This window comes from Phyllostomus hastatus, unplaced genomic scaffold, assembly GCF_019186645.2.
Source record: "Phyllostomus hastatus isolate PE091 unplaced genomic scaffold, TTU_PhHast_1.1 phas_scaffold_93, whole genome shotgun sequence".
In the NCBI taxonomy this organism is placed as follows: Eukaryota; Metazoa; Chordata; class Mammalia; order Chiroptera; family Phyllostomidae; genus Phyllostomus; species Phyllostomus hastatus.
Window position 1 is genome coordinate 17,858,807 of NW_025334042.1, and position 72,089 is coordinate 17,930,895.

The 72,089-nt window shown below is 40.5% G+C and overlaps 1 protein-coding gene across 1 annotated transcript; it reads left to right on the top strand.

Annotated features, from left to right (window-relative positions):
• Positions 1–17,366: 17,366 nt before the first annotated feature.
• TESPA1 (thymocyte expressed, positive selection associated 1) lies at positions 17,367–56,440 on the top strand. The gene is made up of 11 exons (XM_045829649.1): positions 17,367–17,503; positions 32,557–32,764; positions 33,689–33,731; positions 40,745–40,794; positions 41,399–41,452; positions 42,205–42,241; positions 42,486–42,584; positions 44,363–44,571; positions 46,265–47,073; positions 48,179–48,275; positions 55,651–56,440. The coding sequence occupies exons 2-11, from the start codon at positions 32,602–32,604 to the stop codon at positions 55,857–55,859; spliced, it is 1,770 nt and encodes a 589-aa protein (XP_045685605.1). The 5' UTR covers positions 17,367–17,503; positions 32,557–32,601; the 3' UTR covers positions 55,860–56,440.
• Positions 56,441–72,089: the final 15,649 nt, after the last annotated feature.

Consider the following 72,089-nt stretch of genomic DNA (forward strand, 5'->3'; position numbering starts at 1 on the left):
AACCGGCAAACTTTTGTCTCTAGGTGAATTGAAACACAATGTTTCAGTCATGAATAGCACGAAGGTAGGAATAGAGCCTATGAAACAGTGTTGTGTAAGAGGAGTACCATTCTTTTCCACATGAGTCAGGAGTTAAAGAATTCAGCAACAATCATTGCAGGACAAGTGGCAGTTAATGTTTGGAGGAAATACTTTGGAATTGGGAAGAGTGGACAGACCCACAAAGGTAGCAGAATCCCATTCTTGAGGAAGAGCCCCATGCCATTCTGTATTCCTTGGCCTGAGGACGGTGACCAGGCACAACTGAGCTAGCTGGCAGGAGAATGGGTGGGATTTCGGAAGGTCCTTTGAGTGAAACTCTCTTCTCTCATTCTGGTCTAATCTAATTCAAGAGGCTCAGATTGGTTGGGTAGGACAATACCACCCAGGCAAGAAGAGGCAAATATCCTCAGCAAATATTGGCCGTGCTCATTTACTCTTCATTGGCCCAGTACCTCAAAGGTGGGGGAAGAGAATTCCAGGCCAGAAAATATAATTAGTCAGCCTGCTGGTTTGGGCTCTAATTTAATCTGGGCAGCTGTGCCAGGAGCTTGTATTAGCATGACACTGGGAGGCGGAGAATACAATTACTGAGCAATGAAGAAGGGGAGGAGATGTGGGATGGTGACTGGTTTGTGCCTGTGCTGGAGGTTGGGGTATGGGGGAGGCTGATGTCAATGGACAGCGAGATTCCCCTGGGAGAAGGGAATAAGAAAAAGGCTTCTGTCAGTGGATGGAAGGTGACTTTAATTTGGCTTTTGAGAAATTATGAGTGTGGTGTGCAGAATGGGTTTGTGCATGTTATGTTGATGTGTTTGGGGAGAGAAGGCTTTGTGGCTAGGGGCTAGTCCACTCTGCATGACAAAGGTGAGCTTGAGAGTTGATGGATGGGCCTTGTTGGTTACTGTGGAAGGAAGGATGAGCGGGTGTTGGGGCAGGTTAGAACTGAATTCTGGACAGATATTCCTAGATGCTTGTTTAGTGGGTCTGTCTGAAAGGGGAAAGCAGAATAAGGTTTTTAAATTTGCACACTTATTCTCTCCTTTTTGTCATAGGCAAAGAAATATGATTAAGGGGTTATTTCATTTATACTTAAAAGTTACCAGTTACTAATTTTACTTCCAGGGTGCTTGCTCTGTGCTAGGCTCTGTGTTAAGCAGCTTATACTTTGTTGTTTTAAGTCATCCTTATGAATACCTTAACAATTGAGGAAACTTGGGCTCAGAGATTAAATACGATGTCCACAATCATATAGCTAGTAAGTGTTGAAGGTATGATTCAAATCAGGCCTGTCTGACTCTAAACACTATGCTATTAACCAGCAATCCAAAATAAGTATTATCCTCTCCATTACATATGGGGGAAACTGAAGCTCTTAGTAGTGACATACTTGCATTAGCTCAAAATGTGAGTAAATATCACAACTGGAAATAGAACTTGGAGCTCACACAATACTGCCTTTCTGCACAGAGAGCATAAAGGGGAAAGAAGAAAATTTATTTACCAGAATAAAAGCTGGATATCTTGAAAGAAATAGAAATAAAGACCAGTTTTCTTCTCATTCAACCTAGTGCTCTTTTCACTACAAGAAGCATGAAAAGAAGCTATTCTTGTTCACTTACTATGTCCCAGGTGACATAGCCTCACCCACACTCCCACAACAACACCTTGAGATGGTCACTATTACTGTCCCCCATCACGTGAGAAGACTGAGACGTCAAGGCTACGTAGGTTTCCCAGACTCAAACACCTGGTTAAAGACAGAGCAGGGATTCTGTTCCTGGCAGCCCATCTCTTAATCCCTGTCTCCCTGTGAACCATGCGCTCTGGCAGGCAGCACCGCAACCCTCCCGCCGGGTCCAAAATGGATCTGTGCATTTTATCCACCCTGTGAAGTGGCATAAAACTTAAAGAGCCACAGAAATCTTTCTTTATTTTCAAGTCTAAACCAATCCCACTCGAATTTCAGCTTGTCCATTGGGGTATTGGAAGATTTATAACTATATACTGGAGATCATTTCCTTTACCTTCAGAGTCACCTTTCCTTGTGCCATTTAACCTTTCCCCTCCATTGCACAATTATTTCTTCTCTGTCCTATCCCAGGGGCCCCTTGTCTTAAAAGAGAGACACAGAGGACAAGCCTGGTTCTTCCTCTTCTTTTATACTTTCAGGTTTTGTTACTCCTTCAGCTTTCTTTTTCTCAGGTGAAGTCCTCCCTCTGGAACCTGGAGAGCCACTGTGAATAATAAGGGAGGGAAGCCAACTTTCTCCTCCCAAAGGAGGATGAGAGAGACTATGTTCACAGGGCCTCTGGAAAACCAGGTGATCTGGAGGAGCTGGCCCTCCCTGCCTGGCTAGCCCTGCTTGCTCAGCTGGTCAGCTTATGGCTACACCCACAAGTGGGTCTTCTTTAAGGTCTCTGCCAATATCGGGCCCTGGCCAAAGGAGCCAAAAAGAGCACAGACGTGCCCTGCATCCTGGAGCGTGCAGACACCACCAGGTGGCTCCACAGCCAGGTCCAGGAAGCCAGAAGAGGCACCTTGATTTCACAGGTTCCCTACCCCTAACCTCCAGCCCTATAATCTATTCCTTGTCTTCTCCCTCACTCCCCTCCCCTATCTCCTCAGAAGAGTGTGCATGCTATAATTACAAAGAGCTTTTGATTGGAAACCCAAAAGTTTGGTTTTACCACTAGTTATGTAAGCAATATCTTCATCTACAAAATGAGACAATTTCTGCTCTGTATTTCTAACAAAGTTGTGAGAGTGAGAGGAAAATGTACATCAAGAATCTGGTAATGTCATTCACTGAGGCAATGACAAGGCTTACTCTCAGTACTGTCATCACAGTGAATGGAGCTACAAAGTAGCAGACGAGATACAGGTTTCAGAATTGGAATCAAGCAGATCAGGGATGAAAGCGTGGCCTTCTGCTGAGACTGCTGGAACTCATTTTCCTCATCTGTATATTGGGAATACTGATGCCTGCCTTGAAGGGTTGCTGTAGATTCAAGGGAGGGGATATCTGGTGGAATACCTGAAAAGCAGGTAGGTGGGTAATGAGAGCTTAATACATATTTGTCCTCTCTCAGATTCTAATGCTCTCCAAATCAATCTAGAGCTATAGGCCCCTGGGCTTATGACTGTGCTGGTTGTGCCTTACACAGGGAACCTGTCCAAAGACACAAATATAACTGGGGAAGTCAAGGTGTACTCTGAGACCAGGCTGCACTGGCCTGGAAGAAGGGTGTCTGCTTTGCCCTCCAATCTACCAAAATTTTTATGTGCTCATCTCAAGAATCAAGATTTCCTGAAGTAGGTTGGGACTCCAGTACCAGAGCTCTAGGCAGAAGGAGTTCAGTGTACAGGAGTTAGAGATAGGAACATCACACACATAACACGCATACACACACCTTCCAGAGTGATATTTCTAAACATGCCTCTGAAAACTCCCTGCCCTACTCAATGTCGTTTTGATACACTTAATCTCCACCATTAAGAAAATAAAATACTAACACTTGTAGGTGACAGTTGAAAATTGGATAAAGAATAGGATATTTACATAGTTGTAAAATATTTAAAAGCACTTATTTAAAAAGGAAAACAATAGAGAAGTGATTCAAGATGGTGGAGAAGTGAGTAGAAGCTACACTAACCTCCTCCCAGGACCAATTTGGAATTACAACTACATTGTAGAGAAAGCATCTCAAATAACCAACTGAAAACTAGCTGTAGGGAAGCCTTATAACCATGGACAGACAGAAGAGACCACTTTCCCACAACAAGACTGGTAGGGAAAATGGAGAAGGCACGAGAGGACTGGCTGGGCACCCAGAGATGGCAGCTGAAGTTCTGGAGGAATATTTCAGCAGCCAGGGGGTTCCCCATGAGAAGTGTGGGTTCTAAACTCTAAGCTGGTCTCCCCAGACTACAGCACCACAGCCAGAAAGTAACCCAGGTAACATCCAGCTGTTAAAAGCAGCAGGGTTTCTATCTGCCAGGGAGAGATGGCTAGAGATGCAGAGAGCCTCTTAAAGGGCCAATGCACAAAATTTTGTTTAAAGCCACTTGCCCTGGGCTCCAGCAGAGGGAGGGAAGAGTGGACTAGAGATGCTTGAAAAGAGTCTGGGGTGGTGGCTCTGAGGAGAGAAGGAACAGCTCTGAAGGAACAGCCGTGAGGATCCTTGTGCTGAGTCATTCCCCACACTGCAGAGGCCATCTTTCTCAGGCACAGCACTCTTCTCTCAGTGACATCAGCTGAGGGGCAGCATAGCCCTGCCTGCAGGAATTACTCTGCCCCACCCTGTGGTGTTTAAGCCAGGCTGCTGATTACAGCTTGATTAGACTAGCAACTGATTACTTCAACAACTGAGGTGGAAAATACAAAGAAGCAATCAAAATGGAAAACAAAGAAACAGACCCCAAATGAAAGAATAAGAGAATTCTCCAGAAGAAGAACTACATGAAATGGAGGCAAGCAATTTATCTTATAGAGAGTTTACAGTAATGATTATAAGGATACTCAACATCATGCAAAAAGACATAAAAACCATAAAAATGGACCAGTCAGAAATAAAGAATGCAATATCTGAAATAAAGAATACACTAGAAGGAATAAACAGTAGGTTAGATGAAGCAGAGGATCAAATCAGTGATTTGGAAGACAAGGTAGAAAAAACACCCAGGAAGAGCAGCAAAAAGAAAAAAAAATTTTCATGAGGAGAACTTAAGAAACACTTTGGAAAACATGAAGCATAACCACATCCACATCATGGGAATACCAGAAAAAGAGAGTGATCATGGAATCAAGAACTTGTTTGAAGAAATAATGATCACAAACTTTGCTGATCTGGTGAAGAAAAAAGACACACAAGTCCAGGAAACTCAGAGAGTCCCAAATGAGTTGGACCCAACATCATAATTAAAATGAAAAGGTTTAGTTCTGGCTGGTGTGGCTCAGTGAATTGAGTGCCACTTGTGAACTGAGAGGTCATCAGTTCAATTCCCAGTCAGGGCACATGCCTGGGTTGCAGGTCAGGTTCCCAGATGGGTGTGTGCAAGAGGCAACCAATTGATGTATCTCTCACATATCAGTGTTTCTCTCCCACTATTTCTCCCTCCCTTCCCCTCTCTCTAAAAATAACTTAATTAAATCTTATAGATAGATAGATAGATAAAATGGCAAGGCTTAAAAAACAAGGAAAGAATCCTAAAAGTTGTAAAAGAAAAGCAGATAGTTACATAGAAAGGAGCAGCAATTAGACTGTCATCTGATTATTCAACAGAAACATTTCAGGCCAGAAGAGAATGGCATGAAATATTCAACATGATGAAAAGCAAGGACTTACAAGCCAGGCTACTTCACCCAGCAAAACCATCATTTAAAATTGAAGTCAAAATAAGGAGCTTCCTAGGCAAGAAAAAGCTAAATTAATTTGTTAACATCAAATCAGTACTGCAACAAATGTTAAAGGGCTTGCTTTAAGAAGCAGAAGAAGAAAAAGAGAAAGAAAAGAACAGAAGAAAATAGTCTAACAATACAAAAGCACTATGTATCTATCAATTGTCACCTTAAATGTAAATGACTTAAATGCTCTATCCAAAAGACATAAGGTAGCTGAAATGGATAAGAAAACAAGACCATTTATATGCTGTCTCCAAGAGACCCATCTCAGATCAAAAGATACACACAGACTAAAAGTAAAGGAATGGAAAAAGATATTTCATGCAAATGGAAAAGAAAAAAAGGCAGAGTAACAATACTTATATCAGACAAAACAGACTTTAAAACCAAGGTTATAGTAAGAGACAAAGGACACTACATAATAATAAAAGGAACAATCCAAAAAGAGGATATAACCCTAGTAAACACTTATGCACCCAACATAGGAGCACTTGTATAAGTGAAGAAGATCATGATGGCCATAAAGGGAGAGATCAACAGAAATACAGTCATAGTCAGGAATTTTAACACGCCATTGATTTCAATGGAAAGATCTTACAGGCAGAAAATCCAAAAGGAGACAGGGGCCTTAAACCACACAGTAGATCACAAGGATTTAATTGATATCCTCAGAGCATTTCGCCCCAAAGCAATAGAATACACATACTTTTCAAGTGCACACAGAACATTTTCTAGGCTAGACCACATGTTAGGACACAAAACAAGTCTCAATAAATTTAAGGAGATTGAGATCATGACAAGCATCTTCTCTGATCACGATGCTATGAAGCTAGAAATCAACCACAAAAAGAACATTGAACAAACCAGAAAAACATGGAAGATAAATAATGTTATTATATAATGAATGAGTAAACAAATGAGATCAAGGAAGAAACCAAATATACTTTGAAACAAATGAATTTGAGGACACAACAATCTAAAACCTGTGGGACACTGGGCAAACCTGAGGGAAATTAATAGTATTACAGACCTATCTCAAATTTAAAAAACCTAAAATAAACAATCTAACTTCACACTTAAAGAAATTTGAAAAAGAACAACAAGCAAAACCCAACATGAGTAAAACAAAGGAAATAACAAAGACCAGGACAGAAATAAATGAAATAGAGTCTAAAAAAAAATGATACCAAAGATCAATGAATCTAAGAGCTGGTTCTTTGTAAAGATAAACGAGATTGACAATTTTTTAACCAGACTCATAAAGAAAAATAGAGAAAGGACCCAAATAAATAAAATCAGAAATGAAAAATTATAAATAACAACTGACACCAAAGAAATACAAAGTATTGTAAGAAAATACTATGAACAAGTATATGCCAACAAACGGGACACCAGAATGAAATGGATAAATTCCCAAAGAAATATGCAATCTCCCAAAACCAAATCAGGAAGACTCAGAGAATCTGAATAAACAGATTACATCTAATGAAATTAAGCAGTAATCAAAAGAACTCCCAATAAACAAAAGCCCTGCACTGGATGGCTTCATGGGTGAATTTTACCAAACATCCCAAGAACTAAAACCTCCCCTTCTCAAATTATTTCATAAAATTCAAGAGGAGGAAAGCCTCCCAAACTCATTTTATGAGGCTAGCATTATCCTAATTTCAAAAACCAGATAAAAACAATACAAAGAAAGAAAATTATAGGCCTCATATCCCTGATGAATAGATGCTAAAATCCTCAACAAAATATTTGCAAACCAAATACAGCAATGCATCAAAAAGATCATACACCATGATCAAGTGGGATTTATTCTGGGAATGCAAGGACAATACAACATTCACAAATCAATAAATGTGATTCATCACATAAACAAAATGATAGATAAAAAACCACATGATCATATCAATAGATGCAGAAAAAGCATTTGATAATATGCAACACCCATTTTTGACAAAAGCTCTCAGCAAAGTGGGAATAAAGGAAACATACCTAAACATAATAAAGGGCATATATGGCAAACTAACTGCCAGCAATATATTCAACAGGCAAAAACTACAAGTGCCCCCCCTTAAGATCAGGAACAAGACAGGGATGTCTGCTTTCACTTCTCTTATTCAACATAATAGTGGAAGGCCTAGCCACAGCACTCAGACAACGAGAAGAAATAAAAGGCATCCAGATTGGAAAGGAAAATGTAAAACTGATTTTGTATGCAGATGACATGATACTGTACATAGAGAACCCCAAAGATTCCACCAAGAAACTACTAGAACTGATAATTTAATTCAGCAAAGTAGCAGGACACAAAATAAATATCCAGAAGTCAGTTGCATTTTTACATGTCAACAATGAACTAACAGAAATGGAAATTAAGAAAACAATCCCATTCACAAATACTACAAAAAGAACAAAATACCTAGGAATAAATCTAACCAAGGATGTAAAAGACCTGCACTTGGAAAATTATAAGACAGTGAAGAAAAAAACTGAAGAAGATACAAATAAGTGGAAGCACATATCATGTTCATGGATAGGAAGAATTAACGTCATTCAAATGTCCATACTATCCAAATCAATCTATAGTTTCAATACAATTTGTATCAAGATTCCAATGATGTATTTCATAGAACTAGAACAAATATTTCAAAAATTAAATGGGCCCACAACAAGTCCTGCATAGCAACAATTTTGTTCTTTCTCAAACTATACTACAGGTATACTAGCATCAAACTATACTACGAGTCCATAGTAATCAAAATAGCCTGGTACTGGCATAAAAACAGACACATAGGTCAATGGAACAGAATAGAGAGCCCAGAAATAATAAACTTACACTTTCATAGTCAATTAATATATGATAGAGGAAGCAAGCACATACAATGGGCTAAAGATAGTTTATTCAATAAATGGTGTTGGGAAAATTAGACAGATATGTACAAAAAAATGAAGCTAGGCCACCTTCTTACACCACGCACAAGAATAAATTCAAAATGGATCAAAGGCTTAAATGTTAGACATTAAACCATAAAAATCCTAGAAGAAAACATGGGCAGCAAAACCTCAGACATTTCTCATAGAAAATTTTTATTGGATGTATCTCCCCAGGCAAGGGAAACAAAAGAAAAAATAAACAAATGGGACTACATCAAACTAAAAAGGTTTTGCACAGCAAAAGAAATCATCAGCAAAATAAAAAGACAACCCACAGAATGGGAGAACATTTTTGCCAATACATATAATAAGGGGTTAATATCCAAAATTTATAAAGAACTTTCAAAACTCAACACCAAAAATATGAACAACATAATTTTAAAAGTGGGCAAAGGACCTGAATAGACACTTCTCCAAAGAGGACATACAGATGGCCAGTAGACACATGAAAAAATGTTCAACATCACTAATCATAAGGGAAATACAAATTAAAACCACAATAAGATACCATTTCACACCTGTCAGAATGGCTATCATCAATAAATTGACAAGTGCTGGCAAGGATGTAGAGAAAGGGGAATCCTTTTGCACTGTTGGGGGATTGCAGGCTGGTGCAGCCACTGTAGAAAGCAGTGTGGAAATACTTCAAAACATTAAAAATAGTTCTGCCTTTTGACCTAATGATCCCACTTCTGGGGACATATCTGAAGGAACCCAAAACACTAATTTGAAAAAACATAAGCACCTCTATGTTCATTGCAGCATTATTTACAAATGCCAACATGTGAAAGCAGCCCAAGTGTCCATCAGTAGATGAGTGAATAAAACAACTATGGGACGTTTACACAATGGAATTCTACTTGGCCATAGAAAAAGAAGAAAATTTTATCCTTTGCAACAGCATGGATGGACCTGGAGATCATTACTGTAAGTGAAATAAGCCAGTCATGTGATTTCACTCATACATGGAATCTAAGGAACAAACTAAAGTAACAAGGAAAATGGGGACAGCCTAGTGGGGAGGAAGTTAGGAGTTAGAGGGATTGAGAATAAAGGAAAAAGGACTCATGGACACTGACAACAGTATGGTGATTGCTGGGGGGAGGATTGCTGAGGGGACTAAATGGTAATGGAAAAAAGTACAATAAAGATTAAATTTTTAAAAATTAAAAGGAAAAATTATAATTTTACAGTAAAAAAAAGAAGAATACCACCTGTGTAACTCATGATGAGAAAACTGACACTGTGTGCTCCCTGATGTGATGCACTGGGCGGGTACACAATGTCACATTTACCATCTTGAAAACATCGGCCAACCCAGACTTAGTCACATGGGACTGCAAACAAACCACACTGAGGGACATTTTACAGAAGAGAAGGACTGTGGTCTTCAAAAATGTCGATCTTGTCCTGGCCAGGTGGTTCAGGTGGTTGAAGCGCCATCTCCTCTGCCCAGGGTTCGCGGGTATGATACCCGGTCAGGTGCATAGGGGGGTCAACCGATCAATCTCACATCGGTATTTCTTTCTCTCCCGTTCTCCCTTCCTTCCTCTCTGTCCAAAATCAGTAAGTTCATCCTTGGGTGAAGAATTTTTTAAAATGTCAATCTGAAAAGAGAATGAAAAGCTGAGTAGCAGTTCCAAATTAAAGGAGACAAGAGACGTGAAGTCCATGTGCAGTGTATGATTCTGTGCATTATTGGGAAAATAATGAGATTTTAATAAGGTCTGTACGTTAGATAACAACACTGCATCAACATTAAGTTTTCTGATTTTTATGATCACACTGTAGTTGTAAAAATGATTGCCCTTGTTTTTAGGTAAACGGTAAAAGGGCATAAGATCTGCAAATTATCCTCAAAGTTTCAGAAAAAACAGTGTCATAAAGCAAAATATTAACAATTGTAAATCAGAGTGGCAGGTATACTAGAGTTCTCTTCATTCTTCTTACAATTCTTTCATAAGTTTGGAATTATTTCAAAACAAGAATTTACAAAATAAAAAACGTTCAAACCTTGAAATGTGACAAGGATTTCTTAGACTTCTTAGCTCAAACTGTCTTAACAATCTTCTGTTCTACTTATTCTTTATCATAAAACTCACATGAGAGCCACGCTGAGCTCCTTGATTTTTCTCAAACATCCAAGTACCCTCTCTCTTTCCCACCATGGTGTTTGTGTTCACTCAGAACTCCTTGGCCAGGACAGCCTTCGTTTTACCCCTTAACCTTTGAAGTCCCTTTCAACCCTGGCCATCCTTAATAAAAAAAATCAAACAATCCAAGGTAGAAACCCTCATTTACTCAGCCCCCAAATCCATCCAGTCTCCTGGCTTAATTCATTAGTTTGGGTTAGGTCAGCCTTCTGAGCTGTGAGCTTCTCAGATTTTGCCTGAGTAACAAGCAGACTCAGAGAATGGGTGTAGAGTGCCACCTGGTGGTCCTTAGGAATATATTCATTTGAAGAGCATCTGTGGGCACAGAGGTTTGCAGAATGAAAAAAGGACACACAGATTCTGCTCAAAGTCTCATTCAATTCATCTGTAGGTTATAATATTTAATTAACAAAAGGTTTTGAGGACTAGAGTTAAAATATATTATTGTTTTTACAGAATTTTCACTCAATAAATGGTAGCTAATATTGTTAGAAATATAAAATACTATCCTGGAAAGAACCTTACAGACCAGTTATTTTCATTTTGTCATTTCATAGCTAAGGAACCTGACATCCAAAAGACACATAAGACAAGATCTCAAGGACAGACTTTTTTACTCCTCACTCCTTTACCTAGTGTATGTTAGAAACAACAAGTTTGTTATGAGTCTGACAAAAACGATAGTGTGTAATTGTAGAACACATACATCTCACCCATACCCACCCTCCCATTTACTACTCCTTCCTCAGGCAGCCCTGGCAAACACCAGTTCCAAGTAGGTAAGGGCAGGAGGGGACCCCAGGGGGGAGAATATTCCCTCTGTGAAGTGGGGCAGGGGATGGCTGTAGCAGGAACAGGTGTCTGCAAAAAATGAGATGCTTCCTCCATGAGGAAGACCGATTTGCCTTTCATAGTTTGGGTGGTTACACTCTAGTTTCACTTTTTCTTGCGTGTAAATCACTTCCTTTCAGCTTCTCTCTCTGCGTCACTCTAGTTCAGTCTCTCTTCTTTCTTCTCCACTTCTTCCTCCTTCTGATTCTCTAAACCTAGCAAAGAGAACTCCCCTTGGAGCCAAGTCTCCTGTGCAGACCAAGCGCTGGGCTGACACATGTACCCTCTTCCCCTGCTGCCACACTTCCTCTGATCTGCTCAGAAGGTGACAGTTATCCCACTTCCTCTGTTTAACTGACACAACACTGATGAAACATTTTAGAGCTTCCCAGAAATCCTGGTTCATCCCTGGGTTCTGCCTCACACTGTCTCCTGTCCCTGTGTTCACTCTGCCAGCCAGGGACTCCAGTTCACCAGCTGGGGAATGCAGTCTGGTGGGATGGCCTGAGAGCTTCAAGGCTCCCTTTTTGTAGAGATAAGAGAAGGACAAAGGCTTAGAAAAGAGCCATCCCTTCCTCCACTCTGTTACCTCCCGCCCTTTCTCACGGCAACCCACATTCTCATGTTCTGCCTCCAAACCCTCACCCCATACTCACCCTGCATTTTCCCCTTACACCAAATCCACAGCAGCCTCCAAATTCTGCCTGCAGTTGTGGCTTTTAATTCCTGCCCTTTTAAGAGTTTAGAGTGCTGGACCTACCTAAAGACCACACTTTTAAACAGTTTCCAAATCCATGAGGTCACTCACCCCTGGCACCTGCTACATAGTTTCTCCAGGTTCAACCCACCTGAAATGCTCTCTCCTCCAAAAATTGTTATTGCTTTCCTGTCATCCCTCTCATTCTTTCCCACCACCAGTTAGTTGTACCACCACTGAGTGTCTGCTTTGTACCATGTACCTGCTACAAAGAGGAGCCCTACCTGAAGCCCTCTTTTCTCCTAGACATGAGGACTGAGCTAAAAATTATTCTATACTTTATGTTCCTCAAGTCCATGGGATTGTCCTAGATCAAGTCCACGTGGCTGTCCTTGACCCACCCTACTAAATCCCCAGATCCATCCTCTTCCACAGCACTTACACATGCATCCTCTGGGGCCCTGGCTCTGTCCACCTCGGTAGTCATATAAAACCCTGAACACTCACTTTGAGACCCCAAAGAGGTACTGTAGTTCTAAATTAAACAGGCTTCATCAGAAGTAAGAACATAGGCTCACCAGACAGTCAAAAATTTGTGTTCAAACCATCTGAGACTAATGACAGAAAAGCCATTATTTAACATAGAAAAGACAGAACTGAAGTGGCTGTAGTGGAAGACATTTTCCCAAAAGTAATTTCCTTGAGATGCACTTCAGAAAAATAGACTTATACATTTGTGAAATATAAACTCTCTACTTCTAGAACAGTCATGATTCACATCAGTTTGTCAAAAGTTTCAAGAAGTTGTTCCTTGAAGAATCAGGTGTGTCTTCTTGTTAGAACGGGTGTTATCAACACGGCAAGTAATGGCAAGTGTTGGAGAGGTTGTGGAGAAAAAGAAACCCATGCACTGCCAGTCGGAATGTAAACTGGTGCAGCCACTATGGAAAACACTGTGGAGGTTCCTCAAAAGGGTAAGAATAGAGTTACCATATGATCCAGCAATCCCTCTTCTGGGTATCTACCCAAAAATTTTGAAAACATTTATTTGCAAAGATATATGCACCCCTATATTCATTGCAGCATTTTCATGGTTGCCAAGACATGGAAACAATTGAAGTGTCCTCCAGTAGATGACTGGATAAAGAAGATATGGTACATATATACAATGGAATATTACTCAGCCATAAAAAATATGAAATACTGCCATGTGTGACAACATGGATGGACCTTGAGAATATAATGCCAAGTGAAATAAGTCAGATGGAAAAGTACAAAAACCATATGATTTCACTCATATGTGGAATATAAAACTGAAAACAACAAAAGAACAAACAAACAAAAACTCATAGGCACAGACAACCATAGGGTGGTTACCAAAGGGAAGGGGGTGAGGGGTAGTGAAGGGTAAAGGGGTCAAATACGTTGTGACAGAAGATGATTTGACTTTGGTGGGGAGCACACAATGCAACATACAGATCATGTATCATAGAAATGAACACCTGAAGCCTATATAATCTTATTACCCAATGTCACCCCAATAAATTTAATTTAAAGAAAGAAAACAGATGTTTGGAAACAACTGATGAGTAAGCAAACATGGGGAATAAAGTTAGTGAAACAGGGAAAAGAAAGAATCAGGTGTGTCTTGTATTAATCATGACTTTACCAAAATTGTAGGATCACATAAAAATAAACCCTCTAAAATCATTTTATATTGTTTCTGTTCATATCCCTTGGATCTAGCCTATTTCTGGCACTTAGGCAGTACACAAAAAAATACTATTTGAATAGAAGTATAGTTTCAGACCTCTAAAGGAGTACCCTCTGCAGAGGCCTGTGACAGACTGTTTTTCAGTTCTGCTGGGCCTGTAAACAAGGAAGATACAGCATAACTGAAGGAAGAACTTCCCCACAATTGCGTTAAGCGATTCAAGAGAATGGGAGTGTTAGAAGTTAGCAAATCTCATTTCTTGGAATTATTTACTTCCAGAACAAGAAGCAGAGAGAACAGGGTAACCTTGGTGGATGATTCTCTGTCGAGAAAGTTCAGAAAACCTTTCTTTGATTTGTGAAACCACCACTGAACTCTTGCCTAGAATTCTATCCATTCTCTCTCCCCACATCTGAGCCTTTGATACAGTAAGGAAACAAACTCCTTTGAACTTTCCCTGCAGTAATTTGAAGGAACAGACTCAATGAAAAATGGGCATTTACAAACCCAGGGTCTGTGAAAGGAGAAAGCTGAGAACAGAAATGGAAGTAGATCATTTGTGTCTAGACCTGGACACACGGGCCCAGCTGCTCAGCTCGGAGCAGAGGCTGTGAGCAGCTACTTCTCTATCGTGGGACAGCCCCTCTGGGCAGCTGTCCTTGCTTTGCCCCAGCTGGCTGGGCAAACTGCCAGCTCAGCTCTTACTTCTGCAGCTTCAGAACACATGCCCAACCCAGCTCATCTGTCTGATGGACACATCTGTGTTCAGAAACTATTCTTATCAGCGTTACCAGGTTACACATCTGTAGGATAATATCGTTCAAAAGCAATTTTATTTGACTTTTCAGTGGATAAGAGTGTTTTCCTAATGCATTCTTTATTACCTTTATCAGGATTCCTTACCAAAGATGTCACTTGACATTTTCATTTTCCGTAATAAAATACACATAGTTACATAAGAGAAGAGAAAAATAGTGTGCTTACATGTTACTGATTTCTAGAAGCAAGAGAATCTCAGAAAATATTAGTCTGTCAGAAGAGGACACTGATACCCAGTGAAATTAAATATCATATAGGGAGTGTTAAAGTCACAGGCTCAGTGTTTTACTAAATTCCATAGAGCGTGAGGGAGGGCTCCCTAGAATGATAAACTGGCCATGTAATGAGACGCTAAGCTGCTGAATCATACAGCAGGAGAGAGTTAGCATCTCATTTAGCATCATGATTTTTATTTTTAACTGGGAGGGCGGGTATTAAAGTCTCATGAAAACCTTTTGAAATTCTGAACTGCATTTGCACAACAAGGGCAATTGGTTAAGTTTTCAGGGTGCATGTAGAATATATGATCAGAGAACTTTACCATATCAGCAATATAGAGGCAGCTAATATTTTCCAAGGATAAAAGAAGGGTAGATGGAAGAGAGGGAAGGAAGGGAGGAGAGAGAGAGAGATACTTCACAACTGAGGAAGAAGACAAACAATCCCCTGGATTTCCTTCACCTCCTAGGAATCATGCATACTGTCTTCATCCTCATCTTTCAGCAACTACTTATAAAAGAGAAAACATTTCTTTTTAAAAAATTAATCAAAACAGCAATTTTTAATTAACAAAAAAGTCTCTAGAAAGTTGCTTGTGAAGTGGCTTCTTTATTGAATGAGGCCATGTTTGGTATATAGCATACTAGAAAAAATTGAAAGCATTGTATTAAAAAACCTTAGACCCAGCTGCAATTTGTTGTGCATTTGCCATGAGTTAGACCCCAGGCTAAAAGCTCTACATTCCTTTAGAATACAGTTTTCAACCCTTCCTTTCATGTACATTATGTCCATTCTGCAGACAAAGAGGTTGAGGCCTGGAGATGTGGATCAATGTGTCTAGGACTACAGAGCTACCTAGCAACAGCGTCTGACTCCGAAGTCTACCCCCACAGCCGTGAACCCACCTGCATTTATCAGAATGTTGGCATTTTGGCCAGAACAATTGTTTCTTATGCTGAATGGTCCCGAGACTTCAAACACATTCAGTATCTCTGGCCCTCAAGCACAAAATAGCGGGAGCAGCTTCTATCACTTTGGAAACTAAAATGCCCTCACATGTTGACAAACTCCTTCTAGAGGTGGTACTCTTCCTATCCCCAACACACTGAAAATAACTATTAAGAAAAATACTGAATTTCAGAAATTTAGGGTTTGAAAGAATTTTAAGCATTCCATTCATTTAGTGTTTGCAATTAACTTGTACAGAAAAGAATAGTAATGAAGAGACCAAGAAAGAGCCAGGTTGTTTTTTACTTATTGACTTTCAGGTAGTCGCCCCAGCCCCCAGCCCAAAAAGCATAGATTTAGCACCTACTGTATACTGTAAAATATGTTAGATATTTTCATCTCTACACATAAGTGAATGTGGAGTGTGTGTGTGTGTGTATGTGTTAGAGAACCAGACAATGATTATTTTACTTATGTTATCCTTGAAGAAAATAATGTTTATAAAACCTAACTTGCTGTGCAATAATTTTAGTTAGACTTCTTTCCACCACACCAGAGCTACAGTGTGGATCTCCGACAAAACTGTCTTATTAGCAGTCGGAAATGGAATTTGGGGACATGGTAAAAAGAGATCCAACTGTAGCTATTACCAAGAAATTAGAAAGAAAAGAATGAACATGTGAAAATCAGCCACACTTAGCACACTGGAGATGTGCCTTACACAATAAATACTGTGGCGAATACCTGTAGATAAATGATCCGGGGAAGGAAGTAGAGCAGGATTGGGAAAGAAAGAGAGGAAATGGCTGGAATGGTGCCACTTCACACAAAGAAGAGGTTGTATCAGCAGATATCGAAGAAGTGGGGAGTAAAATAGCACTGCTGGATTAGTCAGGGTGGAAGTGATTGAGGACTGGGGAAAAAGGTTTGGAGTTTAGTAAGGCTTCTTGGAACTAAAAGTCAATAAAATGACATCTCCAGCATGTGACAGATTTTTTTTTCATCCAGCTTTAGAAGTTCCTTGAGAAGGGAACTGTTTATTTACAAAAAGAAAAGATAACTTTGAAGTGATTTGAACATAAAAACAAAGTGCTAAGAAGTCAATCCAGAAAAAAAAAAGTGGCTTACAATGATTTGCATTATTTGAAAACAAACTCCTGGGGAATTTACCAGTATGTGAAAGAGTTATGAAAATAAATGCATTTTGGCTCCGAGCCTCTCAAGTGCATGCTAAGGCTGTAAGCATCTTCTCTGAGATAAATGTGAGATAATTTCCCAGAGAGAATTTTATCACCATTTTGAGACACCTCTTCTCCTGGGGAAAGGAAGCTGTATTTGCAGCCATGGGATTTAGTTGCATGGCAGGAAGACTTTCCTTAATAGGAAAAGGCCTATTGTTTTGGAAAGACCAAGGCAGCTCTCTGACGGGAAAGGCTCACTGCTGCTGGTGAGCTCAGCTCTGTGTCAGATACTTTGTTCTTCAGCCTCCTGAGCCAGAGCAAAGGATGTGGCCGGGTCGGAGGCGGGGACTGTGCATCTGTGTGTATATGTGCGTGTGTGTGTTCTCATTTCCGCTTCCCCTTTCAAGCTGGCAACAGCAGTGTAATGAGGACAGAGAGAAAGGTGCAATATGCAATATGATACTTTCTCACTGCCCTCACTGCCTTCCCCCTACCTGGGAAAGGGTTGGTCCAGCCGTGGTAACTGCTTTGCCTCAAACTCAGCTCCCTACCAGCAGACAGGTAAGAGAGTGCAACTTCCACTTCAATTTTAAGACTATACTGATTTAGGGGGATGCTGGGAGACCAGAGGAAACAGGTCAGAGAAAAATCAGGCTGTGAAGAAAAGGAAAAAGTCAAGAGAAAAAATCTCCCACACCTCTGACTTCAATCTTAAAAAATTCATCCTTGCACCTCTCAGAAGAAAAGAGTCCCTTCACTTTCTTTTTTCCTTCTCATCACCAGACAGGTACTCTTTCTGGGGTCACAAAACATGGGTTCCTTTGATGGCTTAAATTATTAGTTAGGAATTTTCTACATTTCTCGCCTGAGAAGTTTATCTCCATCTCGCTGTATTCACTTTTGCTATAAATTCAGTGGAACTCTAACTTTGAAAGGTTCTTCAGGAGAAAAGTTTCTCAGCTTCATTGCAGGTCCCATCTAGTGTCCGTAACTCTGATGATGGAGACTCAATTTTGCTTTTTGTGGGTATGAACTTTCTTCAGAAGCCATGGAACAAAGAAAGATTGTGAGTACATGTGAAGCTACACAATGGGACAATACCAGGCCAAATTAACTGGAAGGCTCAAGACAGATAACTGCCTGTCAAGGTTGGTTTTCAGCTGTGCATCTCGGAGATGGAGAGATGAAGAGACGAATGCGTTGACTACCTAATGATCTACATAGTCCTGGGAGGGGATGGATTCTGTGCTTCTCCAACATCCTTATCTCAGCTATAGCCAGGCTGAGCATGTCACCACCTACATGAGTTTTGGGGAGGGTAGAGGAGTGGAAAGATCTACTATACTGGGGTTTTCCCGCGTCCCTACTCTGCTACTGAGCTTACCAGTGGGTAGAGGAGAAGAGGTGGGTCCCCAATGCAGAACAAGGACAAGATAAAAGAGTCCCACATTAGTGGTTTAACAAGACCATGAGGATTTGGAAGCGATGCCCAGGGAACTAATAGTGACTCCATCTGCCACAGACGGCCTTGAGGAGAGAGGCCCAGGGAGTTTCTAGACAGTACACGGCAGCGCCGAGGACGGGAGGTTGGAGGTTGGAAGCTTTCAACTCGCATGTTCAAGCTTCAGACTTAACAGTTGTTAGATTTGAGTGAGTAGAGATAAAGATCTGGTGTTATTTTCCTGTAATGTGAAGCATTATTAGGAAGAGAGTAAGCCAGGTCCATTATCTATTTCTACATATTATCAGAGATAACAAGCTAAAGATATAACAAAGGGGCAGGAAGAGATCTAACAAAGTATTTCTTATTCTCTGGCACCCCAGGGAGTTTACAAATTCTTTACAACCACACTAAGAACATTTTCTCAGAACTCTGTTGGTTCTCTGAAAGTTAAGTGGAATCCACTGATGACGCATTATGCAGTGGCCATAGAGAACCAACACAGCCATTTTTAACTCAAGGTTCAGGATTAGCATTCTCACAGAGAATGGAAAGTTTGGTCCCAGCTCGGATCATGATTCACAGGATCCACTCTGGGCTGCAGCAAGGGGAAAAGATCAGACATTTACTTCCATTTGACAACTGACAACTTCTGTTTTTCACCTAAAGGATGAGAACAAAGTAGGCATCCCAATACCCCATGTACTCTTTACCATGTGCAAGCCGAGGCCTAATGCAAAAAGGCTTAAACACAGTCTGAGGACAAGATTCAGATACTGTGAAAGAAAAAGAAGGGAGAATAAAAATTAGCTCATGAGGGAAAGTGCTCCACTGCAAAATGAGTGCTTCATTACCAAGAAAATAGAAATGAAGGATTCAAGATATGAATTCATGGAACTAAATGATTATGAAATCTGCTCATTCTCTCACATATTAGGCTAAGGTATCTGTAAACCAGTCCAGATGAACTGATGTTTCCTCCTTTAAGTATTTGTATTTGTTTATTAAATTTATTGGAGTGACATTGGCTAATAAGATTATATTATCTTATTATAATATAATAAGGTTTCAAGTGTTCATTTCTGACACATGATCTGTATATTGCATTGTGTGCTCACTACCCAAAGTCAAATCATCTTCTGTCACCACATATTTGACCCCCTTTATTCTGTATGGCCCCCCACCCCACCCCCTTCCTTCTGGTAGCCATCACACTGTTGTCTGTGTCTGTGAGTTTTTGTTTGTTTTTCTTGTTTGCTCATTTGTTACTTTCAGTTTTTTATTTCACACATGAATGGAATCATATAGTTCTTAACTTTTGGTGTCTGACTTATTTCACTTACCATAATAATCTCAAGGTCCATCCATGTTGTCACAAATGGCATCATTTCCTCTTTTCTTATAGCTGAGTAACATTCCATTGTGTATATGTACCGCTTCTTCTTTATTCAATCATATATTGAAGGACACTTCAGTTGTTTCTATGTCCTGGTCCTTGTGAATAATGCTGTAGTGAATGTAGGGGTGCATATATCTTTGCAAATAAATGTTCTCAAATTTTGAGGATAGATACCAGAGGGGAGGTTGCTGAGTCATATGGTAACTCTATTCATAATTTTTGGAGAACCTCCCTCCATACTGTTTTCCATAGAGACTGTGCCAGTTTACACTCCCAGCAGCAGTGAATGGGGGTTCCTTCCTCTCCACAGCCTCTCCAGCACTCAGTAGCTTATTTTTAATGTCTTTAGAGCCTACCCAGATGAATAAAATATAGTGTCTCCCAACACTCAGAGCACAGGTTCACTTTTTTGCAAATGTACTTTAATATTTTCTGTAGCAATTTACAAGCCTTTCTTAAAACTCATTTACATTCTGTAAAGTAGAAGTAAGAAAGAAAAGAAGGAGAGAAAAAGAGGTCTTAGACAGTCTTCTCTTAGTCTTTATTCTGCTAAACTTATTGTAGGAGGGAGGGGATAAAATGGGAGGGAATAAGTTATATTGATGAATTGGCATTTTTCTTGGTATTATTTATCAAATAACATCTTCCTTTTTCCCTGAAATGGACTGAACTGCTTGCTGCCTTTGACCATAGAAGTCTCAGAATGCTCAAATGCTATTCTCGGGGTAATTTTTGTCCTGATGATTTCACACACTGCAGTGGTGCAGAAGTCATGCAGTGATGTAGAATGGGGGCGGGGGTCACTCTGGCTTGAAGTGGAGTTGGCCCCATCACAAACAAAGAAATGTTGGCTGTCCTGGGACTTCCTACAGCCCTTTGCAATGGTGGTGATGTGTGTTTTGGTTGTAAATATAGATAAAATGTGGAAGGTCTTATGGGCCCCAACATGGAAACTCTGTTTCCTTTCTCTCTCCTCCCACGCTTGTTTTTACTCTCAGTCCCAACTCACAAACACTGGCTGGGGTGTAGGAACAATACAGACAGTCGAGAAGAGAGATCTGTCTGATACATGCCCCTGAGTGGAGGTCCAGAGTATTAAACAAAAACCTGAGTCTTGGAAACCAAGAGTGGCAAGAGGAAAGCTATCTGACATAGAGGGAGAAAGCATATACCGGGGATTCAGAACGTGTGTGAGTTCCATTAATGACCATTAATATTCTACATGATTTCAGATAAGCCTCTCTCTTTTAATATCTCTATTTCTATCTCTATCTCTTTTTCTTGCTCTTTTAGTTTCCTCCACTGCAAAATGAGTGATGACAATTCAATGATCTCTCAGATCCCTTTGGACATTAGTAAGAATAAAGGACCCAATCACTGCATACTTCTCATCTGTGCTTAATAGCAGCACCCACTTCTTACCATCTAGATTTCACACACACTACTGTCCACGGCTGCCCACGCTTTCCTTCTTTCCTTATGCCTGAAAACGTTCCAGCTTAGTAAGAGTGGTTTAGACTGAGAGAAGATTACCACTAGTAATAGCTATCACTTACCAAGCACTTCCTTTATACATCAGGGACTTAATATAGAGGGTTGGGCAAAAGTGGGTTTACAGCTGTGAGTGTGTGAAACACAGAGTGTGTTCTTTTATTATTATTTATTAATTCTCATATTATTTTTCATAAGAACAACCATAAACTTACTTTTGTCCCCATTGTGTATATTATACAATTTTATGCCCCAATAACTTAACAAGTGTGATATGTCATCTGATTTACATATGAAGAAACCTAGGTTTAGAGGCAATAAGTAATTTTACTAAGGATGCATGCAGTAAGGAGACGAAACTTTGATTCCAAACAAAACTGATTCTGATTGCATGGCCCAGGCTCTCTACAGTTTTTCTTCCTGAGGGCTGACCATCCTTCCAGAGCCTCTTAGGAATATCCCCATGGTGAGGTAACTAAGCAGAGCTGATCTTTGGCAGGTACAAATTGGTAGGCCCATATTAGTTGTTAAATATTAAAATATGTTCACACTAAATTATGATAAATACCCATTGTTCCAAGCCCTCTGAGTGCCCATGACCAACCCTGCTTCCCACAAGGTTCCCGAGACTGGCACCAAATATGCAATGCCACACCAGCCATGCACTGGTAGGACTCAGCCACAGGGCTGTGGCTGGTGCCAACCCTGATGGGTCAGTGCCATCCTATCACCATCGTTAAATGTTATGAATGTCACAATAATCTACAAATAAAGTAAATTTCTGAAGAGACTTTCCCTCTCAACTAGACCTTAGTTGGGCCCTTGCTGCTAATCCACTCTATAAGGTTGAGGAAGGCAGCACTGCTTCAGAATCACCTGGTCGGAGTCAAGAGGTACTCCTAGCATAGAGGAACCCTACACTAGTAACCAAACAAGGCAATCCTCTAATAATAGAGGATTTCCACTAATAATAGAATAAAAAATAAACTAAGATCACCATTTAGATGTCAGTGGTAAATATAATTTAGGATAAATGAAAGGAGAAACTATTTTAGTAAAATCTCCATTTCACATTACATAATCTCCCCATTTTCCCTTGTAGAGAAGAAGCAGCATAAACCAAATGTCAAACCAACCTGAGTTTAAATCTCAATACTGTAAGATCCTAAATATATGATGACCTTGGACAAGTCACATATCTCCTTGAGCTTCAGATAATAATAATTAGCTCAAATGTGATTGTCAGGATCAAGGGAGGTAGTTTGTGGAAAGGTTTTGTGAATAAATATAAGGTACTCAATACACCTTATGATGTATTACGAGTTATTATAAATACCTATTGCTTTGACTTGCCCATGTTAATATGTAAAGAAGCTCTAACTATATCCCTTAGAAAACAGAGACTGAAAGTATGTGATGTTCTCAATGTACTAATAATAACATACCCATGAAGGTTTTCTTTGCTAGTAAAGTTACTTCTTCTGGTGATGATTTTTGTTTAAAACTTTTCATTTCAAAGCTTTTAACCATGCCTTAATATTAAACCACTAGAGGTAGTTTCTCTTGCCTCACGTCAACCCTGTCTGCTGTAATTTCTGCTTTTAACTGTAACATCCTCAGAACAGAGAATTCTCTCCTACTCTCTCTCCTTGGTTGGAGTCCATTTTCAGAGCACTTGACAGATTGTGGAGAAATATTTACAGAGTGAGTCATTTGAGAAATGTAGAGAAGAGGAAAGTGCTGGTAATGATAGCAGAGGGAAAAAATAAGACTTTGGGGTGATTGAGGCAATTAGCTGTAGATCCATTGTAGAGTATTTTTGTTGTTGTTTTGTAGGTGGAGGGGAGTTGGTTAATGGGAATATTGTAGAAAAGATATCAGCAGGCTTCAGATTTCCATCTTCATAGGAGATAGATTAAATATAATATTATAATATAAACATCGAGAAAGATAGTACTCATATTTCAGAAAGAACTTTTGACCGAGGAATGAAAACTTAGAATGGGATTTTAGGAAATTTTTTAACAAAGGAAAATTTGATAGTTTAAGCTTATAAATTCAGTCAAACTATTGTGACCTTCATATTATATCAGCAAAATATTGGCATGACTATGTCCCAACCCTTTTTCCCCTTCACTGCAAGGCATACAAAATATGTATATTAGGATTTGAGACCACTTTTCCATAGGGAAAGTCAGTAGCACCTGTCTTGCAACATATAAGGATAATTTTTCAGCACCAGTGTGATTCTTGCTTTGCAGGTACAGTGTTTAATGAACATTTTTGTATTGCAAGGTACTTGCTATGCCCTAAAATAAGATTCAGGGTACAAGCTACAAGAAGTGGTGGATAATGAAGGCAAAGACTCATCTCCTGTTGAATATATTATAACATGTATGCTAGTTGTTAGAGGTAAGTAATAGAAAGCAGATGACTTATGTAGGCCTTCAAAGGGTAAATAGAATTTCTTTGGATAGAGAAGAAGGTAGATGAATCTGTATAAACTAAACCAAAAAAAAAAGAAAGAAAAAAAATTCAAGTGCTGGAAGTCAGTGAGCAACACCTAACTGAATCATATATGTTTGGGCTCCTTCTCAGCCTCATTCATTCAGGCTCCCTACTTTCCTGGGTCAGTGGAAGTTGGAAGGCCAGAAACCCAATAAGTCAGAGTTCATTTGAAAAGGAATTTGCAAAATAGGAAGTAACTTCAGAGGCTACTGGACCATTTTCTAATCCTTATGAAAAAAACTATACAAATGCATTTTTACAGGTATTATTCTTACAAGTATCTTAAAGTCAACTAGAATAAATTCATAAGCATTTAAACATTGGTATTAGCAGCAAACTTATACAACAAGTCCCATCAATTCATTTTTATTTTTTAAGATTTTATTTCTTTATTTTTAGAGAGAGGGAAGGAGGAAGAAAAAGAGGGAGATAAACATCAATGTGTGAGAGAAACATCTACTGGTTGCCTCTTGCACACCCCCAACTAGGGACTTAGCCTACAACCCAGGCATATGCACTGACCAAGAACTGAACCAGCAACATTTGGTTTGTAGGTTGATGCTCAAACCACTGAACCATACCAGCCAAGGCCATCAATTCACATTTAAGAGAATAAAACCAATGCCCAAATAGAAAATCTAGAGTAACTCAGTGATCTCATCTGGAGCCACATTTGTTGTGAGGGCAGTGCACCAACCACAAGAAATGACACTTCATGCACAAGCTAAATTAGTATTCAAGAGTAAGTCTCCTGGCTTCAAGTTCAACATAGCAGAGTAGGAAGATCCTGAGCTCACTTTCTCTTGTTGACACCAAAACTACAACTACATATAGAGCAGCTATCTCTGAGAACAACCTGGAGACTAGCGGAACAGATTTTCTATAACTACAGATATAAATAAAAAGCCACATTGAGATGGGTAGGAGGGGTGAAGACTAAGTCTTGTCAGGACCCATCCAACCCCCCCACTCCCAGTATAGTGACTGACAAGTGGGAGGAATATCATAACTGCAGAGATCCTCCCCAAAGAGTGAGAGGTTTGAACCCTAGCCTAGGGGACCTGCACCAGGAAGAGGAACCCCATAACATCTGGCTTTGAAAACCTGTGGGGCTTACATCTGGGAAAGCCAAAGGGCTATAGGAAACCCAGGTTGTGTTCTTTCTGAGTCCCGGCACAGAGGCAGCAGTTTGAAAAGCACGTAGGTCACCCATGAAGGTGGTACTTTGACTAATTTTAGAGTGTGTGCTGGAGGGACAGGGACCTGTTAAAACTTTCTCCTGAGTCAGAAGTGCTGGTGGGCACCATTTTTCTTCCCCCTTCCTCTACTCTCCTTCTGTCTAGCTAATCTGATGTTGGCAGGAGCCATTCCTGACACTCTCCATTAACCTTGCTAACATTATTCACCCCACTCTGTCATTTCCTTGAGGACTCATCCAGGCTGTCACCTTTCCAAAGCAGCTTCTACCCTGCCACACCCTGTGGGTAGCCTCAGCCAGCACCAGTACTCAACAGTGTGTCTGCAATAGCATGGCTGGGCTTCACAGCTAGCCCCACTAAAGGCCTGCCCTGCACACCAGCATGCCTGCAACAGTTGTAGCCAGACCTCACTGTCAGCTGCACCAGTGACCAGCCTCTCCTGCCAGTGTGCCCATAGAAGCTGAGGCCCAATCACAACAGGAGACAATGCTAGTTCACCCAGGGAACACCTCTGGAGCACCCAACTCTGATGACAAGGGGGATTTCACCATTGGGCCCCACAGGATACCTTCTACATAAGGCCACTTTTTCAAGACCAAGAAGCATAGCTGACCTACTTAGTACATAGAAACAAATAGGCAAAATGAGAAGAGAAAAGACTATGTTTAAAAAAAAAAGACAAAATCCCAGAAAAAGAATAAGAACTAAATGAAACTGAGGTAAGCTTTCTATTACATAAAGAGTTCAAAGTAATAGATGTAAAGATACTCATCAGCACTGGCCAGAATGGCTCCATTGGTTGGAGTGTCATCCTGCAACTGAAAGATTGCATGTTTGATTCCCGGTCAGGACACATACACAGGTTGAGTGTTCCATCCCTGGTCCAACCACAGGTGTGGTTGTGGGTGTGTGTAATCGCTGGTCTGGGCACACACAATCCCCAGCCTGGGCATGTACAAGAGGCAACCAACTGGTGCTTCTCTCTCTCACTGATGTTTCTCACTCTCACTTCCACTCTCTCTCTAAAGGCAAGGAAAAAAAATGTCCTCAAGTAAAGATTAACTTCTTAAAAAATTCTCATCAAACTCTGCATAGAAGTGGATAAAAGAGATAAAAATTATTTTTTATCGGTAAAGAGATAAAAATTATTTTTAAAGGACCTATCAGAAGTGAAGAATGTAACAACTAAAATGAAAAATATACTGGAGGAAAACAACATCAGATCAGATGATACAGAAGAATAGATCAGCAATTAGGAAGAGAGGATTGTGGAAATCACCCAACTGAAAGATCAAAAAGAAAAAATAATTTAAAAGAATGAGGATAGCATAAGGGACCTCTGGAACAACATCAAGCATAGCAACATTCAAATCATAGAGTTCCTAACCCTGACCGGTGTGGTCCAGTGATTTGGGCATTGTCTTGCAAGGTGAAAGGGCATATGCTCAATTCCTGGTCAGGGTACATGCCTAGGTTTCAGGTTCAGTCCCCAGTCTGGGTGTGTTTGAGAAGAAACTGATCAATGTTTCTCTCTCACATGATGTTTCTCTGCCTTTCTTTCTCCCTCCCTTTCCCTCTCTCTAAAAATAAATAAATAAAATCTTTTTTTTTAAGCATAGGGATCCTAGAAGAACAAGAGAGAGAGAAAGGGACAAAAACCTCTTTGAAGAAACAATGGCTAAAAACTTCCCTAACCTGTCTGAGAAACAGACATCCAAGTCCATAAAGCAAAAAGAGTCCCAAACAAGATGAACCCAAAGAGACCCACACCAAGAAACATTGTAATTAAACTGTTAAAAGTTAAAGATAAAGACAGAATCTTAAAAGCAGCAAGAGAAAAACAACTAGTTATATACAAGGGAATGCCCACAAGACTATCAGTTGACTTTTCAACAGAAACTTCACAGGCCAGAAGGAGGTGGCATGACATATTCAACTATCAACAACCAAGAATACTTTACCCTGCAAGGTTATCATTCAGAACTGAAAGAGAGATCAAGATTTTGCTGGACAAGCAAAAGCTAAAGGAGTTTATCATCATTAAACCAGCATTACAGCAAATGTTAAAGGGAATTCTTTAAGTGGAAAAGAAAATGCCAAAACTATAAATGAGAAAATATATGGAAAAAAGTAACCTCCCTAGTAAAGGCAAACCTTTACTAGTAGAAGGTAGAAGGCCAACCACTTATAAATCTAGTATGAAAACAATTAAAATTGCAATAAGTACATACCTGTAAATAATTAAATGTAAATAATTAAATGTAAATGGACTAAGTGCTCCATTCAGAAGCCATAGGGTAACTGAGCAAATAAAAAAACAAGACCCTTGTGTATGCTGCCGATATGACACTCACATTGTGTCAGGAGCCACACAGAGACCTACAGGAGGGGCATAGAAAAAGATATTTCATGAAAATGGAAATGAAAAAAAAAGCCAGAATAATAATACTTTTATCAGATAAAATAACTTTAAAACAAAGGCTATAACAAATGACAAAGAAGGACCCAGTAATTCCATTTCTGAGCACTCATCTGAAGAAAAATGAAACACTAATTTGAAAAGATATATACACCCCTACGTTCGCTGCAGCATTATTTACAATAGCCATGATATGGAATCAGCCTAGGGACTCATCAATAGATGGGCATATAAGGAAGAATTGGGTGTGTGTGTGTGTGTGTATGTGCGCGTGCAAGAATATTACCCAGCCATGAAAAGGAATGAAATCTTGCCATTGCAACAACATGGATAGACCTAGAAGATACTATGTTATGTGAAATGTCATTTCACTTATATGTGGAATCTAAAAAACTGAACAAATAAATCTAAAATGAACAAACAAAACAAACAATAACAGATACAGAAAAACTGATAGTTGCCAGTGGGGTAGGGGTTGGGCAAAAAGGTAAAGGGGGCTAAGAGGTAAAAATGTATGGTTATAACACAAATAAGTCATGGGGATGTAAAGCACAGCAGGGGGAATACCATCAACATCACAGTAACCTGGTGATGGTGACAGATGGCTACTGGACTTTTTGTGGTGATCACTTTTAAGGTATATAAATGTCAAATTACTGTGTTATACACCTGAAATGAATATAATATTGTATGTCAACTATACTTTAACTAAAAGGAGCTTTTGAAAAAAAGAAAGAAAAGAGAATCTAATTGATGTTCCAGAAGTCAATTAATTGGGCACAAAGGTTGGAAGGATGCCCAACTTTCCTGACTCCCAGTCAGTGCTCTTTTCACTGCACCAAATCCCACTGTGCATATAGATGTATGTTTTGTATGGCTTGTTTGGAGAAAATATCTCCATTCCCTTCTCTCTATGACAAGGGGCCCCCAAGGCCTTCAAAGGTGCCATCTGGACAGCTGTGTGCACCCCCCATCCTTCAATTCTTTCTAACACTCTCACTGCTGATGTGCTTGCCTGATAATCATTTGCCATTTCCTCTAGATTTCCACAAAGAATACCCACTTTCTTATCTCCCAGTAACACAGCTTCCTCCTGTTACCATTAACTAGTCAATTCTATTTCTCCCTGCCTCATAATATCACTGTACTTATAATACCCCATGAATAGATCTCTACAACCCAAGTGTGGCAGAAATTGAGGAAAATTTGCTTACTCAATTCCCTGGTCCTGTGTCCAGTTTGCCACAGTTGAAAAGGTTAGCTTAGATATCTCTTGCATCTTTTATTTCAGACTTGAGATGATCGTTACTTCTTCAAGAAAGGAAATTATTCAGTTTGCACCCAAATTGCTTAGAAAATGACTATTATTCTCAATAGGCAGTAGAGTCCTTAACTTGTCCAGCCTTCTTGTTGTCATAACTATAATAATCATTTATTTGTAAGGTTTTCTTTAGAACTCTTAAGCATTGAGGATCTCTTTCCATAGGAATTTTTCTTTAAGTATTTACATTAAGTAAAACTTTTCATCATAGGACAGAACAACAAACAGAAACAGTAAAGAAAAAATACAACTCCGGCTTACAATTATAGGAACTCCAAGATTACAAATGAGTCATAAAATAACCCTCAAATTCATCTTTCTCCAACTTCTAGCCCAAAACATTTTGGCATGCTTAGCAAACATATAATTATAAGCTTATTGTCACAGTTTTGAAGCCAATCTCCCTACATGTGTCTATGATGACTGTAAAACACTGACCTCCTTTGGGGAATAGTCACCTACTAATTATTCATTCATATAGAGAATAAGCATTTACTAAGCAACTGTGACAAGTTAAGTCCTGTATTAGACATTAGGGACACTACACTGAACAACCCAGACAAAGATCTCTGTCCTCATGGAGCTTATATTCTAATCAGAAGAAGAAACAATAAACTAGGTTAATAAATAAAATATAAAGTATTTTAGTGGTAACAATGAAGAAGAAAATCAAGCAGGAAAGAAACTCAGTGAAAAGTAACTATTGTAGGCCATAGAAGTCAGGCTGGGCTTCATGGAGAATACTGGTACAAATTGAGTTTTGCAGGTTAAGTGTGCCAAAGGTTGAGGAACATGAGGGGAAATGAGTGAAGAACATGAAAACAACCTAAGATTAGTAAAAAAAAAATAAGTAAAAAGGGGGCAGAGGAAAAATTAACGTATATGAGTGTGATATAGTTTCAAATGTGTGGGAAGAATATAGAATAGATTCATATCACAGAGTATGTTGAAACTCAAGTAGATGCTTTCGTTTACCATCTCAATACATGAAACCCTGGCACTATGCTAAGCTAGAGTGTCCTTATTGAGAAAATGAGACTAGAAAGTGATGCAGACACCAGCCCACAGTGTCCGCGTCATTATGGATAAAATGAGACATTCACATGGACTACCGAGTCTGGTGGAGGAAAAGGGACAACATGGCTTTTCTCTCAAGGGGCACAAAAGCTGCAGCCTCAGCCATGACAGGCCTTTATTGGGTTTCTCCACCCATTACATGATGGTCCTTATTTACTATGCACAGGTTTGCTTTTGGTGGTTTCCTTTTATAGAAAACAAAGGAGCCAATGCTGCTAATCACATCACAGAAGAGAGATATTTGCAAATGAAAAGGCAAAAGTAGTTGAATGGGTTACACTCATCCTTGGAAGGTTTAGCATGGATTTTAGGAAGTACTTTGCAGTAAATGTCCTCAATTCAGGGTGAGGGAGTTTTTTAGCAAGAGCAAGACTCAAAGCGGCCTAGGTACATTGCAGGCCTGATCCCCCACGGGAGAACCTATTCATGGGCATGGGTCCTGTGCATCTCCAAGTGGGAGCTGGGCCCATGCCATGCAGAACGGTCTCCTACAGAAAGAGGGATTGAATTTTCCAACCTGTGCCACTAGCAAGTGACAGAATCAAAACTGGGAGTCAAATATTCCTCCTTCCCTCTTTCTTTCTTTCTTTCTTTCTTTCTTTCTTTCTTTCTTTCTTTCCTTCTTTCTTTCTTTCCTTCTCTCTCTCATTCTCTCTTCCTGCCCTGCTGTCTTTCTGCCTTCCTTTTAAATTCTCCTAATCACCAAAAACATTTTTCTTATGAAAAGAAGAGTTCACAAGATTTGCTCTGGGAATTAAAGACAATAGGCAAGTCAGTGTCTGGCATTTTCTTTTCTGGGCTCACTGACACCAACCTATTAAATATTTTGGAGGTGAGAACTAATAAGATAAATAAATTCTGGATCAAGGCTTTTTTAAAAATTACTTTATTGTTGTCCAATTACATTTGTCTACATTTTCTCCACCCTCACCCCCCCCAGCAAAACCCACCTCCGTCCCTTACTTCCACCCACCCCCTTGGTTTTGTCTATGTGTCCTTTATAGTAGTTCCTGAAAACCCTTCTCCCCACTGTCCCCACCCCCCTTCTAAGTGCCCATCAGCAAATGAGTGGATCAAAAAACTACAGTACATTTACACAATGGAATTCTATGCAGCAGAGAGAAAGAAGGAGATTCTACCCTTTGCAACAGCATGGATGGAACTGATCAAGGCTTTTTAGATTCTTTTCCTAAAATCTTTCTAGTTACAATGTTATCCTCTTTCTATCACCTCACAACAACGCTGACCAAAGGACAAACTATCTTTGCTACCCCTTTTTGTGGCTTCCCTATGTCACAAGTTTAATTCAACCATTTAGTTTCCCCTAAAAGGCACAGGCAGTGGACAAAAGGCCAAGGGCCCAGAGTTAACAAAGTTTCATCACACCAACTGTTGTCACTTCTTGGAAAAAATTATTCTTAGGTTAGACCCAAAGCAAAAGAATTTAGATCAGACCACAGTAATCATGTATTATTTTTCTCTGGATAAGTTTTTCCTGTAGCAAGCAGAGGCATTCAAATAATTTTATTGCCCTATGAATGTGTTTTATGTTCAATTTGTTGTCTTCAAAAATAGCTATTTTAGTGCCTGCATTGTTAAATGTCTCACAAATGATTTTGTGTTTAAATGTTTGAAGAACAGAAGTCTCTGGAAACTGGCACTCTCCTTATTTTTCTTTCCCTTTACTCCAACAGTTAAAAGTGCAGCTAAGATGATGAGGCTGGTGTGGCAGCTGCAGGGAATAGAGGGACAAGGTAGTGGAGAACAGTGGTTCCACCTCCACTGACTCACTGCTATGAGTGCAGCAAGTGAGGAAGAGGCAAGAGAACAGAGCATAAGCCAATAAATGTTCACTCGCCTTGAGTCTTTTAAAGCTCTGTTTGGACAATTCAATGATTCCTCTCCTCTTTCTTCCTCTTTGAATAAATGGCTACTGCCATCAGGATGAACCTCTTGGAAGAATACAAAGGTGTTGATTAGGCAGTGCTGAAAGAAACACAAATACATGGATGAGCCAGGGAATGAACTCATAGCTATGGGAAAACCCAGTCACAACATGGAAAAGTGATCCTTAAGGTGGTGGCTGCAATTGCTTAAGGCAAGGTCTCCTTGTTTTTAATGTGAGGTTCCCCCACCCCAAAAGACATCCTATGTGGACCCCTAATATATAAAAGAGGAAACAAAACAAAGCAAACTCAGAATGACTGTAGTTAAAACAAATTCCTGGTTGTGGACCTTAGAAAAGTTGTTCAACCTTTGAGATCTGAAACTTCTTCATATGCCTTTATGAGAATCAAATAAAGTGGAGTTTATAAATTTCAAATTCATAGAAATTTTGATGTCAATGGAAGATTCAGAGACAAAATCCTTAAGGATTAAAGAAAAATGTTTTCTAATACACCACTTACGTAATCATGAAAAGTAGCTCCTCTTTAAGTAGGAAGAACTCTTCCAATTGAGCTCCTTAAAACATGTGATGTTTAAGTTTCCAGACTTACTGACTTGAAAGCCTTGCCCTGGTGTTTGGATTCTTCAGAGCATTCTTTTTTCTTTAAGATAGAGGAAGGGCTAAACATGTATTTCCTCCTTTCCACCTGCCCCTCCCTACCCCCCTGCCCCCCTGCCCCTCCGCCCCTCCCTGCCCTCCAAAAATGGACACAGGAGTCATGCTCCTCTGTGCTGGAAAGACGAGGAGTCCGGGGCACCCTGGGAGTATCTGAGTAGAGGATGAGGAAGTCACACTGTGCGTCAATTCTTAGGGCAGCACCACTGTCGCAGGAGACCTTGAAGTCTGAACCAGGGCCATGGAGGGCTCTGTACTGAGCCCCACGTCCTGGGAGAAGCGACGGGCCTGGATCCGTCAGAGCCGTCACTGGCAGACCCAGGTCCTGGAAGAGGAGGCTGCCGCTGCCCTGCAGGATGTCCCAGATCCTGAGCCGGCCAGCCTGGATGACGTTTTCCAGGAAGGTAAGAGGCAGTGAGACACCAAACAGACTTCCATGTCCTCTTTGGTGGGGAAATGGGGCAGCAGGCACAGGCTTGCATCGTGTGGGCAGTAGGTCCCTTGTCCAGGCTAGGCCCTCAGAGAGGCTCATTTTGACTGGTTTAAATGAGTTTAAGGGAAGAAGGATAAAATAATACAAAATATGAATTATGTGAGAAAAAGACAGGCATAAGATTGGGAAACAGAAAGGGGCATATTTTTGTGTCATCCTGAGAAGCTGTCCATAGGGCGAGGGGTCAGAGTGCTCTGTGAATTCTTTGGGATGTTTCAATTGTGTCTGTGTGACAAGATCACAACCCAAATGCCTGGACTCTGGCAGCAGCTCTGTCACTGACAAGCTGTGTATCCTTTGGCAAGTCACTCACCTCTAAGACATATTTGTCTCATTTAGATTATGTGATAGTAGTACTTTTTCTATGTGCCTCTCAGAACTTCTTTGAGGTTCAAATGAGACTCCAGCCATGGGTGGGGGCGGGGGGTGGAATCTTTTATAAATAAACCCATTTTTTGCTTATTTAGTAGCAAACAAAATTCACAAATGCAATACTGTGCTTTTCTAGTTTTACTTTGGGTTTGTTCCTTTTTTTTTTAAGGGGAAGGACCCATTCCTTTTCCCAAACTGTGGGGGAAAGAGAGCAGTGGGCTTAACATCCGAGGCATTTCCCAGGTACCTCGGAAGAAAGGGACAGAGGGAAAAGAGAGAAGAAATATCGACTATTTGTATACATGGGTATACTCCTCTTGTATCTTAAAGAAAAGTTTTACTCGGGGAGGGAAGGATTCGTGACAAGACTTATATAAGGATAAACTTGAAAATGGGGTGACTTGCAGGGAGGGGCTCTGCCTTCCTTCAGCTCCCACATTGATCTGATGTCTGATTTTCCTAGGGAATCCCATCACCAAGATTGAAGACTGGCTGCAGGACTGTGGGTAAGTGCCGAAGGGGCAGTGGGACTGCACGCATTGATGGTTGGATATACTAACAGGCACTGACTAATGGGAACTCAGAAACAAGGAAATGGGTTTGAATTGGGCCTGAGGATTAGAAGTGGAGTTGAAATGGGGAGGGGAGGGAAAGGTCAGGGTGAGTGTGGGCATGGCAGCTGTGAATCAAGTGCAACCCTGGGACAAGACTAATTTAATGTGGAGGCCTGAAAATACAGGCAGGATCTAGTCTGAAGCCAAGAATGACGGAAATCTGTGGCTTTGGGGAATGACTGGGCTGAGATCCAAATCCCTACTCTACTGCCTTTCCCTTCAGGCGAGAGCCTAACACTATGTCATGAAAGAGGTTGGAAACCTAATTGTTCTTCTGATCAGAGTAATTCGTCACTGCATTGTTTACTTCTACTGCAGAACAAAGAACAAGGGCTAAGGGTTCACTCCAATCATTCCAAGTAGTGAGGAATTTCAGCAGGTACTTCAAGGCAAAATGTAGTGTCTTTCCTCAGAAACATTTAAAATATGAGACCATACACCCCACAGCCTGTACCATTTTAGAGTCAGCCTACCCAGACACAGAGGGAACGCTCCTGTGACCTATTTAAGCCTGATCATTTGTGTGATAATGAATTCTCAGAAGTTATAACTCCTGTCTGCTCTTTATTTCCCCTCCAGGAATGGTTCAGTCTTTATATAGCCTTTCATCTAAACTCATCTATTAACATATACATGAACCCACCCTTGCTTATTTGGTAGGAAATAAGTAGCACTGAATAATCCAATGTTGTTCAGTTCAATTATGACCCAAAGGTAATGCCAGGAGGGATTTATTTTGTGTTTTTTGTTGTTTACAAAACATATTGTCCTTATAGTCCTAATCTGGTTCACAATTCAATGACTTCAAAGTCAATTAAGGGTAATCAAAATATAGAGAAGTAAATTAATATAGGAATAAGAACATTTGCAAGTTTTTGGTGTGTGAAAACTGTCCTGAGATTTTAAATCCTTCACCACTGCCAGAGAAAGGAGGGTGGGAGGAGGGAGAAGAGGTACAGGGGAGATAAATGGTAATAGAAGACTTGACCTAGAGTGGTGGACACACAATACAATATACAGATGATGTTTTATAGAATTGTATACCTAAAATCTATATAATTTTATTAACCAATGTGACCCCAATAAATTCAGTACAAAATTAAAATTAAAAAATTATAAAAATAAAATAAAATGCTTCACCAGGTTTGTACAAGAGAACAAGTTTTCTCAGTTAATATCTTTATTTCATTAACTATTCTTGAGTCTTAATCAATTTACATCAACAATTACTAACTGTGCATTTGCTAACTGTCTGGTTGTCTAAATGGTCTAGAGAAGTGCTAAATAGTTTAAAATATGCTCCTTGGCTTTAAACATACTACATTCTAGTTGAAAAGAATAAATTCACTATAAGAACACAAACTTCAGAGATCACCTTTCCCCACCTGTATTCCACAAAAATAAACCCTGATACAAAATATATGTTGAAAATATAGACTGGTAAGTGAAAAGACTCCAAGATTTGAGCCTAATTCTTTTGCTATCTATCTGTATAAACTGTAAGTAAACAACTGAAATTCTATCTCAGATTTCTCACCTATAAAGTGGAGAAGTAGAATAATAGTGTCAAAAATTTTCAAAGATTTAAATGCTATGGTGTATGTACAAGTGCTATAATGCTCTGGAGTAATACATGAGTGGTAAGGCTTATAAAGTAGGGGCTTTGTGCTACTTTAAAATTTCACCAAACGAGTCTACCATCTATGTATCTATCTGCCTGTCTGTCTTCTATCGCTTTATCAAAAAATATGTCCAGAAGTGATGTTCACCACCTCCAGGACGGTGGTTATCTCTAGAAAGAAAGAAAGGAGGAAGAATGGGAGTAAAATGAGACTTCAGTTATATCTTTAACATTTTATTCATTTTTATTTTTATCTGAAGCAAATATGACAAAATATTTATATGTGTGAAAATAGGGTGACAGGTGCAAGAGTACCTGTCAAAAATATTTTACTTTTCTATGTGTTGAAAAAAATTCAATATTTAAACTTCAAAAAGGCCACAAGGAAATCTATTAGCATACTTACATTTGTCTTTGGAAGGGGAACTAGTAAGTTCATAAAATATTTTCAATTTTCTCTATTTTCTAATCTTCCCAAATAAGTATGTAATACTTTTTTAACTATATGGGAAAGTCATAAAAATTAAAAAATGATGATTGATGATAGTGAGAAAATACTTGATTTTTATAATACACAATGAGGTAGATTTAGATAAAATGTACTCCAAACATGACCTTCTAAGTTAACCACCATCTTTGATTCTTAAGCTGCAAAGACCACAGCAGAAGGAAGATGGACAAGAACCCACATTTACTGGTTGTCTGTCCACTCTGTTGGCAGGTGCCCTGAGAGGCACCTTTCAAATTTTATTTCAAGACCACATAGTTCTGTTTTCTTTCCAATGCCAAACACCCTCTGGTAGCAAAGGGGCTTTGTTTTATGACAAGCTTTCCAAGAAAGTTCCTTGGTAATTTAGTGTCAGTGTTTCTCGAGGTAATTGAATCTAGTAGCAGACCCTTCTGCTAAAGGTTTAGATCATGTATGTCTTTACAAACTATACCTCTCCTTTTTCTTTCCCTTCTTAAGCCCTCAGGGGATTTTCTGAGGCATGAATATGTTACTTGTGAATCATCAGAAGTAGGGCCAGGAGCCCAAAAACCATCTGCGTGGACTTCAGTTTAAAATCTCTGCAAACAGAGCCATGGAAGTTGCTGGAAGTAGCTAAAAATAGTCACATGCTTCTTCTCATAATCCAATCCACCTCCCTACTCTTTCTTTATGAACTGAGTGTACAGGAGAATGGCACCTTGGCTCTTGTACTTCAGACTTGAAATGATGCCAAGGGACCTTTCAATGAAAAGGTGGAGAGATAGGTGCAGCTGTGGATCTAGTCCTCAGTCATTGACGTTACATCTTCAATGATAACCCGTGAAAGGCCTGGGACTTTACCCTGGGTGATAGACATGAAGTTTCAAGTCAACACGCTCAAAAAAAGGCACCAATAAATCCAGGCCCACATTCATACTACTGTGGTAGATCCCACATGCACAGAGAGAAGCCTACTGACCCAACAGTCTTCCTGGGCTGGTCCTTATACAGAGAATATGGCCATGCCTGCCAGGGCACAACTATAGAGAGAAATACAGGGTAAACACCCAACAAAAACTTGTGTCTAATGAATAATAGCAAGTTTGCTTTTGGCCAAACTAGGAATTTTATCAGTGGTATTTTTATGTAAATTTTCTTGAAGTAGAGCATAAATATTAGTAGCATTTCTTTTTTAACATAAATTGTGGTAGAACTCAGCAGGTGTACATTTTGGTTATGCTGGATAAGTTCTAGATATCTACAACATAGTGCTTATGGTTAACAATGTGGTATTGTGCACTTTAAAATTTGTTAAGAGGGTAGATCTCATGTTAAGTGTCCTTACTTCCAAAAGACACAATGGGGAAAAAGGAAAGTGGGAGTTGTTGGGTGTGTCTGTTAGCTTGATTGGTCACAGTATTACAGGTGTCTGCATATGTCCAAATTCATCACATTGTACACATGAAATATGTGCAGTTCTTCGTATTGGGTTGGCCAAAAAGTTCATTTGGTTTTTTATGAAAGCTGGATCTAGTAGCACTTAGTTGTCTTTAATTTCACTTGAAACAGTTTTATTAGTTTGTATTGTAACAGCTGTCACATCAGCGTGCATTTAAAAACATCGAAATTGGTGAATATTTGTGTAGCCATTTTAATGTTGAAGATGGAAGAAAATACACAATATTTTTGGCATATTATGCTTTATGGTTTCGAGAAAGGTAAAAATGCAACTGAAGATTTGTGCAGTGTGCAGAAGGTTCTGTGACTGATCAAACATGTCAAAAGTGGTTTGTGAAGTTTCGTGCTGGAGATTTCTCACTGGATGATGTTCCATAGTTGGGTAGACCAGTCGAAGTTGATAGCAATCAAACTGAGACATTAATTAAGAACAATCGATGTAATACCACATGGGAGTTAGCCAACATATTAAAAATATCCAAACCAATAAAGTTATTGGTGAAAATGAAAAATGTGTATTTTATTTTATGGAAAAGACCATATGGACATTTTGGCCAACCCAATACATCAATTATACCTCAATAAAGCTGCTAAAATAACAATAATATAAATTGTATTGAAGTATACAGTACTTACTGAAAAATAAACAAGTATTAAATACATACCTCAAGGAATTTTCTCAGAGGGCACACACCTATAAAACCTGCAGGAACGTTACTCACACTCCAGAAGCTCCTGTCCGTCCCTTTCCATTCATTACCCAGCTCCCAAGGTAACCAGTAACCTGACTTATAACATTGTAGATGAGTTTTTCAGTTTTTTAACTTTATATAGATAGAATCATACAACATGAACTGCTTTATGTGTTTCTTTTGTTCAGCGTTATGTTTGTGATATTCATGTTTTGCAAGCAGCAATAGGTCATACATTTTATTATGTAGCATTAAGTTGTATATTCTTCCTACAATTTATCCATTTTACAATAATTAGAGATTTGGGTCTTCCAGTTGTGGTTCATTATGAAAATCACTTCTTTTGGTGACTATATACAGGTGAGTATCCATTGAACACACACCCAGAAGGGCAGTAGTAGTGTGTTTTTATTGTAGTTATGATAATAGTTGACTTTAGTAGCTGTATTACTGTGTAGCTACAGCACAAGCATGAAATGCACTAGTAAATATCAATATTATAGTAGCTGATTATATTAGTTACCAGTGTTTTAACAGTAATAGGAAATATTAAATTGTATTAATATCTATAATATATATTTTAAAATATCTATAGTATTATATTAAAATATATTTGTGTAATAATGTTATATGTATAATAAAATAATGTTTTATATATAATATTATATACTAGAAAGAAAAGTATATATTTGTAGTTCAAGTTGTAGTATTAGAGTTAGTGGTTCTTAATTAGCTTGGGTATATCATTTCATATTTCTTAACTTTATTGGAGTGGCATTGGTTAATAGGATTTTATAGGCTTCAAGTGTACATTTCTATGAGACAAGATCTGTATATTGCACTGTATACCCACTACCCAAAGTCAAACCATCTTCTGTCACCTCATATTAAGCCCCCTCCACCCGTCAACCCCCAACTCCCTTCCCTCTGGTAACCACCACACTGCTGTCTGTGTCCATGAGTTTCCGTTTTATTGCATACCCCACATGTGAGTACAATCATATGATTCTTAGCTTTTTCTGACTGACTTATTTCACTCAGCATAATATTCTCAAAGTCCATTCATGTTGTCACGGATGGCAATATTTTGCCTTTTCTTATGGCTGAGGAGTATCCCACTGTATATATGTACCACGTCTTCTTTATCCAGTCCTCTACCAAAGGACAGTTCAGTTATCCCCATGTCTCAGCCACCATGAATAGTGCTGCAATGAACACAGGGGTGCATATGTCTTTGCAGGTACATGTTTTCAAGTTTCACAGGTAGGCACTCAGGAGAGGGATTGTTGGTCATGTGGTAACTCCATTCTTAATTTTTTGAGGAACTGCCAGACTGTTTTCCATAGTGGCTGTGCCAGTCTACCTTCCCACCAGCAGTGAATGAGGGTTCCCTTTACTCCACAACCTCTCCAACACTCATTATTACTTGTCTTGTTTGATTTAACATTTTATATCATAGTTTGATGTCCAGTTTTTTTATAAGGACATATAAAAATACAGAATTTGGAAAACAGGGATTTTTTTTACTATTAAAAGCAAAGTATTAGTAAAAGATGTCAGTATACGATATACAAGGCTTTATTTTATAAAATTTAAGCACAACTAATCTACAGATGTTCAATTAGTAAACCCATTGCCATTATTAAACATTTCATGATATTATGCTCCAAAAGCCTGAGATTTATTTGCGTCGCTGGAGACTGAAAAAGGAGGAGGCTCATTTCAGATCACTCCAGTGGAACAGATACACTCCAGTCCCTCCCTAATAACTCACTCAATGAGTCTCCACTCCAGCCTCCATAAGAGACTACATTCAAAGCATCATGTGCAACTTCCATTTTTCAAACTCTCAGGGAAGCAAACTCTGTGAAACTCACAACATACCAGTGTTTGAAGTAGACTTAACTAACAATAATATCTAGTCATCTGATACCCTATGTCATATTTGAGAACATAGCAGCAGCAAGGAGCCAGGACTAGAATCCAGGTGTTCTGGTCCCAATTCAAAGCTTTTTCACAGATGATTTCACTCATCTGTTTTAGAGAATTTCTTCCTTGTTTATAAAACTGAGTTGTTTCTCACTACCAATTATGCTGGTTTCCATCTGTTTTTCTTCTGGAGATGGTAAATGTTTGATAAGCCCGTATCTCAAAATGTAAAAATATAATCTCTAACCAAGATGTAGTTTCTGCTGCTTCCTGAGAGACATGATGTTCTGCAAGACTATGGCTCAGAGACAAGAAAAGGGGTATGGATAGAAAAGATGGCCTACTAAATGCTTTTTTTTAAAATTTCTATATTTGCTTTTGTAATGTGAAAATTATACACCCAAAGCCCTGCTTCTGTAAATGTATTTCTCTCCAGTTTTGCTCCTATCATTTTTATTGTCTGTTTTACCTAGGAACTCACCTGGAGAATTATTTGCTAAGCTAACTTTAGACAATGTGGTCAGTGCAACCACAGCCCTCCAATCCCAGCTCCCCCTGACTACCTCCATGAACTTGTCAGTCAAATAACCACCCTGTCTTGCTTTCTTCAACATAAAATCAGCATGAACACTGCTGACTCTCATTGGAAAATTATATGAACCTATGGGACATGTTTGAGGAAAGCCCCTTGGAAAATGTGGTGATTTGGACCTATAAGTTTATGTTTGATTTTTAGATACTCTGAAGAAGGGTTTTTTGAGGAAGCGGGACAGTCGATCTATAATGGTGAGTATAGGGTCTGTTCTTCCTTCTATTGTTCGTCTACTTGGACCATGATGTGGCTGTGTGTGTATGAGTGTGTGTGTGTGTGTATATGAATGGGCATGTGCATCCACCAGAAGGCCAACTCTCTTGTAACTGCTTGCAAAACACCTATCAGTGGTCACAGGCAGTCGGAAAGGTCCAGAAGATAGAGTAAGCAATGACACAGAGCCCACCCACCGGCTCAACAGTACTCAGAGGTTATTTTCCATTAGTGGTTACTCAGCTAACAATCACTGCTACAGGAAAAGAGCTTTATAAAATATGTGTTTGTGTGTGTGTGTGTGTGCATACCCCCATGTGCTATTTGGCAGAGGATTGTGTGCATAACTGTGCAATGTAGGGGACAGGTTAATTATAGATGAGTGTGCACGTAATTCTTTCTGAGTCAGAATACAAGTGTGATTTCTGAGGTACTATATGTATATACAGCTGAGGGTAGGTTTGCAAACAGTGGATGTCTGATGTGACTGTGTGTGTGTGTGTGTGTGTGTGTGTGTGTGTGTGCGTGCGCACGCGCAAGCGCGCAATCCTGATTTTCTGTGACCTTTGCCTTATTATTTGACAGGGTGTCTCAGCCATGGAACCAGCTTTGAAGATGACTTGACCCTTGGAGCAGAGGGTAAGTGGCACAGCTCTATGAGGTTGAGATTGGGTAAGAAACTATACATTGGATTAATTAGGATAGAATGAAAGGGGATAACTGCAGAAAAAGCATCCCTGGGGTCTTATCTACAGGGAAAGAATAGTCTCAATAGGATCTAATGTGAAGCTCAGAAAGCATCATGTGCCCAGAAATACTTCTGCACCAGCCTGTATGGATGTCTACTGGTCCACCACTGGAGCTTTCCTTTGGACCCTGGGAATATAACATATAAAATCACAGCAACATTGGCTGCTCAGGCATCTTTGAAATTGTTTTCTGTGTAGGAAACCCAATGCAGTCTCCCTCATTAGTGGGCGTGAGAAAGACTGCATTGCAGAAAGATAAGGGCTTGAGTAAAATATGGAGGTATAACAACCTACTAGTGTCTCCTGGGACCTGTAAGACTCATATGGTGGGACAGGGAGTCTGGCCTGGAGGGCTGAACGACTCTGTCCTTCTCAGGACAGAGGAATTCGTGCCTAGAAACCAGTCATGGTCCCGAAGTTCAGAGGCCTGGGGTCCACTGTTCTCCACCATATCTATCCCTCTTCCAGGTCTGTGTTTGAGAATCTTTAGATACTCCCATGAACTTGGTTCAGTGATGATCCTACAGTAGTTGCAGAGAGGAACAGAGCGGGGCTGAGCTTTAAGTTCAGAGGGGCAGGGCAGCTTAAGTGATTTTTATTTTCCCTTATAACTTTCTCTTTACCTTTCTGTTCCTTGTCTAGCCACACTGTTGGCCGCCAATGGCAAACTCTTCTCCAGGTAAGTGTAAGGTTCGGCTGGGCTAAAGGGTCTCTTCTTCAGGAGTTACTGAACTGGTGTAAGTGTCAGAGTCAAAGAAGTGAAAATCAAAGAGCTGAAAATTCAGAAGAATGAGATTTTCCCACCAAGAGTTAAGTCATAGACCGAGTTTTCACAGGAAGTGACAATGCACAGCAGGCATGTCTTGGAGCCAGGGTGCAGACTGCTTACAGGATTAGTATGACATCATCTCTGATCCCTGCAGGCATTTCCTAGAGACAGCCCGGCCCTGCCAGCTACTAGATCTTGGCTGCAGTTTGGCTTCCAGCAGCATGACTGGTGGGACCAACAAGACTAGTTCAAGGTATGTACCAAATTTGGCAGGGGTAGAAGGATGGGGAAGATGAAGAGAATAGAACCGAGAACCCACTGCCCAGTTTTCCTGGGATATCTTACCAAAGCTTTTATGCAGCCATATACTTGAAAAATATGACATATTTGCTTCAAGAATAGTGGGGAACGCAGAGGACTCTACTGCTCAGAGCTGGATGCTATGTGCAAAATAGTTCAGTTCTTTGGACCCCAGGAGGTACAGCACTGGTACCATCACAGCTCCTGGACTTATACTGAGTGCTCAATAAACAGCCCATACATGGATTAATTAATTGATTGATTTGTTGGTTGAATGAAGTAATAAAATATTGATTCATTCAGGTAATTTTGAATTCCTGAGCTCAGGCCAGGCAATGACTGTACGGAATTTGAAAAGATGAAGAAGACAAAGTTGCCCCAGGGGTTTAACAACCCAATAGGGTGAACAAAATAGCATGCAAATTATGTTAAAACAAGATGGAAAGCCATGAAAACTAGTGTGGTGTAATTAAAAGTGCCTGAAATTTCAAGTCAAAGTTTGAATTTGAGACCTGCTTCTGAGACTTATTAGCCATACAACTAACTATCTTTAGTGATATGTCCATACAGAGCTGCAGGCCTGGCCAGTTCACTCCAATTCAATTAAACCAGCATCTCTTGAGATAAGACTCAGACATCTGTATTTTGTAAAGACCCCTCCCAAAGTGATTCTAATACACACTCATGATTGAGAGCCAATGATCCAGATCTAGACCCACGATTCATATAAGGAAACCTAGGACCATGGAAATACAATCAGTACTTACATAACAAACATAAAAATAGAGCCAGGGATTCCAGTTAATTATCCAGCTATTAATTAAACAAGATGGTACATATTTGGATTAAAAGCCTAGCATCTTTTCTGAAGAAAGTGACAGTGATTATTTAAATTCTCAAGTAATCCACAGCTTCTTACCCCCATTGTTGTTTGGGATGCGTAGTTATTGAGCTTTGTGTCTCCCAGCCTGGTGGAACACACATTCATTTGTAGCTATGTGCTGGTGCCATAAAGAGAGAGAATTGACCTTCTATAATGCAGGGCTTCTGCACTGAAGATGGTGCTACAAAGGGATCTACCTCTCAAAATCAGGTTTTGAATATACCTACACAGCAGGTCCTCAAGTAATGCTGTTCCATTCAATGCCATTTTGTTACAACATTGATGAGATACCATAGGAACTTAACAGTTATTTATAACAATTAGCCTATGGTAAATCTGATTTCATTATAAATTGTTTTGCTTAAAGTCACAGAATCTATTAACAATGTTAAGTGAGGACCTACCACACTGAAAATTGCTTACCCTGAAAGTGAGAATAGAATGAGTTTTATGTACCCTACACATGCATTCTCTAGTTGTCCCACACAACCCTGAGGGCAAACTGTGAGGCAAGATGCACAGCACTTGGCAGAAGCCAGCTATGTCATTGTACAGATGTGCAAACAGGAACTGACTGGTTAATGATACAACTACAGATTTCTTCGCATCTGTACTGCTTTTGATTGTGGAGATCCTCTCATAGTAAAGTTCATTCACCTGTAATCAGTTATTCAAAGTACTATGGTATAATCTCATTCAATTTTTAAACAGGAGCTACATTATAATTTCCATATTTCAGACAGAGAATTTAGGTTCAGAGAAATGAAAGCTTTTCGAAAAGTCAAAGACACTCTGGATTACCCTGTGCCTCAAAATTGCCCCTTCTTACCTAAACTCCCTCTTTTTAGCATCTCTGAGATTCTGGACAAGGTGCAAGAAGATGCAGAAGATGTCCTCTTCAGTCTGGGCTTTGGCCAAGAAGACCACAAAGACACTTCTCGGATTCCTGCTCGATTTTTCACCAACCCGTCCCAGGCCAGAGGCATTGATTTCCAGCTCTTCCTGAAGGCTCAGGTGCAGAGGATTGAGATGGAGGACCCTTGCCTCATGCTGGCCAGTGAGTGTCCCCACAGATCCATGCTCTGCTTCTCCCCAAGGCTCCAGACAGGGATCAGTGGATCCAAATCCTACTTTCTCTTGATTAGCTTCATTTGATCCTTGGTCTCTTGTGTCTATTTTCTCTTATGTTGTCTTCAGTGAAGATGAACTTTGACACCTGCTTCTCTCTTTTGAAATACTCTTCAAGAGACCTCACATCATCATTGCTTTTTATGAGTCATCTCAATGCAGAATAACATCTTTATATCTCATCCCATTTTTTTACTTCTCAGTTGGGATTATTGAATGCTCCTATTTATAGCCATTGCATTAAAATCATTTCCATTTAAGACAGTGGTTCTCAAGGTTCAATATGTTAAATTGTACAAGGAGTTTACAAAGCATTCACATTTATAGGTTTTTCCTCCAGAGAAAGAGGGGCCCAGGGATATCAGTTTAAGTTTAAACAAGCACACAGATGATTCTTATGCATAATCCTTAGACCCCATCTAGGGCAACAATAATTTCAGTTGTACTGATTTAATTCTAAGGAAAGATATGAGAGGGCTTCTCTAGCTTGATGAGGTATAAAAGACTCTATTTGATTTTATATGTTAGAATACATTTCAAATTCTATTCTGCTACAACCAAAACATAATGGTGTTTCCAATAGTGTTGTTTCCTATTCTTTGTATCAGATTCATCTTAAAACCTTGGTAAAGCCAGCCTCCTGAGTGCCACCTGCTGAAACAAGGATTTTGAGTTGGAGTATATTCACCCCTTAGGTGATTCTTGTCACACTCGCTTGAGGATAATTTGTTGAATTTGTTGTATGTGCCAGCTGCATAATTAGATGTTAAATTCTGTAATAACAATAGCTAGACAAGAAGGATATGATTCTTGCCTTCAGGAAGGTTACAGTTTAAAAGATATGGTTGATCACATAACTTTTCAAACAGGGATGTGCACATGAATTATCCAAGGATGTCATTAAAATGCTTGGGGTATAGTCTGAGATTGTGCATTCATAACAAGGTGCCATGACACTGATGCTACTGCACTGCCGACCACTCTTTGGGAAGCAAAGGTCTAACAGAAAAGATGGACTCCATCTAAATTTCTCTAATCCAGCCCATTGCCTAGTCATCCCTATTCCTCAAATTTGTTGCTATCAAGAAGCCGTCTATAACCCTAAAGTTTTGTTACTAAGAAAATAATGTTGTGTTGTTTTTTATCATGTTTGTCATCTAAAGCAAACACAGTGAGTGATGGAGGCCATTGTTTAGAATATACTGACAGCAAAAAGATATGCTAACTCAGGATAGAGAAATCTTTCCAATCCATATAGAATTAATTTCTGGACTAAACTAAAATACGTACTTGGGATGGGAAGTCAAGAAATCAAGAAAGTGGAAGGACACTTAACTCTGGGTGGTGAGCACACAGTACAATATACAGATGGTATATAATAGAACTGTACACCTGAAGCCTATGTAATTTTATTAACCAATGTCACTCCAATAAATGTAATAAAAATAAAAAAAGAAATCAAGAAAGTCAAAGAAGGGGATCCTGGGTGTCAGAAATCTAAATGGGGGAAGTTGGTGCCTTCCTTCTCAATGTTAAGTTTAGGAAGGCTATTGAAAGGAGAAATTCAAGGACTAATCTGCTGATAAGCCACCAGACTCACCACCTTCAACCCTTGTACCCAGGCAGGTTTAAGCAGGTGCAAACACTGGCCGTCACCGCCGATGCCTTCTTCTGTCTCTACTCCTATGTGTCCAAGACACCTGTCCAGAAGTTCACACCATCCCACATGTTCTGGAATTGCAACCCAACTGACGTGCCATCCATCAAGATTCTGGCTCCAGAATCTGAACCTCACTCACCAAGAGAGCGCCTGCGGAAAGCCATCTCCAAAATGTGCCTGTACACATGCCCCCGAGTTCGGCTATCACCACCCGACAACACCCCTCTAAGGAACAGTTTGGACCAAGTGGTGTGGGAAGTGATGGACAGAGTGAGAGGAGACAAGCTGGTTCTCCAGCAAGACTCTGAGTTTGAGCCAGGCTCACAGAAAGGTCCTGCACCCTGCATCAATGGTACAGTGCTGCCTACTTCTTCTTATTCATGTGCCTTCTGCCCTAAAGGGGATAGACAGCAGGGAGTGTCCACAGTGTCTGCACCATCACAAACTCCACATTCTAACCCCAAGACACCCTGTTGCACACATCTGTTACCCAGAGCAGGTGTGCAGTGGAGCACAGACCCTGCATGGGTCAAGAGAGAGCTATGGGGTCTACAGGCCACCAATAAGGAAGCCCATCTGGCCAAGGATGAGACTTTCTGGAAAATGAAGAGCAGAGTGAGAAAGAGCCTGTTTCAGAAGAATCCCACAGGCAGAAAGGTTAAATCATTGGACCTGTCCATCATCCAGCAGAAATGGAAGCAAAGCCAAGCGAGACCAGAACTGCGCCGGTCTCTGACCCAGCAGCTGTGGGACACTTTTGACTTGGAGGAGGTGAGTGGGGTGAAGGTGAGGGAGAGGCTGGCAGAGAAAGGTTCTAAATTTTTGCCCTTGGGTAAAGGGAATCCTGATTCTGTGTCTTCATCAGATGTACCAATTCTTGAATTATATTCAGAAACCTTCAGGAGTGGGTTAATATAAAAGGAGAAAAAGACATAGGTCTGGTTTCTTAAAAGCATCTAGGTTTCCAAAACTGCTTTTCTAATTCCTCATCTGATTTGATCTTCTTGAAGTTTCTCATCAAGTACCCCTACCCCTATCATTTGTGGGATCCACACTAGAGTAGAGGTCAGCTATATAATAAGCTGAACACTATTATTATAAACAAAGTAGCTTCTTTTCTACCTTGACAAATATGTAACCATAAAGACCTGCAAGTCCAGGTTCAAATCTAGAAGACTCTTAGGACTTGTGCACTAGAACATGGCAGTGTGGGCAGAGCCACTCCCCAGCCCCAGGCCTCTCTCCTCTTCTCATGCCAAGATCTATCCTGAACCATCAGGGATTTCCTACACAAGTGTGTGAACAGCCCAGCCTGCATATCCAAATGCCTCATGCCCCCTACCACACAAATTCATGGTCATCACTCAGGCCCAAGAGTGCATATACTACTAGAGAAGACAACCCTTGAGAGAACAGATACCAGGCAAAACTGGTGCAGGTCACTGAAGCATACTTGGAGCCATATGAGCAGCACATTTGGGATCCTGGGTGACCAGAGCACAGTCTAGAAGGGGTAGCATATGATCCAGGTGAGCACATCCCCTAGGTCCACTAATTCTTTATACCATGGACTCTGGAAAACTCAGGACTCCTCTTACCTGGGTCTACCGTACTGCCACCAAGTGCAAGGGTATCTTGGAAAAGCTCTCAAGTCTTTGCCACAAAGAGAAGCTGTTGGGATTCAAAACATCATTTGCACATGTGTCACCTCTCACTGAATGTAGAGCTGCACCTCAGTTCCTGCCTTCCTCGCTGCTGGGTTCCTGCCACAGAAGACCCTCAAGTACACTCAGCCTCCCTCCCCCACAGCTGCCTGCCACCCTGCACCTTTCCCCACCAGTGGCTCTGACTGGTTCTGCTGGGATCTTGGTTACAGGTGCAAAGTAACAGTGAGGAGGAGGAGGAGACACATTGGGCCGGCAGACCCAGACTCCCTCACCTCTACCAGACTTTTGCTGACAAAGACTCAAGAAGTAAGTCTCTCTCTCTCTCTCTCTCTCTCTCTCTCTCTCTCTCTCTCTCTCGTTCTCTGGCAATGGTTCTCAAACCTGCCTGCACATTGTAATCACCTGGGAATTTTTTTCTTAAATACTCACAATCAAGGGTCCCACATCCTAAAATTCCAATTTAATTGAGTTGGCATGAAAACCAGTGGCTGATACCTTGTTTTTAAGCTCCTAGGGTAACTCTATTATGGCTGGATAAATACTTCTCTAAAGCAGTGGTTCTCAGATGTTAGCATCAGAATCATTTGGAGAACTTGTTAAACCATAGATGGCTGGGCCCCAACTCCCAGAGTTTCTAATTAAATACGTCTAGACAGGGCCTGACAATTTGCATTTCTAGCAAGTTCCCAAGTAATGCTGATGCTGCTGGGCTGATGCACAGTCTGAGGACTGCCATTCCAGGGGACACACTGTATAACCTTAATATTCCAGATGTGTCCCACAGGCCAGCAGCATGACCATCACTTGGGATTTTGTTAGAAATTGGGTACCCCAGCTGCTACCCCAGACCTGATGAATCACCATTGTATCAAGATTCGTAGTGATTTCTTTTGCACATTGAAGTTTGAGGAGCGTTGTTAAAGACGTTTTGTAACAGGTAGGGACCAACCATGGAGATTTATAGGCCAGCACTTATTACTTTTTTTGCTACTTTCTAATCAGCTCATGTCATAGGACTCAGGGGAGACTCCTCAGTGTATCTCATAGCTTTGTTTGTTTAGGCTCTGAGTTCCTTTCTGCAATGAGGGTTAGATGTATGTAGCTCCCCTTCCCCTCCTCAAAAGACAATGAATCGCATGCGGGTAGTTAGTGCTGCTACAATGTCTTTCCTCTTGATGTCAGTTTTGCATATTAACTCTTTCTGGAGTATCCCCCGTACCTTTGAACATTCTGGTTAAAGATTTATTATTTAAACTAAAAGAAAATTAATCTCCTGTAGTTTTTATTGCCTGTATCCTGGGACCACCGAGAAGATGGCACCAGGGATGATTTTTTCAAGATAGTAGAAATTGAAACCTTTCTTGAATTAAGTAAATAAGTCAAGATTCATCTGGCTTATAGTTCCCTTTGTTTTGCATATCTTAGTACCGGTCACTGCACCTCCTAACACAACAAGTTTTTGGTTACTACTCCAGTCTCAGTGTTACTAGTCCAAAGTCACAAAGATCTTTACAATTCTTATTCATTTCATTCTAATTCTCTGTGGTTGTAGAGCCCTAATGGCTCCTCTTTCTCTCTGACCCATTACCTTCACCTCCAAGTACACAGACTGTGTATATACAGTTACTCATTCACAACAGGGGCAAACATCAGAAGGCAGCCTTATGCTATGTGTGGTGGAAAGGTTTAAGATATGGAGCCAAATGACATACCTCATACTAGTCCTTGCAGAAATCACTTGAGTTTTATCCTACAAAATAGGAGAATGATACACACACACACACACACACACACACACACACACACACACCAAGGATAGGCTATGTTCTAAGACCCACATGGGGTGCCTGAACCCACAGCTGCCACCAAACCCTATACATACTGTGCTTTTCCTGATAATATATACCAGTGATAAAGTTCAACTTATAAATCAGGCACAGTAAGAGGGTAACAACAACAGATAATAAAATAGAACAATCATAACAATATACTGTAATGAAAATTATGGGAATGTGGCGTTCTTAAGTAAAGTAAGGGTGACCTGAAGACAAGCTCTGGGATTCCCTGACAGTCACTCTGATAACTGAGACCGCGACTAAGTGACTGATGGACCGGGACCATTTAAAGTGCAGAGACTCGGGTCTGAGGGATGATTCCACACCCAGGGCGGGATGGGGCAGGACAGTGAGACAGTTCAGCACGCTATTCAGAACAGCGTACAGTTTAAAACTTATGAACTGTTTATTTCCTGAATTGTTCACTTAATATTTCGGGCGGCTGTTACTATGAGTAACTGAACCGGTAGAAAGCCAACCACAGATAGCATGGGACACCTGTACAAAGCTTTGCTCAAGTATTATTTGTCCAGCAGATGTCAGTCTTGCACAAGAAAATACCAAGATGTCCAGCCAAGCAGGAGGATGCAGAAACTAGATGGCTATGCTGGGGCAAGGGGGGTGAGGGGGGGAGTATTTCTAGGAGTTATATATTTCAAATAAGTTACTAGATTTCATTTTATGTCTTGGCAATGTGATTTCATTACAGCAAGAGAAATAGCAGTTAGAAATGCTGTATTTCACATATTCTAAGGCATACGTTTTTCCACAAGTTAATCTCTCAAATAGAATAAATCTTAATTGGCATTGTCAGCCAATTTAAGTGTCTAATTTTTGGACCTCCTTAGTGGAATATGAAATAATTATGTCTTACAAATGATGGTTTATAATATTCAATAAAACACTGTAACTTTCAACATTAAATGCACTTAGTGTCTCCGGTGATTTCGTAGATTTTCCTTTCATGCCTCTCTAGAAGAATGAGAGATCTCTTCTTCATGGACACAGTCTTTGGCTGATACGGGGAATACAGCAGTTCTCAAATCTTTCCAATTCTCTGTAAGTTTGTTTAATCATCTGCTCACAAAGCCAGGAATTATCTCTCTCAGTCCACTCCTCTGTCATTCTTTAAGAGCTCATAAGAAGTGGGGAATAGCCATGAAAACAGCTCAGTACTGCCAAGATTAAAGACTGTGAGAGAAATGGTGGGGGGGGTGGAATTCACTGACCACCATCAAAGGCAGAGACAAGTGGGGCAGTCCCTCAGGCCTACTGAAAAACAGCCCCAATCTGCCTCTTCCAGTGTCTGTAACTATCTCCGAAAGGTGATTTATCTCCCAGGATTTCTGTATCAAGTCCCAGAAGTCAACCTACTACTGATTCTCAGGCACAGAGGGGTGCGAGCGTGGATAAGAGCTGGCAGGAGCACCCGAGCAGCCCCTGTGTCCAGCCTGCACAGTCCTCACAATGCACAAAGACACCCCCTTAGAGGGGTGACCATGGGTTCAAATCCAGCTCTGTGGAGCTTACCACCAAAAATCTCAAGGGTCTTCATCTTCTCAGACAGAGTTGCTTCTTTTCTTCTAATTCATCTCCATAAAGTGAGTGCTTTTCTGTAATCAGCACAAGGGCACCTTTTCTATTAAAAGAAAAGCTGATCCCCAGCCAGCAGCTTTCTTCCCTCCCACTCTATCGTGTAGACTTCTTCTACCGGAGAAGAAGTCTTACTCTTCCTCCAAGTTCCTGGGACAGGATGACCCTCCTCATCCCTCATCATGTGCACCATGCTCATGAACTTCAAATTCACAGCCTTTTTATCAGTGTCCTATTGCTGGAATGTGAACCATTTGACCTTTACCACATTTATCAAAGGCAGAGCCAAGGAGGTTTTTAGTTTTTGTTGTTTGTTTCTTTCACCTGAGGTTGTTGTTTGTTTCTGAGGTAGCGGGGCCAACAGATACTCTGTTTGCAAAGTGATCATATATGAATATGCAAGGTTTCATTTTAGGGTCAGCTCTTTTGGTGTCAGTGAGAGAAGAAACAGGAAGGGTTAGGTGGGGAGGCTGGTGCAGAGCATAGGATAAAGGAGGAAACTAGTGTGACATAATCCCATAGGTGGTGACTCAAAGTGCCGTCTGCTTGCACTTGGTGGAACCTCTGTGGGCCGAGGAGCTACAGGCTCACTCTTCGATGTAAGGTTTTTCCATATGATAATATTAACAATAACAAATACATACAGCAATCACTACATTTTGGACACCACTATTCTTAGCATTTTATGAGAATTAAATCATTTACTCCAACGAAGTATGTTTTTATTGTTTCCCATTCTGTACATGATGGCACCAGGCAGTTATTTTTGTACCAAGATAAATTCTGAAGAGGAACTGCTAGATAAAGGGAGAGGGGGAGGAGACAGGACACTGTTAAGAATGTGACCATTATTTTTCTGCCTCATTTATAATCTTACCAGGGTTGTTGTGTGCCTGCTGGGGAAATATAATTTAAAACAAAATCTTCTTCCACACCAGAAAACCTCTCTAAAAAGGTGTAAGAGAAAGAAAACAGTTTTATTTTTAAATAAGCATTAAACCAGAATATGATGTGCATCCCAAGCAATCCAGGAACAAGCCAGGAAACACAAAAAGAAATCTCACCTCTTATACAGCCAAGCAAATACAACCCATTACGTACGTGTCAAAATAAACAATAACCAGGCCTCAAGTGAGAGGACTTGACAGCACCATTTGCCACGCATGTTCATCCTAGATTCACCTGGTAAGCGAGGTGGCTGACCATGTTAGCTAATTGCCTTTATCCAAAGGAATAATGAAATTTATCCTCTTATGGCAGAAGATAGTTTTGTGAGTTGAAAGCAGGCGCCTAAGTCCAACTCCTGCCCTGCCATGAAGAGTGGGAGGTAGGGGTGCTATGGTCCTTGATGATTACATTTCAAATCCATAGCTTCCTTTGAGAAAGACACTTCTAGCTTATAAAGGTGGTGAGAGGCTCAGTGAGCCTTTTTTAAAGATTTGCATTCAAATAAAGAACTTGCAGGTTTTCTAAAGAAACACACTTTAAGAAAAGGTGGGGGAGGGTATGAAGCCTCTTTCACAACAGGGAAAATTAAGCTTAATTTTAATTTGTATTTGCTGGTTCACCTCTGTGTATCTTCTCACCCCACCTCACCCCCACTCCCCACTTGGCCCTTCCTTTATCTCTACAGTCCTATTCTTTAAACTGTGGAAAGCAGAAGGATAATCTCTCTCTGCATCTCATAATGCTTATTTTCTGAGTTATTGATTTCAAATGTTTCAGTGGCTTACCAAAGCCATACCCAAGGCTGCTGGCTGTCAGGCTGTGCAACTGCAGGTCACCACTCACACAGACAGCAATATAAACATTGCTCCTGGAGATATCCAGAGCAGAGGCCCCGCTCCATCCACACTCCCTTACCCAGCCCTGCAGGTAGGAAGTACCTCTCATGAATATATAGCACTTTCATAGATGTTATCTCATGGTAAATCTTATAATCATATAGACTATTTGAGAAGGAAAATGACTTAGCAAGATCATGTAACTAGTTGGTTAATCTCAGAATCAGAACCCAGGCCCTTTTCATGAGGTCGGGCTTCCCTGAGTATGCAGGAGCCAAGCCTGTGGCCAGGGGTCAGAGCAAGCCTCACTTTCTGCAAGAGGAGTTCCCGGACCCTCTGAGCTTTGCTTGCCTTCTTACACACTCACAGAGGATGTTGTACAGATTAAACAAGAACCCTCACACGACACTTGTAGCTCGTAATTTAGTGAAAGACATGGCAGAAAATTCAACCATTACTTTGATTTCATTTCATTAGATGCCATGGGGACATAAAATTGAACTTCCCAGAGGATGGCATATCCAGGTGAATCTGGACAGAAGAGTAAAGGTAGTGAAGGAAATGGAAGAAGCAGCAGGACGCTGACGTCCTAGTTCGAGAGATAACAGGTTCAAAGACAGGGCAGAATGGAAGAATCGTGTCTTCAGAAACCACTCCTGTGTCTAGTGGGAGAAAGAGGATAGTGAGAGATCAAAATTAAGACTAGGAAAGATCAATAGAAATAAAGTTATGAAACAAAGTTTTCTGTGTCATTTTAAGTATTTTGATTTTGTGTAGGAAGATAGGGAGCCACTTAAAATTTTACAAAGGAATGATCTGATTAGATTTATCTTTTAGATTACTCTGGCAGAGGTGTGATAAACAGGCAGATTAGGGAGCCGGTGCAGGAAGGGGAATCATTCAAGAGTCTGTCACAGAAGGTTGAGAAAAAATGTGATGGCCAGAAATAAGATGAGGGTACTGGAAATGGAGGGGAGGAAGAGTGGGATTTTGAGATTTTTAATATATACAGTGGCTAAATCTAGAACCAACAGATTCATGTTTAGGAGGCGAGAGGTGAAGAAAAGAAGGAAAATTTCCAGGTTTTTTTCTTGGGTGACTAAATGGATATTAATGTCCTTTTATAAGAACAGAATACAATAGTAACAAGTTGGAAGGCAAATATTTTGAAGTCTAATTTTCAAAAATCAAAATAATGACTCTCATGAAAATATAATATAAACATGTTCAAAGATTTTATTTATTAATTAATAAAGTTAATAGTAATATGTTTGAACTGATCCAAAGAGTATTTGAGAAGCTAGTTACAAACAGACAAAGTAATAAATTGCTCAGTCAGCTACAAAACTGGTTCATTTCCAACAACACCATAAATTAATCTCTTGGAATACTCATCACACTGGAAAGAAATTATCTGCATCTCTATCCAACATAAATTTTCAAGGTAACCCCTCCCCCTGCAGGGTAGTAAAATAGCCCCGTAAATAGAAACTCAAAACTAACTCTGTGCCAAAAGCATGCATATCTGCTGGTAAGAAAGAAACCATAGGGTGCGAGGGACCACAGTTCAGGTGGGAAGGGAGAATGATGAACTGAGGTCACCAGAGAATTAGAATGAGTTGAGATCCAAAGCACTCTGGGGTGAGTTAGCCGTGAACTAGAGCTGCAGATTTTTGTCTGGGACCAGAGGAAAGGAAAAAGGGCAGGTGTGAATACAGTTGCATTGGTCATTTCAAGAGGAAGACAAGAAATTGCTACTTGTCTGGTTTCTCTGTTGTTCTGTTTGTGTCATTGCTAAGAGTGTGATGCAGGAGCTTTCAGGAAGATAGTAAAGACAGTCACTATGGAGAAAGGATGAGAAATATGTGTTAATAGAAATGTGTGTTATATTTCTATTATGAATAATGTTGGGGCTCAGCTCAAGGTGCAGAACATGGGTTGGCAATGGTTTCACAATTTTCCACAACAGTGCTCAGCAATATATATCAAAAGATAAGAATAGCCCTGGCTGGTGTGGCTCAGTGGATTGGTGTGGGCTGTGAACCAAAGGGTTGCTGGTTTGATTCCCAGTCAGGGCACATGCCTGGGTTGCGGGCCAGGTCCCTAGTGGGGGCCACATGAGAGGCAACCACACATTGTTTCTCTTCCTCTCTTTCTCCTTCCCTTCCCCTCTCTCTAAAAATAAATAAATAATAAAATTTTTAAAAAGGAATAAAGTATAGATGTACGTTTATAAGCATAAAAAATAAGATGTGAATACTTCTAGAAATCTCGCTTCCTGGTGAGAAGAGCAGAAAGCCTGTGGTATGACGCTGGTGGTGATGGTACTGCTGCTGCTAATAACTTTAAATATTTCTTGTAGTGGTGAGAAACATTTCCACAGGTAGGATATGAAAGTTTCTACCAATGCCAATACGCAAAAATTGTCTAAAAAATGCATGACCTGTTTCCTTTTCCTTCCTTGGGCAGGCGTTCCCCACCACCACAACAGCACGTGCTCGGACAGCAGCGGTTTCATAGAAGAGCCTAATTCCCACCCCTTCTCGCAGGAGGCGGTGCTGCCTCCTACATCCAGCTCTTCCTCACAGGCCCTACAAGCTCCTGCACTCAGCAGGAGAAAGGCAGCATGGCTCACGGGAAAGACGACCACATTGAGGGACTTGGACTCTACGTCCTGACGCTGTCACAAACTGCGTGCACAGGGAAAGACCTTAAGCGCGTCCCTTCGTTTCTCTGCGCATTGGTTTCTCTACTGTGTGGGTATCAGAATATGTGCTGGATAGTACAGTGGTGAACTGGGCAAAGACTTAATTTTCTCCAAGCTTTGACACTCCCTAAGACATTCAGAGGATTTAAAGATGATGAAGTTTGAGAAACAAGGGTTGCTACTGGAATGCCCTCAAAGGGCTCAGGTGAACTGAGGAAGGACAAATCCCACGGTGAGGCTCTGAAACCTCGGTGCAACCTGCAGTGAGATTTCCTCTGAGCCTCTACTCATCCTGATGTGCTCCCCATCAAATTCCAGAATGCCTTCCATTCTGGAAGCCTCTCCCTTAAAACCAGTTTTTCCCTCTATCCCATATTTTGTATCTTTATAGAAAAAGAGATGAGTGGGATTCAGAGTCCCTCTTCTTGGCCATTGCCAAAAATTTATAGTATTTTCTGCTGGCAGAAAACAATACAAATAAAAATATTTCAAAATCTTGCCATGTTTTAGAGAACTAACAGTCATGGTTTGTGTTGGATGGAAAATGTTTCATCAACAATTAGGGCTTGAATCTGAGATAATGACAAACCAGAGGTATATTAAAACTTTCAAAAAGGCAAGCCCATCTTGACTTCGAATAGTCCTAATTTGCTTCAGGTAATCAACCTCTTCACTTTCCCTGCCTAGCAGAGGAAAGGGGGACCACTCACATGAGGAAGAGAACAAAATCGGGGGGCTCTACTTCTTGCGTTCACAATTCCTGCCATTCAATAAACAAATAATTAATAGCAAGAGATGGGACTATAGGATGAAACCAACAGTAAAAAGGAATAATAGAAGCAGATATCCAGGTGACCCTGAGTTCGAAGAGAGCAAAAATGATGGTTAAAATGCACAAGAAAATGGAGAAAATAGAAAGTTGGATAATTTCATCAGAGAACTGAAAAGAACAGAAAATAATCCATGAACATTTTAGAGCTGAAAAATACAATTTATTAAACTCAATGGAACTATTTAGCAAAAGATTGGATTATCAACAAGATAAAATTAGTTAATTAGCAAGATGGACGATTGACAGATCAACCAAAGATATCAACTGAAGTACAGAAATTTTAAAAATGGAAAAATTTGAAAATTAGTGTGAAGGATAAGAGAGACAGAGCCAGCAGGGGTGATGTGCCTTGTATTGTGAATCTTAGAAAGGGAGGGGAGGGCGAGGAACAAAAAAACCATCAGGGTTTGAGTGCCTGACCAGGCAGCATGTGGTACAGACATTGTATAGATACATTGCTCCCCCAAGGAAATGTTAGTAGAATGAGAGAGGTCCCCCTCCCTCCCGTGCACACATACACGTGCACACATACACATGCACACACACTTCCAGTAATGTATTACTTGGTTGCTTTATAAGTTGCAAGACAGCACAGACTAGAAGAGAGGGATTTGAGGGAAATCATAACCATGATGAGTGTTAAATTAAAAAAAAAGATACCATGAGCTGACAGAGGGTGACTTTATTCTGATACTATCACCAGCAATAGGGGAGAAAGCGCAGGCGAAATCTGGGTGGAAACAACAGGCCACGGGTTTCTGAGAGCTGAGCTGGGGGAATCGTAGACACCCGTGTTTGGCAACAGGCCTTACCCAAAGGAAAAAGTAAACTTTCTGGTGTCCTCAGGAAAGGAGGCCGTTTTACAGCTTGGAGTAGGTTCTCCCGACGCTGGCACTGAAGTCAGGCTCCTACCCTTCCGTTGAAACTGGGAGATAGGGCACTACCTTCCTTCATGTTTACATTGTAGAGACAGGGTTCTCCGTCCGGCCAGAATGGTGCAGGGAGAAGATTTACACCTCAAAGGAACAAAGAAAGGGTTTATAATAAAATTCTCTAAAAAGCAGTCAGGGGCTAGCGTCTAGAAAAAGCCTGTCCGAAATTTCGTCATGCTGCGGGAACGTTAAGGACATCTTGGTCATGAGAGGGGACTGAAGGACCTACGACTTGCGTCATTCAAAGAGCCTAAGAGACTGACAGCACATTTGACACCATCTCGTGGAGGAAACGGGTTGGGGCTGCGGAATGAGGCAACCCCTACATTCCGCTTCACCGGTAACTACTATTAGATACAGGAATGAATGACTGAAGGCTGGTCTGGCGGGAGGAGGGAACAGCATTCTGGAGGTGGGGTATGGTCCAGATACCTTCCTTTGCTAACCTTCCCCCGTGCGCACAGCCCGTGAGGAGTAACTGATGCATCTGCACAGCCAATACCAGGGAGGAGAGAAAGAAGCAATGCATTCAGCCTCCACGGCCCCTCCCAGGCAGATTCTGAAGAACTCTGACGCTGAATCAGAATCATTTGCGGAAGGTTCTATTGTTAGACCTGGAACAAAAGCTTCCCAGCCCCTTTCTCCAACACGTGCGTGGGCTTGACCTCCTCCCAAGGAGAGCCAAGCTCCTCTGCCAGCCTCCCAGCCACAGACTGCCCCTGCCATGTCTGGGGCGTGTGAGACAGAGCTCCCCGGGCAGGTCGCAGCCCGACAACAGACAACAGTCCCCAGACGAGTGGGCAGTGCCCACCTCTCTGGCCGGTGGGTGGGGGAGGGGGTGGCAGAACGTGCAGCGTTTAAGAAAAACAGATCAGATGCGTGGCAATGCGGTGTTCATTAAGTGAAGCGCAGCGCAGCGCAGCCACTGCGGTCCTCTTAAAGCTCCAAGATTCCGGCTCTTCTATTCTTTACAAGACAAGCCGCCTCCCAACGGGACAACCGAGTTCCCTGTGAGCCCAGCAGGGAAGAGGTAAACCCCTTCATTCCTACTGAGAAAACCGAGGCCTGAACATCCCAGAATATCACAGCGTGAAAGGACTAGCCCAGTGGTCTGATTGTAAAAGGGGGGTGGGGAGGCCCAGAGAAAGGAAATGTGACCAAAGGAATGTGACCAAAACCACATGCCAGCAGCCAGAGCTAGAGGTCAAGTCTCCGGACCTGAGAGGGGACTTTTTTCTATTAGATCCTTTCTCTTGTCAAGCATTTCCACACCCAGTCCTCCTGCACCAACACCCTTTCAGAGCTGATTTATCTCTGCTGCGACCATTCCTACCTACCCCATCACCCCACTGCCATCCTGGGTTATTTGGGAAGCTAGCTCTATTTAAGGGAAGAGGAGCCAATTTGGGCGACAGGACACCCGCAGGAAACAGGCTGGAGCTCATAGCTGTGGCCTCACAGAGCAAAGTGGCAGGTGTCCATAGAAAAATCAGAGTTCCTCAGTAAATTCCAAGAGGCTGGGGAAAGGCAGGATCATTACAAGGAGCTGGTTTGAAGCAAAGCCATGTGGGTGGAGAAGGCTTTAGGAGATGGCTTTTCTGATTCCCAGAAAGACCTCAGGAGGCTGCTGTGGAAGAGGGGAGTTGGGGGGACTGTTGGAACTCGGATGAAGGGATTACAGGTAATTAGCTGACTGGGAGAGGGCTAGGCTTCCAGAGTTCCGTGGGACTTAGCCCTTCCCTGGTATCTGGTTCTAGTTACAATCACACCTCAAGAGTTCGGTGAGGATCGAACTCTAAACCTTGGGGCCCTAAACTCCTGGAAACAAACATGTTTGTCTGAGTCATTCACTAGCCAACTGTGTGATTTAGGCAAGGTGTTTAAGCTTCCTAAATATTCAACCATAAAGTAAAGATACAAAAATACCTGTCCTGCCCAGTATATCGGGTTGGATCAAACAAAATAATGGCACAAAACTGCTTATAATGCAGTAATGTTTATTCAGAAATATTTCAGACAGGCTGACATCATCCACTTGTCAGTACGGTGAAGAGGTAGGACTAGAATCCCACTTACTAACGTGTGATCTTCAGCGTGTTGCTCAATTTTTCTGTGCCTCAGATGCTTACTCAATAGACTGTGGATAATGTCAAAGAAAAAATCGCACCAAAGTTAAGCAGACAAGAAAGACTTTATACATGGCTATTCCAGTAGGGGAGAGAGGCCAGAATTAAGTCTGAAGTCTGGGTGATAGACTTCACCCAGTCTATCTGAACTGAAGATAGAAGCAAGGGTGATAGAAGTTTTAAGAGCTAGAGTGAAATCATGGAAAAGTAGTGGAGGACCTTAGGAGAGGTCAAAGGCCATACCTGTATTTGCTAATTGGCTTTATCTCAAGGGGAAATCTCTCTCATACCTTTGTTATAGGAGATAGTTTTACAACTTGGGAACTAGGCACGTTCAGATGTCAGGTTCCTAGCTTCCCTAGGAAGTTGGCTAATCTTTGAGGGTTACGTTTCACAGAGATGGCTCTCTGTCCTTGAGAGAAAGATCCTCGAGTTGTAAAACTGGCAAGAGTCTCAGGGGAGACTTACATCTCAAGCGAGCAAAGGAAGAATTTACAATGGCAAGTGTTCTAAAGTAAATGGTCTATGAAAATGGAAGCCAAGGGGCTCAAGTCAGAAGCCAAACTAAAGTTAACGTGAAGGGGATATTAAGGTCATCTTGTTCAATAATAATAATATTCACTTTGTGAGCTTGCTGCGAGCATTGAATGAATTCTTCTATGTAAAGAACAGAAAAGAGTGCTTGCACTTACTAATCACTAGAGAAGTGTTTAAAGTTATGAATGTCATAAATGATGTCTCAGATTTCTTCCATTTCTGAGGTTCATTAATTCTTTAATATGTGAAAACAATATTTTCTCATGGAATCCTGCTAACGGTCAATCACCTAGGCATCAGTTTGTACTCAGGCAGCTTTCCAAGGTGAACTTTCAATCTCCAGCCCCCTTCTCACCCTTGCTCAGCACATATTCTGCTGACTGTTCTAAAACATGCAGGGCCCCAACAGCCTCAGGAAATATAAACTGACTTCATAGTCTTTATAAACCAAACCAAATTAATTGCATGCATCTTCCAGGGGTGAAGATTGTTGTTGGTGCTTCTTGAAATCTAATCCAAAATGACTTGTATCACCTGCTGATTGGCATGACTGGTTCCCCTATACCTACCTCTTTGTTGGTATGAAGATGGGAATTAATAGCGGATAGGTGGCCAGGGAAGACACCTCTGCTTGATCCATCCTTCCTCAGTCCTGTCTCCAAGGGACATGTTTTTATGCAGGGCTATGATAGGAGACCTAAGCTTGGATAGCAAAAGACTCCAAACAATTCCAATGAAACTTCTGTAACAATCTTCTATCCTAAGAAAATTTCTCTCTCGGGTGCATGACAAAGTTACCATTCCCCAACACAACCTTGTCCTCCATACACATTACTATGACTGTATTTGGTCACCAATCAATTCTGTGCATGAGAGCAAAGAGGCAGCATAGCTGCATGAGTTAACAGCCTTAGGTACATAGTCGTGTGCACACATCCTACCTCAGTCACTGATTAGGGGAGAGATTGACTTATTCCCAGCCTCCCAGCCACAGAGGCCATTCACTATTGTGAGAACTTTATCAGAATGAATTTTGTGAATAAAAAAGGGGGGGTTCTATGGAAAGTAACCTCACAGGGTGATCTGATCATAAACTCCTAACTGGGCAGGTCTTGCTGAGTCATCTCACCCCAGGCATATAACTATTTTTAGTACAAGGCCTACCTCTGCCTTAAGCAGAGCCCTGTACATTTAGGTTAACACACCTTTGCAATGCCCCCTTTCAGACCTGACACCCTCAAGACAGCAACAATCTTCACTGTGCTATAATCTAATGTCACCTTGTTTTATCCCACCCTCAGGTAATTTTCCTTATTTGCTCCTTAATTTCAAATGCATAAAAGAAACTGTTATACTCTGGAGCATTTGAGATCTTGCTCCTGGTATGTCATCAATTTGGCACAAATAAAATCTTATAAAAATTCCCTACAGGTTTGGATATTTCTTTCTTTGTGAAGAGAACCAAAGTTTTGCCACCCTGACACTGCTTTATAGGATATTGATTTTAAGCTGTTTATTAAGAAATGAGACTCAAAGAAATTTTGACCTACCTGCCTTTCCTGCCAAAGAGATTCAGAGAAACCTGCTTCAGGAAGGAAATCTTAGCATGTCACCTTAGCCTAGTTTGAATTAAATATGGTAAATAGAGGGTTTCAGGTAGATGCCTATTAGCTAGATACCCCTATGTCCCACTGTTTCTGAGTCACCCAGCAAGGACTTTCCTGCCAGGTGTGTTCATTCTTTCTCAACTACCTGTAAACTGCCCATTCTCACTTCTGAAAATGGATACCCCATTTCTCTCCCTTTCTCTTTTGTCTAAAAATGTCTTATATATACACAGTGTTGCCTCAGTGTCTTTGGGATATTCATGCCTATGTGGATTCCCCATGCATATGTATTAAAACTGATTTCCTCCTGCTAATTTGATTATTAACCCAGTCAGAAGAACTTGATGGGAGGATATATATATATATAGAGAGAGAAAGAGAGAGAGACATGCACACAGTTGACAGTTTTATTATTTACTCTCTATGGGCCTCAGTTTCTTCACTTATTAAAAATGGGGATAATAATGTGAAAGAAATTTGCTTATTTCTCAGATTGTCATAAAAATCAGATAAAAGAATAAAAGAGTGCTTTGTGAATTCTAAATCATATATATTATAAGCATTGCATTATTTCTTTTTATGAGTTGCAGTTTAAGGCATAGCTAAACTCTTTATATATCCTACCACTCCTCAAATTTATCTGTAAATTTAATTCTATTCTATAATCAAAATCAAGGTTAATGTATTTATATTTTTAAAAAAGTACATTGTTTAGGGTTTTTTCCTGTTGACTCTCATCCATGTAAGTCAGGAATCAGTGACCTTTGTAAGGGTGCTTCTGACCTTGGGACATGCAGAAGGAATAAAGGAACGAACACAGGACAAAGGAGCCTTTGCTCTAACCCACTGCCCAAGCACGGACAAATCTCTCCGCATCTCTCAGCCTCTGGGTCCTCATTCACTTTATGTTATACTTTTAGCAGCCCCCAAAATTCATATCTGCCTCTCCTACTACAGCTTTCTCTATAGAACTTATACTATTTAAAATTTTATGTTTACTTATGTAATTTGTTCACTGACTCTTTTTGTCTGTTTTGTTTACAATATACCCTCAAGTCTAGTGAAGTGCTTATAAATATGGAGGTTAAGAGCAAGTCACCCCATGATGTGCCTCTACAGTACGTGGATTTTTTTTTTTTAACTAAAAGTAACTTTAGCTCCAGGCTCAAGAGAAGCTTCTGCCCCTCCCTTAACAACCCAGAACTTGAATTAAAGGCCTAGCTCATAATAAGATTCTCAGAGATAACTATTAATCACTGAGCAGGAGATCTCCCTACAATAGCCTTCTGAGGCCCCAAGGCATCTTATCTCATCCCTAGCTCAGATGTCTTACATAGTCCTGAGACATTCATCCTTTGGTTTCATCCCACTTTGTATCATTCTCCCCCAGTGAACTGTAATAAATACTTCTATTATCTCATGAACTTGGTAATAGCATCAAAGATTCAGTTTAGATATAAAGCCTTTCTCATACAGTTAAAATAAAATTTATGTTAGCTCTTACACCAGAAATGGCTCCCAATTATGCCATTTAAATAAAATTTATCTCCCAATGTATACTAAAACTACTAAAAGACAGGCACTGGGACCTTCTCTTTATCTGTACACCCAAAGAAAGAAGGCAAGCAATTTAAAAGTAGGGCTTTAGTGACTATCTGAAGAAGGAATATGAGAGAAGCCTGGGACTCATTCCCTCTTTTTGGGGATTCTGTTCATGATGAACAGCACCAGAATGTTACCAGCAATTGGACCTCAGTTTGGCAACCTCAGTACTTGAGTTCTCACCAAGAAAGAATTTACAGTCAAGACTCAAATACAAGCAAAAGTTTATTTAGAAAGTCACAGAGAAGTGAGCCATGGAAGAAGTGAGCCAGCTGGGCTGCATGGGCTCAGGAAACAAGTTACAGAGGTAAAAGAAAAACACTTGGAGTTTAAGAGAAAGAAAAGCAAATGTAACATGTCTAGAGGAAGAAGAGGGGGAAAGGGCACAGCCATGCTCCAGAGAGAGAGAGAATGCATGCTGGGTCCTTTTTCTCGAGAGTTTTATCCCCTCCCTAAAGGTGGGGATCTTAGGGTAGGTCCCAGGGGAGGCACTCAATATAATATTCATCAGCTTTTCCAGGTGTGTCCTTTCAGGGTTCTGGTCTCTCCTGATTGGTTGGTGCTAGGGGAGGGGGTCATTAGTCATTGCAGCTGGTCCCGATGTCAGCCATGGCATCCCTCCCTCTGGTTTTGCTGCTTTTCTGGGCCTGGAGCTGAAACACAACTGAGACCTAGTTGTTATGTCTGGTTTGACCAAAACTCTGTCTATGATCAACAGACCCAAAGATCAACAATAATCTTTGTTCCTAAGATTATTTGATTAGGGTAAGAACCTTATTGTCTTGAGAGCTTAACACTTAAAGGAGTGATTGTGCAAGGGCTTACATGGGAGTCATATGAAGCTATTCTCTGGCCCCTTTGTTCCTCCTCTAAGGGGGTCTGCCACATGACTAGTGACATGCTATGGGAGGAAAGGTTAGAGGAGGGTCCGAACTGCATGACAAGTGATATAAAAGGTCAGGGGGTCTAAACCACATGACCAGTGATATGCTAAGGGAAGCATGTTTATCCTAGGGTGAGGTCCTTGTTTTCCCAGTTTTGCCCATTGCTAGGCACCCAGGGCTTTCTGCCCTGGTGAATTTCCTCTTTTTTTCTTTTAATTTTATTCTAATTGTTGTTCAAGTACAGTTTTCTGTCCTTTAGTCCCATCCCAGCCCACCCACCCATCCCTCCCCATCTCCCTCCCGTTTCCACCCCCCCTAGTTTTTGTCCATGTGTCCTTTATATTTGTTCCTGAAAGCTGGTGACCTTCATACCTGGTCTATCGCCCTTGCTTTGCTCCTGCCTATCTTACTGCCTACTACCATTCTAGTGCTTCAAAAGAAGAAAGAATATTTCTCTGCCTGGTAGGAAGTGATCCTACCTAGAATTAGAGATTTCTTTTTAAGTTCTCTGTTGCCGGAAGTACCTTAAAAATAGATTGGACACTCTCAATCTGTCCAGTGGGCATTAGGATGATTCAGCTGAGGAAAAAGCAGGCTAAGTGAGAATTGAGTCAGTGCTTTCATTGTTACCTTCAGAAAATGGGCAAGAACTGTTCTTTGCTGCTAAAGGATGGGAGGGAGGGATGAGCTATGATTTCAGCAGGAGAAGTTACGACTAAACCCAAGGGGGTACTTAACTGTTAATAATAATCATAAAGCAACATGGCAAAGATGACTGAGCAAGATGCTACAAAAAATGTCTTCTTTGGAATCTTTACAAACAAAAACAAGCAAAAATTCTCCATAGAACTCAAATTGCTGTGAGCTCAGAAAAACTTTAAAGATTTGTGGCAATTGAGAAATGCCATTAACGATCATATATACAGTGGTGCCTCGGTACTCCTCATTAATCGTATGGAACTACCACTGAGTGCTAAAACTGATGAGCACCGAACAATGCAGCACTTTCTCTTGCAAGGCAGCAGCGTGACTCATACAAGTTCAAGCAAGTGCAACAAGTCTTGAGCAAGCGCCAAGTACTGAAACACTTTTTTCTCATCAAAATGCAATGAGTATAGGGTGTGATGAGTTCTGAAGTTGACAAGTACTGAGGTACAGCTGTACTTGTAGACAGGGAAAAGTATTGGGGTTAGAAATGTGTGATTAAGCCCAGATGACCAATTTTCCTCAATGTGGTGGTACCCCATTAGGATTCCTACAAAGAAGCTGAAATATGAGAGAAAGTTTTAAATGATGAATAAGAGAAGCATAGGTTCTCTAAATGTAAAAGGGAACAAGTTCAAGAGCCAGGGCTCTATTCATGTTCTATTAAGACATGAACTGTGCATTTATAGGTCATGGTGATGATGACATAAGTATCATTATTATTTTTGCTATATTTTACTGTTGTTATTGTGGGGACTAAAAGAAATATTAATACTTTTCCTCCTACCTTCTAAAATCTTCCAGGCAGGTCTAATAACCAAACTAACAGAGACAGTTTAACAAGAGAAAAATCAAAGCTTAATACATGTGCATGGGGCTTTCACATAAGCATGATTATTTCATGAAAATTCCAAAGACAACACAGCAACACTTGATATATAAGACATCTTTGAACAAAAGAGGAAGGAGGGGAACAGAGTATTAGATTTCAGGAGTGAGAATGGATGATTTACAGGTAGTTGAGGAAGAGTGAACACACGTGACAGGAAAATATTTGCCAGGAAACTCAGAAACAGTGGGACACAGCGGGTATCTAGCTAATGAGCATCTGCCTCAAGCCCTCTGGTTTATCATAGTTAATGCAAATTAGCCTGAGGTTCTCCTTCCTAAAGTAGTTTTCTCTGTCTCAATCTCTTAGGTAGGAAAGGGGTGAAGAGTCAAAGTTTCTTTCTGAGTCCATATCACAAAAAGCAGCTTCAGGATGGCAGAATTTTTGTTTCTTCATTATATATAAAGTAATTAATGATTATTATTAATACAAAAACATTTGTAAGACAAATGTACTTATCATATTCCAGTCATTAATCTACATGCAGGTTAGTAAATTTTTTAAATGTCTTATGTTTATACAGCATTGTATTGCCAGTGAAAATAGGTTCTTGCAGTGATACAAGAAAGGAATTTCAAAGGGCACATATGTGAGAGAATTTTAAGCATTGTGGCAAGATTTATTTATTATATCTACGTCCCTCGAGGACGTAGACGTGGGCAACTCTAGTAGCAACTGCCTCAAGATCCTTGATAATCCTCCGTATATTTTCTTGGTTTTGGGAAATGAGCAGACTGTCATTCAAACTATCCAACCTACCTCAAAGGCTTTTTTAGGTTTTTACTGGACCCTTCCCCACCCCTTTCCTGGACCATTCCGAGTTCCTTGCCCTTATCTAATCTGATTATTTTCCCAAGCTAGGCTCCACCCCTTTATGTCACCATTTCGGCTCCTACTGCACACGCCCTAAAGGTTTGCTGTGTCTTCTGGTTTCTACTGCATGTGCACTCACTTCCACCTGTGCCATCTTGATTCTACTGCACATAGGCCCAAAGGAATTTACCCCCTGCTCCCCCTTTCCCATGATCTGGGTACCAAGCCAGTTGTTTCCTGGGGAAATTCTTCCTGCCCTCTTGGGGATTGCTCAAGGATTAAGTCCAGAGGGCAGAGGATGCAGCTGTCCCCTGGGGAGACTGTGAATGTTATAGATTCCTAGTAAATTAGGATTAATGTCCAGTTCAGCTCCCTAGTTCATTAGGTTTAATATCTGATTCCATTTGCTCCCTTCCTTTATTAATATGAACTAGCTAGTTACAGTAACAATTATGCTAGCAGGAATGCTTTTAATTCTCAGAGGGGAAATCTCAAGCTGTCTAAAATAATAATGAAAACATTATCTCACATACCTGGGAAATTCAAATACAGAGAGGTTTTTAGATGAGACTTGAGCTTATAGTTCAAATGATATTACCAAAGCAGTTTATTCTGCCATTTATTACCTCTGCTTCTTTAGTGACAGTTCTATATTCAGTAGCTTTCCCTTTCATAACCCAAAAATTACTGCCACTCAACCCTGGGCTGAATGCTTCCTTGAGTACATACGACTTGAAGAGTGAATCCCTTCCTCCTATGTCATACAAAAGCTTTGGACCTCAATCTGATTGTTTCAACCTGGTCACTTGACACTCACTCATCCCCTCCACTCCTGAACAATGAACTTTGACTGGGGATTTGAGATATGCTGATTTGTTTAGGTTTCGGCCACATGCTCCACCCCCAAGAGTCCTGGGTACACTCAGTTTCCCCAGAAGCACAAGGAGCAGGTGGATATTCAAGTGTAAATCCAGGTAGTTTTACCAAGAAAAGGGGCTACATGCTACATAGCTACACTAGCAAATATTTTCTAAAGACATTTCATGCATTTCAGGGTGTTTTCCATAAATTACATTTATGTAATGAGATTTTCAAAACAACACTGTGCGTTAGGTCTTATTACTTTCACATTTTTTCAAAACAAAGAAAAACAAAATTAGAAATATTATGTAACATGTCTAGGACCTCACAGGAGGATTCGAGGGCTCCCATCATCAACCACCAATACCTATATCTGTGAGAGCTTTTCAGAGCTGACCACCCAACATGAATTTTTCTTAGTAGAAGTATCCAGTAGAATTTTTTTCTGGTTTTATTGAGATATAATTAACACATTACATTGTACAAGTTTAAGGTATATGACATGATTTGGTATATGTACATATTATGAAATGATTACTACAATAATTTTATTTAACCATCACCTAACATACTTTTCTTTTCTCATGATGCAAACTTCTAAGATCTCTCTTAGTAACTTTTAAATATGCAATAGAGTGTTGTTCTCCATAGTCACCATGTTGTGCCTTACAATCCTATAACTTATCCATCTTATAACTGCAAGTTTTTACCTTTTACCATTTTCACTCACTTCACCCATTCGCCCACCCTCATCTCTTGCAACCACCAACTTGTTCTCTATGTTCAGTGCTGTTTAAATGAGTAGAGGAGGGAGATAGAAATATCATCAACTGTGAGTCTCAGACACTTTATTGGGAGTCTTGGGAGAAAAGAAACAGCTTTGGGATTCCTAAATGTTTTAATAAAACACAGTACCGATATTAATTTTTTTCTTTATAAATATCATTTCTTGTCTTCACAGGCATATACCTCAAAGAACATTATAGCTGATGAGAAGCAGAAAAAATTAATATAAATCTGTTTGTATAGAAGGGCTACTGTTTGCATAGATAATTAATTTTTCCAGAGATTTCCATATGTACTACTTCATAATGAAGTGATATGTGTGTAGAAATTATTATAAGAGTCGTAGTTATTAAAAATATGCTGGCTTTGTAAAACACATGGCTTCAGGAACGAAGAAAGGGACCATGGTGTCAAGCTGACTCTAGAGCCAAGCACTTGCAGCAGGAGTAAAAACCATTTTCACTCTTCCTCCTTTAAGTTCTTCCTTTTGCCTATGGCAGTCCACAGCCAAGAAACTATATTCAGGTAACTAGGTTTCAACAAAGTTTGCTACAGGAGGTATTGGTGCACCTGTAAAATGTTTTTGCCATTCTGTAAACTTATTAACTAGCAATGTGGATACATTTCAGAAGATGTTACCTGCCATAAGGGGATTGTTTCCCAATATCTTCTGCTCTTTTCTCACACAGATTGTCTGCATTTCTCTGTGTGCCATCTGACTAGTTTTCATCAATACTGTGTGAGTAGAAATGACATATGTCCCCTCTGGACCAAGGTGAGTAAATGCCTTTTCTCCACATTGTTTCTCTTCTCGTGTCTTTTCACCAGAGACAATGTCTAATATACAACTTTCCCCAGGTAATCTTGAAGTAGCTATATGAAAGGAGACTGTCTGCCTTGACAAATGCCCCATTTACAATCTTTACTGACCTGTGGTATAAGCAATATATGAAATTTTTATTGTGTTAAGCTACTAAGATTTAAGCATTTATCTGTCACAACAGCTGCAATTATTTATCATAGCTAACACTGGCAACTGCTATCTTTTTTTCTTTCTATTGTAGTTAACTTTCACCATCTTTTTTCTTAATACAGCATAAAATTTTATTCTTTTCTTTAATCAGTAGAAGAATCAGTAAGTAGCAATATGTATTGCTCATAATATTTGTTTAGTATACCTGAGACCCCACCTGTTCAGTCCATATCTTCTAGGTACCCAGTGTGGATTGATTCAATACTGAGAAGGACACAACAAAATCTCTTGGGGCATGAAGCAGTAGGCAGGTGGACAGAAGAAGATACCAAGTGCTATTCTCCTAAGACCACATACACTGACTTACCACCCTGCCTATCCCCACCTTTTAACAACTCCTGAGAGAGCCAATGAACACAGGTGTTGATGTCAGTCAAAGCAGGCAGGGGAGTGGAATATTCAAACACAAACTGTGGACTTGGGAATAAGGACAAAAATCATACCAAGTGCCTTATTTATTTATTTTAATGAAATTGAAAGTGTCAAATGTAATTACCAAGAATCTGGATGTGTGGAAGAGGAAACTTAAGACCCAGAGTCTGCAACTGTGAGGAGGAACTGTACCAGGAGAATCAGCAAATGAAAAGATGTTTCAAGTTCAATGTGAGTTAGAAATGAAGAATAACATGAAAAAGTTAAGGCATTTTCTAAACCACAAGAAAAATCTATGCTCATCTAAAGAGAAGGGCAAGATCCCAGTACTACCTCTCATAGACAGTTTTAGGGGTTGTGGAAGGGTAGTAAATACTGCTACACAAAAAGAACCCAAACACAAAGAGGTTATTAGTCCAAATTAAATATGGTCAATGTTTTATTGTCTCGCAGGACTCTTAGAGGAACAGCTATATTGAGGATAGATTGTGTGTTTGGTTCCAGACCACCACACTGAAGCAAACATTATGTTAACGTGAGTCACACAAATGTTATGATTTCCCAGTGCACATACAACTTATGTTTACAGTGTGCTGTAGTCTGTTCAGTGTGCAAGAGCCTCTTGTTTAATATATATACACATACACATAGCTTAATTTTAAAATACTTATGCTAAAAACGCTTGCCAGCATCTGAGCCTTCAGCAAGTCACAATCTTTTCACTGGTGGAGGGTTTGGCCTCAGTGTTGACATCTGCTGACTGACCAGGGTGGCAGTTACCAAAGACTGGGGTGGCTGTGCCAACTTCTTAAAATAAGACAGCAATGAAGTGTGCCAACTCAATGGGCTCTTCCTTTCATGAGTGATTTCTCTGTGGCATATAATGCTGTTTGATAGCATTTTACCCATAATAGAACATCTTTCAAAATTGGAGTCAATCCTTTCAAACCACTACTTTATCGATAAAGTTTATGTAATCTTCTAAATTCTTTGTTGTCATTTCAACAGTTTTCATAGCATCTTCACCAGGAATAGATTCCATCTCAAGAAACCACTTTCCTTGTTCATCGATAAGAAGCAACTCTTCATCCATTAAAGTTTAATCAGGAGATTGTGGCAGTTCAGTCACACCTTCAGGCTGTACTCCTAATTGTGGTTCTCTCACTATATTCAGTCTATCTGTAGTTACTTCCTCCACTGAAGGGTTGTAGTCAGCTTCTCCCCAACTCCTGTTAACGTTGATTTAGTGACCTCTTCCTATGACCACAAATGTTTTTTATGGCATTGTGTTGAGAATTGCCCTGCCTGGTTTCAGAAACTGTAATCACCCCCACCATGGCTAAGGCTGAGGAGCAACCTTTGGACCATAAGCCACTAAGGGCACAAACCTTATCTCCCTGGCAGGGGTGCCACCTCTGCTCCTTTTACTTCACCCTGCCTGGCCCCCAAAGCTTGATTGGTTAGCCAATGATGTTCATCAATAAGAAGCAACTAGAAATGAAGAATAACATGAAAAAGTTAAGGCATTTTCTAAACCACAAGAAAAATCTATGCTCATCTAAAGAGAAGGGCAAGATCCCAGTACTACCTCTCATAGACAGTTTAGGGGTTATGGAGGGGTCCCTCAAGGGGGGAATGACCTAAGACAGGCACGATCATGGGGAGCCCCCAGGGAAGGACTTGGTGGGGGCTATAGCAAAAGGGGATGATGGACCCTCGCCCCTCAGCTTTGACATAGCCTGAGTCCTCATTCTGTCTGTGAGAAGTCTCCTAATCTCTTGGTTGCCTTACTTCCCCTGCCTGACTTAAGCCTGAAACAATGACAGAGGCTGATGTAGCCCTGTGCTAGAAAGGGCAGGTTTCCTGGGTGATCAGGCCTAAGAAAGAATATATAAAATCCTGTGAAACCTGCTTTATTAAGAATGTTTTCAATTAAGTGATAAGGGTCCGAGCAGGAAATGAGTTTGTTTCCCAAAGTGTTGTAGCCCTTTAGCTAACAGACCCTGACTCAGAATAAGCCCTTGTAGTTCTTTGTATGCTATCTATTGTTTGATCCTTACTGCCTGACAATGATTAATGAGCCTTATCTTTACTCCTGTGCAAACTGAACTCAATAAAATCTTGTCAAGGCAAGGGTCAAGGTGCTCTCCTCTTGAGAGAGTGGTTTTCCTCCACAGGACTTGGTAGTCCATGTGAATGTATCTCCTCTCATCCATAACACT

What these genes read in the sequence shown, in the direction of transcription:
- TESPA1 (XM_045829649.1), top strand. Translation starts at nt 32,602, where the DNA reads ATGGAGGGCTCTGTACTGAGCCCCACGTCCTGGGAGAAGCGACGGGCC. An exon ending in ACCAACAAGACTAGTTCAAG is followed by an intron (nt 42,585 to 44,362) that starts GTATGTACCAAA and finishes CCCTCTTTTTAG; the next exon opens with CATCTCTGAGATTCTGGACA. An exon ending in TGCTGACAAAGACTCAAGAA is followed by an intron (nt 48,276 to 55,650) that starts GTAAGTCTCTCT and finishes TTCCTTGGGCAG; the next exon opens with GCGTTCCCCACCACCACAAC.